Source organism: Nipponia nippon, unplaced genomic scaffold (assembly GCF_047370975.1).
Source record: "Nipponia nippon isolate SJK-2023a ecotype South Korea unplaced genomic scaffold, ASM4737097v1 scaffold_4, whole genome shotgun sequence".
NCBI classification, from domain to species: domain Eukaryota; kingdom Metazoa; phylum Chordata; class Aves; order Pelecaniformes; family Threskiornithidae; genus Nipponia; species Nipponia nippon.
The window spans coordinates 109,129,287-109,201,375 of record NW_028262358.1 but is presented as its reverse complement, the minus strand read 5'-3'; the positions used below and the strand labels follow the sequence as shown (position 1 = coordinate 109,201,375).

Genomic DNA, 72,089 nt, shown 5'->3' with positions numbered 1-72,089 from the left:
CAACGTGCCTGCAGTGTGCTCACCACAGGCCTGTTGTGTGAGATACCAGTGGTGAACCAACTAGCAAGAGAAGAAGTTTGGGCTTGTGGTTGGCCTTGTGGCCGAGCCCTATGGCTGGTGGAGCAGCTGCAGAGGCAGCCGGGGCCGAGCTGGCTGTGAGGAGATGGGGAAGTAGATGGGCTCTGGGCAGTGCCCATCCCTCCCCCTTCCCTCAACGCAGAGTTGTGCAGGGAGCTCTTTTGCTCAGAGGATGTTAGGACACAAGTGGTGCCTCCACTCAACCACAGAGAGGAACAGCTACCAGAGTTGCTGAAACAAGGACTGTTAGATGCTGTGAGAGCTTGCTGCACTTCTGGAGGATTTTCTGTGCTCCATCCTCTTTCGCTGGAGCTCTGTCTCTCTCCTGTCTGCATCTTCCCACTCCCTGCAGTCCTTTCACTTCATTTTTGCTCCTTGTCTGCTCTGTTTTATCTTGAGCTCGCCTGGCCTATTTCTCCTTACATCTTTCCTCATCAGTCCCTTGTTTCTTAGTTCCACACCCCCCACTTTATCTAAACCCTGTTAAGAACGAACCATGAATGGACCTCCCCTGAAGTTGTTTCTATCACGCAATTTGTTGGTTGTGTTACTGCACTTCCTCCAGCCTTTCTTCCATCATTCTTTGTTTTGGCTGTGAGAGCTCCAGACAGGACCTGGCTGCAGCTCCGTGTTAACAGAGCCTAGCAAGACCGAAGGCGCTCCATTCTCAGTAGTCTTTAGGCACTGATGTTGTAAGCAGAATTAATAGTAATTTGAGTGGATGCAATTGCCAATATGGCCACAGACTTACCATGCAACTGTGGCAAAGTAAGTCTCCTGGTGTCTCCAATCACTATCTGTAAAATAATACTTTCCTTCTAGCCTTTAAGTAAGAATACATGGTTAAAACTAAATTGGATTTTTAAATCTCTTTCACCATGAATAATCTTCTGTGTGATTAGCAAGACAAGTTAGGTATGCAGTTGTTTTTAAATGGTAAATTTTAGGCTTACCTGTCTACTTCTCAGGTGTTATATGATTCTGCAGTGTGATGTACTGATTTGCAGCTCAGGCATCCACATGTGTACAGACACACTCACATTTCAGCAACACATATCCCTTTCTGCTCCTCCTTTGGAGGATCGTGCTGGATAATTGCAAGAATTAACCGTCTGGGAAAAGACTGTTGCAAGTTTTATATCCTCCCACCAACTTGTATCTTTTGTACCTGCACAGGTACGGAAAAAATAACAACGGAGACGCATGTATATATGCACGTTCACATAACTAGCACATTTGTAAACTAGAAACAAGGCAATGGTCAGAGCTTATTGCTACTGCGTGAGCCCACTTAACAGTGTTATGGAGTGCAGTGTATGCTATAACCATATTTACATATCTCAAGGAAATACAGTATGTCTTATTAATTATGGACCACAAATATATTTTAGATCCTTTGATTAAAGGCATTGAAATATAAAGCATTGCAACAGAACCGTGCTAATTTGCATGGTTGACTGGGAGACCCTTTGTGGCTGAATTAATTTTGCAATTTAGTAAGTTAACATACCCAGCACAGCAATGCTCATGCATCGCAAATTGCAATTATTCAGTGTATTTTGACAACAATATCTCTATTTTAGTTATTTACAATGCTTAGTGACTTCCCAGTAGTTGTTCAATAGCATCTCTTTTATGAAAATCAATGAAATCTTATTCATACAGGCTGAAAGGGGTCAGGCATATGGGGATGCTGGGCAGGGACGAAGGTAGGGGTCCCTTTCTTCTCTCACCTGCATGCTCGCTGCTTGCCACTGCTGTCTAACTCAGCCTACTGTCTCTTCTCAGAAGTGCCTGACAAGCCCCTGAGACCAGCACTGTGACTTGATTAGGGACTGGTTAAAAGAGAGACATTTTTGTATGTATTGCATGGTGGGCTGGTAAGTGTGACTCGTACTATGCTATTGTTGATAACTGCTTGATAGTGGCCAAATAATAGATGAAAAGATGTTTTCTCTGTAAAGCCGGGTTTACAAGTTTGGAAATAAAGTCAACATAAAGTAAAAGTAAACATCTTTGGTGTTTGATAGAAGGTAGATTTGCTCAAATGAGACAGATAAGGTTTCAGATGACGCAGCTTTCAAATATCAAATTGTTTGTCGTAGAGGTGTTAGTATTGAAAACACTTGCTGCTAAGTACAAAAAACACCTTACACCTTAGCCACCCAGTGATCAAGAAAGTCTCCTAAACGCTGTGATATGACTTTTTCTCATGTAGTTCCCCTTTCTTGGCCTGATGGATCTGAAATTCTCCCTCTCAAGTATCAGGAAACCATCTGGATTTCCTTTGAGCTCAGCACATGGGCTTTTTTCTGCCCAGCAGTGCAGCATCTCCCCAGTCCCACTCACCAACACTTCTGGCAGTCCTGCATTTTGTATCTCTTGCTATTCCAGGCAACCCAGGCATATATGCTTTGCATGGGGGCCAAAGCCAATAGTTTTTGCTGTTTCCAGTGTGCTGGTGGCTGAGACTGTTTTCTTGCTGCTTAACACTTCACTGGCATTTGGTACTGAGGGCTTTGCCGCACAGCGTGCATCTCCTAGTGCAGAGCAGGTACCGCGAGCTGTTTAACATGTCCTTGCTCATGCTGGACAGATGTCTCTTTTTTTGGAAGGGAATTCCTACCCCCTTCTGCTCTGACCAAGGGCCTGTGCTGATACGTTTCTCCTCCTTCCACCCACAGGGAAGTCGGTGCTTCCCTCACCATCCGGCTCAGCCTGGTGGTTGCCTCGCGGTTCCCACCTTGTCCTGAAGTCTGGTTATCTTGGCTAAAACCAAAGCTTGTCCACGACCAACATAAGTGTAAAATAGAAAAGAAAGCATGCCTACACTAATAAGTTCAAACTGCAGGCTTAGCCAGGCCCTAAACCAAGTTAGGTCCAGTACTAATTAAGTTGTTGGGAGACTATACATACTGACACAATCCATTCATGTCGCTGTCTGTGTGGGTTCACTTCTTCCTCCACCAAGGGACCATCCAACAGGCTGTCTCAGATGGTCTGTGGCTCATGAGAAGAGATGAGAAGACTTGAGAGAGATAAGTAGGCTAGGAACAACTCAAAAAAAAGGTACTCGAGTAGGAGGGTGCTTGTGCCTGCTGCATGTGAGAGACCTCAAGCTCTTCTGGGGGGCACCACAGAGCAGCTGGGATTTGCAAATGAAACCCAAGTCCAGTGCAGATATTAATGCTTTATGTAGCTCTGCTTTTGCATCCCAGAGGAACCTGCTGGTGCACTCACCTTCTTTCTTCTTAGTACCGCTGTTTATATTTTGGGGTGTATGAAGGGGAACAGACGGTATCTTGTTTTACTGTAGCATGAGGAAAATCTATTTAAGTGCCTGAGGAAGGAACTGCTGGTTGCAGGTGTTCACGAGAGATGTGTTCCTCTTCGCCCCTGCGCTCCTGGAGGGGAATTCAGCAAAAAGGACCTGCGTGTGGAGCACAGTCCCCGACTTCCCCAAAGCTATATAAACACAGCAGAAACGTCGGCGGGCCCCGGTGTGCCAAGAGCATATCCCCCTTGTAAAAAAGAAGAGGTTTAGATGACGCACTCCATATATATATATATGTTAACCTGTGAAATTTTTACTCTTTTTTTTTTTTTCATACATAGTTTGTGCTGGATGTTCTTGATTCACATATAAGGATGCTTTCCATTCGTGACTCATTTACTGAAATTTTCAAAACAATGAGCAGCAAATAACAATAGGTGAATAATGAATGAATAACAGATAGTAGTCCAGCATGCTTATCACTAACAGTCTACTGGCATCTCACAGGCTGTAATTTGCCTACTTAAGCTCTGACCTGGCAAAACCCTTGAACACATTTGGAAGTGTATGAATAATTTTGCTAAAAATATTTTTGGTTGCTTTCTTAAAATTAAACATCAGTAGTTCCCTGTGAAGATGATGTGTTTACTCCCATGCTTATGGGCACTGCATCAGGCATCACTCTTTCACATACTCACAGAAACGCTTTATCTCTGGTGAAATATGTCACCTCCTTTCTTGAGCTGAATGCTTCATTCCTCTCACTCCCAGATCTAATACCACAGTGAATTAAATGTATTGATGAATCAGGACTGAAATCTACAGTGAATATGATTGCTTAAAAATAATTCCACCAGACGTAGTTTAGAGATGTCATTTTCTGTGGGCACATATGCTCTATGTATGGGTATATAAAACAGCGTGTGGGAATGCGATGCTATTTAACTCATAAATGGAGAGCAGAATTTTATTGGTCACAGTAAATATTTGTTCAAAGAAAAGGAGCAGAGGTGAGAACAATCCATATGAAAAGAAAGCACGTTAGTACCCAGAACACTGAAAATATTGTTCAAGGACAGTTTATCCTTGTGGAAAATATGACCCCCTGTAAAGCTGCTGAGTCTGTTTGCAGATCATTTCAAAATAGAGTCCTTGCATTTGCCATTTTAGTTTGTTTTGGCTGTTGGTGTCCAAACTACATTCCTAGCAAATTGCATGAAGTGCTTATTCCATTATTTCTATTGTTATGTTTCTCAATAGAATGTGGTTATCTTGAGCTAGTGTCATGCTTTAGTACATTAGCACTAAAATGCACTGACAATCTTGCAAAGAGATTGTAGGGCGGCTGACATTGAACTGGTACCTTGTGCCTTGTCTCTGGAGATTCCTAAACCAGAGGTTGCTTTCAGCTTAAAATGAAGAAAGAATATTTGCATTTCTTCATAATCTGGTCTACTCTTGTGAAACTATGACCTGTGCCAGTTCGTATACGTTCTGCTCAAACTCTGTCCAGGTGCCGGGATTTGCTTGACTGGTCCTAACTGGTTTTTGGATGAGAGGTGTTTTAATCTGCTCTGAATTTATATTTTGCATGGCTTCAGTTTTCACATAATGAGCCAGCTTTATCTGTCATATGCACAGTTCTGCTTTCTTCACGTCCCAGTTCATAATTTTGTTACATGCCTTTTGTCCATAGAAAATAAAGGAATCAGGGAACTGAAATTGAATTAGACCCAAAACGTGCTCGAGTTTCCTGTTTTTCTTGTATTAAAATACTTTTTCTATTGAGACCGAACATGCGGCAGTTTCCTAACCACAACCACAGGGACTGCGAGAACACCCCGAGTTCTGTCGCGCAGCAGAGCGAAAGGGGCAGCTCTGGAAGCGGGCCGGGGCTGTGCTGCGCAGAGGCGCGCGGGGCAGGCACCGTCCCGCCGCGCTGGCAGCTGCCCTGCCGCGGGTGGACAAACGAGTTGTTTTTGTTCCTGGACACTGGCGATGACTAGGTTTGTGGTTCACCCCTTCTCCAAGTCAGATGTCATCTCTCTCTTTCATCCTCCTTCCCTGCTTTTTTTCCCCTGCCCATTCTTTTCTCTCATCTTGTCTTTTTTCTATCCTATCCCGCTCCTCCTTCTGCCCTCGTTTTTTCTCCTTCTTTAGTCAAACAGACCTACTGAAATATAAAGCCTGACCTCTCCTAAAGGGGGCAGGGGGGATGTCCTTTTTCTTTTTAAATTATGCACCTGCCTAGATGTTTTCAGCACGTTAATTGCTGTAGTCACTATTGGGAACACAGATAGCCCCTTTAATACAGCCACTAAAAGCCTTTTGATTTAAACCGATGTCTTCAGTTTTATGGCCTTTCTGTGCTTCTGGTGGTATCTTTCTGCAAAGACTAAGTGGAGAGACAAAAGAAAGCAGCGCAAGACCTGCCTCCAGCAGTATTTCCACAGCCCTATTACTCGGGAGGGCTGCTCACACTGAGGTCACTGCTAGGAGAGCTCATCGCCGAGTGCAAAATACATTCAAAAGTTACTTTATTATAAGATTAACAGCTCTATCATGAAAACCAGCAACATTCCCGGGCTTGTGGGAATCAGTTCTGCTGCATTCCAACCCGGGATGTCCTTCTGACACTTTTTTTTTTTTCCTGTGGAAACACTCATAAATTTGACCATGGTACTTGGAGATGAGCTAAACCCATTTGAATACAGTCCCTTCAAATCCACCCTCTCTCCCTCCTTTGTCCCAAGAAGGAGGTAGTCCCTCTCCGAGTCTTACATCCCTTAGTAAACTAAGGGATATTTTAGATATCTTGCTGTTTGTTTTGGATTAAGTGCCGCTGTTTAGGGAGTAATGTTCTCCTCAGTGTGAATGGGAGGAGTGGAATTTGTAGTTCCAGTCTCAAGAAAAAAGATATTTTCACAAAAGATAAAGCAGCATTTTTATGCATATGTAGGAGAGGGAGGCCTGCTACAAGATCTGAATTTTGGACACCTCCCAGTTTAAGGGAGCTGTGATTTGGGCATTGATAAAAACCCCTATTCTTAATGGTAATAATAAGAAAAAAAAAAACCAAACATGATTATCTTAAACTGCAATGATTTTATTTGTATTGACAAATTATTTAATAGAGATTAATTGGATCCTTAATTTAGACACTAATTTGATGATGTACCCAACAATGAAATAAAGGCTGTTGACTACTTATCCATTAACTCATATAGAAGACAAGCACAGTGTTATTGAAGTGATTTGCATAGTTTCTGAAGTCTAATATTAATACCCACATGTCTTTCCCAAGTTTCAGCCCATCATTAAAGCTCTGTGATCTTCTTCTTACACTAACATTTTGGTCTAAGCTTTACTGCATAGTAAGATAAAACTTCATTACACAATTAGGCAAAACATCATTGCTGTGTTGAATAATCATTTTCTGAAGGCACTGAATGCAACCTTTAATTAATATCTCATCTATGGCCAGATTTAGTACCTTGAATAAGCCCTAATAATATTGCCATCTCCCAGCTTTCTTAGAGATGTAGTTTTGAGTCTGTTTTCTTGTTTGCAATTCTGTCTAAAATTAACTATTTTAGTTATAAACCTAAGAAAACAAGGAGGAGCGTAATGTTCTAATGGCACACAGAAGTGGGCCCTGCGCTGGATGTTTAATGCTTGCTCTCTCCTTGTTATTTTTGCACCATGTCTTCCTTATTAACTTTTGATATGGGCTATCACTTTCCTCCTTAAAAACCTCAGGATCACAGTTCGGTTTGAAGGCTGCGCGTGTCGATTGGTCCTGTTGTTATTGGGGCCTTTTCTACCAGCACTGTTTTTCCCCTGCTGTCAAATCTCCCCCCACCTATTCATTCCTCCTGCTTAAGGCCTGTTTGACACTGTTGTAATGACCCCCCTTGGGAGATGTACAATTGGATTTGTAAGTTCCCGCATGGCTCTTGCTTTTTAATGTTTGCTCCTGAGTCAGCACTGTATGCATGGCTGACTGGAATAGAGTGAAAATCTGAATAATTTCTGTTCTCTTCCCTGGACTGTGTTGCTGTTTGGTTGCAGAGACGAAAAACACCTCTAAAATGGTTCAGGAATCTCATACTCTCACATACAATTACATTGCAATATTCTGGATGCCTAATTTTTCCGTATATCTTGGTAGCACTTAACCATTTTTGTTAGACGGAACCTGAGTTTCACCAGAGCTTTTATAGTTAAATACCATGGATGATGGATTTTTCTATCACGTAGCAGCACCCCTGACGGACAGTACAGGCTCTGCTCCAAGTTGCACTTGCTCATAAAATATGTGGCAGCGTGAGGCTAAACTTGTATGCTGGTAGAACAATGATCTCATAGCTAGACGCTGGGGTAAAATTAGCTTTGGTCAAATTTACATTTTAGAGCAGGGATGAATGCTTGTCCCCTGTGTCCTAAGAAAGGGAAGGTTATTTCGGGGAATCTCTGGATTCCACAAATGCTTCTGGAGTTCAGAATCAACTGATTGCTTTCCTATAAACAGAGCGTGGGGGTTAATGTTTCTTCTGCTTCAGCCAGCCACAATGGGTTCAGCTCTACCATCTGAACTACTCGCAGGCTTGCATCCTTACATCATGTGTTGATGATTCTCATTCTGCCGTATACTTTGGCAGGGAGTGATGCAATCTATCAGAAACTCTAAGCAATTATTTTCTTTTGGGCTGCATACCCTTGGTAATCCAGGTAGCAATTACCCAATCTGAATATTTGGCAAGTGGTTCCTAATCCCTGTGGAGAAACCATATGCAAGCCTGGCTCTGACCTGATTAACTAACTTAGTTCCCTGACTTTACCAAACAGTACTGAACACCTAAGGGGAACTAGCATGTTCCCAGGTACCTCTGTCCTGAGCAACATCAGTAAAAACTAATCATCCCTTCTGGATTTGGTGTTCCCTTTCATCTTGGGCTGGCTACATCCCAGGTGGGTGCAGCTTCTGGCAACATGCCCTACAACGTAGGTGTTATTCTCAGAACAAAAGTAGAGGGCTGCCAGATGTCCAGTGTCACCTGCCCTAAGGAAATTTTCCTTCCAAATCTCTGAGTGGATGGTTTCACCAGGTGACTGCGCTTGTTGTTGTGGTCTGCTGATGTGACCATGTGACAAAATGCACTGCTTGCTTCCGTGTTCAAGGGAAGTGGAATTTAACTTGCTCAGTTGTATTTTGCAGCTGCAAAGAAGGAAAAAAATAGAAGTAAGAGTACACTACAGGATGGGCCAGCATGTGTCTTATTTCCTGCGTTCTGGCAGCACTCTCGGGGAGGAGGGACACGGCACCCTGGCAGTGACTATGGGCCAAATCCTCAAGAGTTCAAGAGCTGCGCTCAGGAGTGGAAAGAGAGCTAAAGTATTAGGACCATTTTAATCCCTAGGTGATAAAGAGCCTTGAATACAGAAGGCTGTTCAGTTTGTAACAAATCACGTTCATTTCATGGTGTTCCCTTTTCCTGCTTTTCAGAGGTGGCTGTAGATGGCCTTAGAATTTTCTAATTGTTCTCCAGCTTTTTTGGACAAGCTTATCCTCTGCTTCCTTGCATGCTGGCAGACTTAAGTGAAATAGAAACCTTACTTGAGGGTTCACTTCCTGCAACATTACCTTCTCGTTCAGGGCTCCAAAGTTTTCCCACAAAAATACATCCAATGTCACTAATATGAAAGGATCTGGGATGGTTGAGTATGTCCCTTTCCACAGCCAGCCACATCTGTCTGATGTATCCAGTAGCAGGACTGGTTGCTTTTGACTCACCGAAGGGATAGCTTATGTTTTTTAGAGCTGGGTTGTCAAGGGTGGCCCTTGACAAGACTTGAACTCATTCTCCCTGAGCTCAGTGGGGTGGTTTAACTGCTCATCTCTAGCAAATGAATCTGGTAGTCAGGGGCACAGCAAAGAGACACAAGGAAGTTCTTTTAATCTTCACGCAACTTCATGGGTGAGGTCAAGTTCTTACCCTATGATTCACCAGCACATTTTGTCGGGATGAAGAGGTGAACATCGTTTCCCTCATTCTTCTTTGTCAGTTCCCACATATCAGCGTTCCTCCCCATCATGGCATATGGCAAATGGATGTGACTCACACTTTACACGTTTCAGGTAAAGCAGAAATCAGAATATGGGAGATGTTGAAGATTATGACAGTGTTATAAGTGATGGGTCACTTTTCTCCTTGGGGAATCTGCTTAACTCCCTCAGATTTTTCCAGAAAAGAGCAAAAAAGAACAAAAAAAAGGAGGAGGGCAGTAAGGAAAGGAAAAGGTACTCCCATTTTTTGTGGTGTTACTACACAGAGCTGAGCTGCCAGGTTAGTAAGATCTGCAGGGAGATTGTGGTTAGTGCTGGTGGTTGACTGGGTGCCACTGCATTCTTTGAAGTGGGACTCAGGCCAACGGCATTACACCATCAACTCTGAGGGATCACCAATAGCACAGGTTGCCAACAGGAGAGGAAAACACAACGGAGTTTTTTGTACCTAGGAAGGATGAGCTTTAGCGACAGTCTGGCTGTTCTGTCCACCGCCATGACCATCGCTGGCAAATGAAAGCGTCAGCCTGCCTGTCTGCAGTATGTTCAGCCTGTAACAGAGTGGCTGCTGTCAAATATAATAGAATGTAAATATTTGTGGGGTTTTATGGTTTGGGGTTCTTTTTTTAACTATAAATTCCCTCAGTTCCTTTCTTCTTTCTCTTTAGCAACAGGCTGTGGGTCATTAGTATCAATAACACAGATCTCTCTCATGCCACACCTAAACTAAATTGTCAATAGGAGGTGTTGTAGAAGATTCACACATCATTCCAGCAACTGTAATATCTGTTGGGAAATGCAAAAACACCAGGTGCATAGCTGCTGGTTAGAGTTTCCATTTACTTTACCTGGGGCTTTTCTGTAACATGCAGCAATGTACGTCACATGCAGAAAAAAAGTAGGTGGAAGGTTCTTTCCAAACCACATTGACCGAAAGAATGTACGTGTCAGGTAAGCTGTATGCTGACGTGCTCGTGCGTTCTGCAGTGGAAAGGGTTACCTTGTCAAGGAAATCTTCCTGGTGCAGGTGTGGATCCTAGCAGATTCATTCAGAGACTGAGAGACGAGAATGAGCCCTCCCTCATCTGACATGTACAAACAGCATTTTATCCATTTGTCTCCTAGGGCATTTGCTAGCTGTCTCGTTAATCTTTTACTCGAAGTCAGACATATGTATTGATGGAAAAACAAATCATAGACCACAGACCCCCTGCCTCGCATTCCTCGCCTCCTCGGAATAACACTCACCATAGAACCGTGCAGACAGCACCGATATTTCAGTGGGTTTGTAGCTGCATTTCCTCCTTGCGCTTCTAAAGCACCTCTTCCACTGCTGTACTCGTAAGCGCTTCTTCCTACTTATTATTTGTACTGTTGAGTAACTGCCTGCCCCCTCCAATCCATCACATACATCCCCTTCCTCATTTGCATTGTGCATGTATATGATGCCTCCTGTATCTCTGAAGTTATGGTGGCTGAGAAACTGGGACTGGAATTTCTTCCTTTTAATACCATGTCGCAAGGTGCTCCGTGCACCTCTCACTGACCTTCTGGAGGCTTTAGGAGCACCATTAATTTTACTTGCTTCTAACAGACCAATATCAAGGGCAACAACAATTCAGGGCCCGATCCTCAGCTGGGTGACTTGTTTTTAACTTTATTAACATTAAGAGGGAATAAGAAACTTGTGAGCCAGAGCCAGTAGCAGAGTATAGAAAGGGAAGTAATTTCAGGAACAGAAATATCTGTAAAGGTTAATCTCCAGTTATCTTGCCTCTGACTTCATCATCATCTGGTCGCAACAGACTTTGTGAGCTAAACAGAGCCAGGTTAGCTCAGTACTTAAACAAAAGAGCCTGGAGGTGTTGTCTTGGTGGCGTTAAATAGTGATCTTCTATCTTACCCAAGCAAGCAGATTCTTCTGCATCTTGCATCACTGCATTATCTGAGCCTTTCTTGCATGTCTGCCTTCAAGCTTGCCGGGTTGATTGGTTGGGATTATTGCCTGAGGTTTTCCAATGCTAATTTTATTTTTGATAGTATTTATTTTCTCCAACAAAGCTCTGCGTGCTCACATGCTGCATCTCATTTTAAGTGAGGTCAGAATTTCTTTAAATAGTAATTATTTGAAAGGGAAGAATACCCTCCAAGTCCTGTAAGAATATTGTTTATAAATATTTGTGCTTTGCATCTCTGTATATGAAAATTACCAAAGCAGAACAAGGATTTATTTTCAGTTCTCTTTAATCTCAAAGTTATGCTTTGTACTGTATGACATGGGATTGACCCTCACGGGACTGGATCCAGCCTGAATTCATATCTCACTCAAATCCACATTTGTACATTGTTCGGGGTGTTTGGTCAGGAAGTTTTAGGCTGTCTGTTTCAAATAATTCATACTTCTAGTGCTCAATCTCAGTAAAATCCCCAGGGACTCTAGTAGGCTTTGCAAGCACTTCTTCAGGTGAGAATGTATTCTTCAATATGAATTTAGGTTTGATACAGTGGCAGAACATCTCCTCTCTTCTCCATTTCATTTCTTCCTAAATATTTTTTTTTTAGTTTCCAGGTTCCCTTCACAAAAAAATGCCTCAATAAACTTTGTGCAGTGCCTAGCACAAGGGGGTTGGGATCATAGCTTGTTCTGTAATACAAATCACCACTTAAGAGTTAAAATGAGAAATAAGTTGGATGGACTACTGACTTTTCTCCAAGAGGCAGTCAAAGGTTTGTGGTAGCTAGTTCAGCTGACAACCCCGGAAAGTGAAGCGCTCTGTTCTGGAAGCCAGTGTTGGTGATAATGGTGTGACCTTTGCCGCGTTGCCTTGCCAGATCCTTCAGTATTGGAATAAAAGCAAGTGCTTCTAGCAGGGTCCTGTAGTCAGTTGTCAGTCCAGCTCAGTCCTTAGTCTTGCTAGAAGGTCAGTCACAAAGCCTCAGCCTGCTGTGGTGGCAGCAATACGAGGGAACAAGTAGGAAATAGCCTTTCTGTAGTGCATTTGGCAGACAAACAGTTAAATTATGAAGTTGCTGTTATTATAGATTTGAGTCAGTAATAATCTGGGCCAGCTTTGAGTTTGTAAACCCATCCTCAAAAATGCATCATTCCATCTTTAACCCTGGGTTCACTGAAGACACTGAAGTTCAACATGTAGGTTAAAGTGAAAATTGCATTCAATATTGGGTTTTGTACAGACTAATTTGTTGGCTGGAAAGCAGTAAAGCTAAAGAGGAGGCTGAAAAGCTAGTCAAAGTGCTGTGGCAATTCAGTGTAAGCTTCTAAATCCCTGGTGGAGAGACTACATCCAATTGCTGTTAATTCTCTTACACTTAGATCAATGGTAAATTCTTCGCGGAGCGGCATCATCGTTTTGTTCTGAATTGTGTCCATGCTTGGTCTGTGGCCATGCCTCCTGGGCTCAAAGATATTATAATGATACAGATAGATCATCTCCACCTCTGCAAGTGACCTGAGAAGGCCAGGTCTGGCTGCTGTTCCTTGGGTGAGCCATGGGAGCAACCCCCATGCCTTCCTCCCTGCTACCCTCCTTACAGAGGTACTGGAATGAGAACGAGAAGAAATGCCAGTGCGTCTGCCAGCCTGGCAGACGCCTGTCCTGCCTGGCTGGGTTTCATTGTTCTTCTCTTAATTTCATCCCATAATTCATTCAGGGAGCAGTAATGTGAAACTTAGCATCCTAGATGATTTCTCGCCCTCTTACTAGGCCTCCACACCCTCGCTGGGGTCAGCATCCTTCAGATATCCACAGCCTACCGCGATCTCCTGCCTCCCCCTTCCGTTCCCCCAGCAGCTTGCTGTCCTTTAGCCAGGTTATACATATTTTTTCAATCCCGGTTGTTCATGGTCTGTGAGCACAAGGCTTAGCGGAGAGCTACGCTGCCAGCGCTGCGAGACACCCCAAAGGGAGTCTGGCCGTGGCTCTGCCTGTTTTCACACCTCTCTGCAGATGGAGGCCGCGGACCCCGCTCCCCTCCCCGGCGCCCCTGCAGGCGCTCTGCCCGCCTTTGGCCTCCGCTGTCAGAACCGACTTTGGCAACTGCCACTGCTGGATTGCATCACCGTGCATGTCTCCCAGGTGGCTGCAGCTTTAAAACTCACCCGTCAGCCTGTCTATCTGGTATTAGGTTTGTATCTTGCCTGTCTATCTGGGGTATCGACTTCTGGGCTGCTTTTGCAGTTTTAATTGCAGTTTGGGCATGGCAGTGCTGGGATGTGGGTGCTATGTCAGCAAACATAAATCCCATAGTTGTTCAGGCTTGGACGGCGTTTTTATGGCGTTGCAGAAAATGGAGGTTCGGCGCGCCGGAGAACCGCGGGGATAGGTGATGCGGGAAGCAAGGCGAGCGTGGCATCCCCTCGCGTGCCCCAGAAGCCGCTCAAGGACAGGGAGCAGCAAAGCTAACTGGCACCATCAAGGAGACGGCCAGCTTCCCCTCCCATGATTTATATGGGGTTTACGGTGGGGTGTGGCCAAATAGGGTCGGTGGGAAGCAGACACATAAGGTTACGTGGGATTAGCAAGGAGCAGACAGACGGCAGTGCAGGATCGGGCAGGGGAGCCCGCACGTGGGATGGCTCAGCCGCAGAGGCAGCTGGCACCGGAGCGCTGATAAGGAGGAGAAACAGATGGCCACACAAGCCCTTACACACGCCTTCCTGGTAGGCCTGCTGGAGGCTGGTCCACATCCCTTATTCCCCAAACAAAAATAAATCTTTTCCCTTCCCTTGTTTGAAGAATTCATGTGGCTTATTAAAGTTTACTGCCATAGACATGCTCTTGCAGTCTTTGCCCGGGTACAGCTCCGCTGCTTGTGAATGACACAGGATCAGTCCCATTTGGGCCTCTACCATGCTGCTGTGACATGGTTACAGAGCCCTTCCCTTGCTGCTGCAAGTTTGCAATGTGAAAAGGGGGAAAAAGCACAAAAGAAGGAGAAATACATATTACGTAAGATCCCCCAAAACCAATTCCAGAATTGGCCTTGGTACCAAGGGGAGCGTGTAGCGACTCGTAGGTGTGCAGAAGTTAACATGACAGGCTGCTGAGCGAAATTCGTTTAAGAGGTGTTCAGTATCGCCAAGGTAAGAGCGGTGCGATGTGATGTGGCAGTTGCTGTGGAAACCTTTTGCCTATACAGCGGAGAGCAGAACACAGCGCAGAAGGTAAGCGGAGCTTAGGTAGTGCCTAGGTGTAGGAGGCAAAGCTCCAGCATTCAGCATCCCCTCTCTACTGCAGTTCGTTGCTTGCAGGCTCATGTTATGCAGCTCTCTCTATTCTCTGTTACTACACAGCCACCACGGGGATGAGGTTTGGAAAAAGCACAGAATGTTTCTAGTAGTGCAGATGTTTTCAATGAATTCACCCTTCAGAACTGAAAGCGAAGGAGGCCTGGAAGGGGAAGAATGTTTGTAGCGAAAAATATTCAGTTCATCCATATGTAGACCCAACGTGAGCCTGGGAGACACTGAGTGCCCCCTGTGAAGCGACAAGTGCCCTCAGTCTTCACTGAAGTTCTGCTGAAGGCAGTGGGTACGTCTGCATGGCAGTTGCAGCAATGACTGCTTTTTGGCTCGGTAAATCAGGCTTTGTGGCTGTGCTCCGGCTTCTACAGTACACACGCTTCAGAATCTCTTTAGAAGCTTGTCTGATGAAAAGGGAAAACATTCAGCGTCTTGCCAGATCAGGGCCTGGATTTTGAAATATTTTTGTAGGTTAAAATGAGAATGCATATGCATGGGCTTGTTTTCAGGCGAGCTGAGCGCTTGTCGCTTGCAGAGTTGGGTGCAAGTTTTAGATGTTCTGAGTCTCCAGAAATCAGTCTCGGAACTTTTGTTTTCCCATGATACTATCCTTATCGCCCTTGCCTCCATCTCCTCTGCTGTTATATTGTATTTTAGCTGTGAAACTGTACTATTTAAATGATTTATGATACCGTTTGTTTAGGAAACAGTATAAAATCTGCTCTATTTATCCAAGTGACTTCCATGTAAAATCAATCAACAAGAGTAAAATCAAGTGGAAAGGCTGTGAATGTCACTCAAACTAAGGCCCCCTTTCCTCCACCATGGCTCTAACTCGGCCAGCGACCTGGAATCTGGCCCCTTTCACTCACTGCAAAGCCTTTGGGTGCAAATTTCCCCTCTAACATCTTTCAAAAGAAGCCCCAGGACTCAGTCCCCACAACTTTCACAGCTTAGGTTGAGATGGAAAATTTGTATGAGGACCCTTACCACCCTAGTATCTCAAATGCTAACGTAATTCTAGAGAGCACCATCAATTGTAATCTTACGTGCATAAGCTTTCTAGTGTTACAATATTTCTGCAAATATTTAAAAAGGTGTCTATGTGTATACCAAAAAGTGAGTATGTCTATCTGTAATTTTGATGCCCTCCCTCCTTACCCCCACATCTGTTTCCAAGAATGTCATACCTGGAAAGAATCATTTCAACTTAATTCAATTTGTTTCAAAGCAGCCTAAGCTTCATCCCTCACAAGGGCCACTCAATCATATTACTGCTCCTGTGAAACTCCTAATGGGACACAAAACAAGTACAAGTAGATTCAGGTGATCTCATATTAAACATACTAATTAAATCTGGCAGCAAAATGACTTTGTGAATTTCCTTTAATCCTGTTTTTAAATTAAGCCATATGTATTTTGGCTCCAGATTTAATGTGCTCTATTTTCTATGAACTTACTTTTAACCATGTCCTGTGGCCAATTCACATCCAATTGTTTGAAAATCAGTCTTAGGGTGATAACTCTGGGTGATTAAATATGAAGTGTCTAATTCTGCTTTCAAATCCACCTGTTCCTTTGACAAGCTTAGTGAATATCTCATATGGGACGTTCAAAGCTGTACTGATCTGACTGTCTAGTAGAGACAGTATAAAACCCCAAATGTTATGGAACTCTGCTTTATGAGAAACTTTCCCTAAAGGAAAACTGGATTTAGGAAAGTGGGGATGCTTGCTTTAAATCAGTAGTACTTTTCACATTGCTGCTTTATAACCTTACCTGTGGGGGAGTATGAGCTTATTTATATAGTTTTGCAGTGCCATGCTGACTAACAAGACTAACAAATGACATACTGACTAACAAGGGCTTCTTCTTGGAGTCCTCTTCTCTACAGTCTTGGTATTTAACCCACCCTGTAGAGAGCTGGGCTTGCAGTTCAAGGCGGTCTGTGCTGTTAGCCAAAATGTTGGTGGTCAGTATCTACCTGAATAAATAATCAGCCATGATGGGTGCACTCCCGTTGTGCACATTTTAACTTTATGAAGCCAAAGCTCCAGGTGGCATCCAGGATATGTGATGGTACCTGAATGGACTCTTTTTTTAGGGGATGGGAGCAAATTCCCTGTTACGTCTGGGACCTAGGATACTGGTGACACTGTGATCTTTCATGCTTTCTGTGGTACACTACAGTTTTTATCTATTTTAGTATTGTATCCTAACAGTTTTAATTTGTTCTCAGGTTGTTTGTTAGGAGTGTTTTGTGGTCTGTGCTTTAGTGTGTGTGTGTGTGTGTGTGTGATGGAGAAAACGTTCAGAGGCCATTCTGAGTAGAACATCTATTAATGTGGTCTCGGAGGGACTGGACTTGGTGAGCTAGGTGGTCCTGCTCCTCTTCATTGTATACTGCACTCTCCTGATTGCACCAGTGAGATGAAATACGCAATAACTAAGACAATCTATAGCAGCACTGCTTTCACGTAATAGATATGGCAGCAAAATTCTTCCCTGGATCAGCTTTCCAGAGCATCTGAGCCAGCCATTCAGCTGGTGTAACCTGTTACAGCTCTGTCAAATGACACAGGACTCCATCAGTTCACTGCAGCAGAAGATCTGGCCAGCCTTGTTCCACCTAGAATTAGTGGATGGGAAGTTTACCTAGACGTACCCACAGACACGCAGCAGCGTACACCCAGAACACATACCAGCATGTACTCGCCAGAGCTCCTGTTTTGCTGGGATGACAATCGGGGCTGTTAAGGTGAGTTCGTGTCAGCACAGTTCTCTTGATCTCCGTGCACTTAGTGACTCCTGCACTGGGGAGTAACGTCCGAGAGCAGGGAAAAGCTGCCAGGGATACATGTGTTTATGGGTATGCACATGTGCACATGGCGCGTAGAAAGTAAGTGGTACTGTTGAATAAACGTCCTATCTGCAGAGGTGTGAGGTGGTGGTGTTACTCAGGAGTGTGCTGAAATGATTGATGCTAAAAATGTTATACCGCTGCACTCCACACTGCACATTAAAGAAAAGCCAAGGCAGGGCATATTAAATTTTATTGAGAGTGGGTTTTGCAACTCTTTAAGAGGCCGTGTGCCATGCTTCCTTTTTTAGGATCCAACTACCAAAATTAAAACCAGTAAATCTTTCTAAAAATAACCTGAGAAAAACTTTTCCCTGTGTGAAAATGAAGCATGTTAATGTCCTCATGTGCCTTGATTTTCCAAAAGAATAGCGCCTTGTTGAAAAGCGCAGTCTATTCCCTTTGCACGATACCAAACTCCGTGTATCACCTCTTCACCCTGTTGCCGATGGTGTGAGACTGGATGTGACCAGTTCTGGGGTTCAAGCCAGTAACATCCGTAGGGATGGGAGGATGCTCTCCACTAGTGGAGACAGAAGACCCTGACTGCGACAGGCTGCCTGCAGGAGTGAACAGGATTTAGATCACTAGATCTGGGGAAGATGGAGTTGTGGGAAGGTGAAGGATTTAAAAGTCAATCAGATACAAATTTATTGCATGGATTTTAATGAGGAATGTGTGCTTTGTGGGCATGGCTGTATGCATACTCACTGTTTGCATTCAGTGAGCAAAGACATGTGAAAGGTGTTTGCATAACACGAATGGGAAGTAGGTAGGGTCGTTCTTTCTCACAGTCATGCTCTTTCTGTTTATATATATATATAATTTACATTTATTGCAAAATATTATGTACTCCGACTGTGGCATATGTTAGGCTTGGTATTTCACTGTTGTATGTTGAATTCTTGGGGGGAGATGAGAGAGGCAGTGAAAATAAGTAGGGCCCTGGGGAAGTTTCCAGTTAAAGGGGCATATAGTTTGCATAAGCAGCAAGGAAAGAGATTATCTTAGAGATTTTGGAGAATTTCCTCTCTGCGTACTTGGAGGCAGCAACGGAAGTGCTATTCAGATCTTTTAAGACCGTACCTTTGTGCCTTCCTCTGCACCTAGAAAGTGCCCTGCCCAATTTGTGCAATTGCAGCTTGAACAGAAGAACAGTGAGCATTCCTGCGCAGCTGTGTGTGTTCGGTGGGGTCTAGTAGGTGGTGAGCGTGGAGGGAGGCTCCTTTGCTGCGGCTGGCTAGAACCAAAATGTGAAAACATGGGTGGAAAGGACAGCCCTGTGTGAACTCAGATAGCTTTCCCATCTCTTAAAATCTCTGAGTATAGATTTTGGAGGCTGTCTCCTGGTAAAATTCTGGGATATGTAGTGCAAGTACAGGTGGGAATCTTAATGCTTTCTGGAAAGGTAATGAGTGAAGGCTGCAGCGAACACCAGAACAGCCTTTCCTTCCCTCAGCCCACTCTGCCCAAACGAGCGCTTTCTCTGCAGCCATTGGCAGTAATAAATAATCTTCATCTAAAACGCCTTTATTGTATTGGCAGTAAGTGTGTAACAAGCCAGTGCTATACTAATAGTTTTGTACTGATAAAACCCCAGTCAAGCCAAATACAGAAAATAGTTTTTTAAAATGCGTTCTGAAATGCTTTCCTGCAGAGCTAAAAACAGTTTACAGGAGATGTTGAAAACAAAGTGCAAGATGTAGATACCATGTGTTTGCTTCTTAAGACTGGGGTAATGCCTAGGAAAATCTTTGCTTTCGAAACATGCTTTAAACGGAGGGCCACATTCACTGCTGCGTAGTTGTGCGGCAGAGCAAATGGGGCTGGACCCATTTGCACCAGCACTCGGTGCGATCTCAAGCTAATCTCGACACGTCTGTCTGGCGTCTGTGGGACACTTGCCACGAACTGTGCTAGGAGCTAGAGCCAGGCCCCCACAGGGGCCAGGGCTTCTCAGGGATCTCTTTTTGTTCATCTGAGCTACTTCTGCCCATGTCAAAAACTGTGGCCAATTAGCTGTAAAAACAGATGTGCCTGTGATATTTCTCTTCCTCTAAAGGTTACAGCCCAGATCGCTCTTGGTGCTTGCATGGCAAAAAGGCAGGAGGCAGGGGAGAGGGGAAGGAGCAAGAAACCTTTGCTGGTGTGTTTGCACGTCTACTGAGACACAAATATGGGGCCTGAGGAGGAGTCAGGCTTTTTTTCCAGTAGCAGCCCTTGAAGCAGGGACGATAGGGGGAAGGCTGGGGGAATGGCAGGGTGCTCTTTCCTTCCCAACGTCTCTGTACCCATCGGCCCAAGGAAGCCAGGCACACAAACAGCAATGCAGTTCCTTGGTTTTCACTTCAGCCTGCTCCCTCAGGTGCTGGGGGTTTTGAGGGTTAACCTGAGCCTTGAGAAATGAGTCACCCCGGCTCTCTTGAAGCAGAAGACATCAGCCAGCGGGGTCCTAGGATGTGCACTGGGAAGGGGTCTCGGTGTGCTGGCTGTGGAGGGAGCCGGGAGAGATGAGCACCTCTGAGGTGAGGTTAGCCATCCCCGGTTACACCGGGTCAGTCTCGGGTGGGCTGGGGCAAGGAAGAAAGAGGGCAGCCCTGCAGTGCTCCCTGCGCTGCTCTGCCTCCCTCGCCACCAGTGAGCCCCTCTGCTCGGGCTGTTGCACAGCGTGAAGACTCGCCGTACAGCCGGCGCTCGGGGGATCTTTCTGGCGCTCCTCGGGGGTGCTCCCCGCCGACCCCCCGGCCGGTTCAGCTGGCTCCCTGGGAGAGCCGGCCTCTCGCTGCCTTGGAGCCGGCTGTCGATTCCTCCCCTGTCACCACCTCTTTTGCTCTGTGTGTGGCATCAGAGCAGCCAGCAGGATGTAACTATAGACTCGGACTATTTAGGGGTGTCATTGCTGCTGGCCAACATGTACAGCAGGTTGACTCACGAAGGAGAAGGGATTCTTTTTTTAAATGTAGTTTTTCAGGCTCAAGCTTTTGCACCGCAGTGGACAGGGAGTGCATCTTAACTAGAAAAGCTGCTTTAAGAGAAAGTTTCCTCGTTTCATTTTATGAAGGGGGAAAAAAGATCATTCTCTTGCATGAAAAATGATTGGAAGTCCAGGATCCCCCGGGCAGGGCTGGTGGGACAGGACAGCAGTGTGAGCTGGTGTGAGTGAGGAGCGTCGGGCCTCGGGCTGCGAGGGCTGGTAAAACTTTGGATCCCCTCCTGACTGCAGATCTTCACAGCAGCATTCCTTGTGTGACAAGCCTTTTTCACATTTCCCCATTCAGCTGATTGTGGGTGCTGCGCTATTTTAAACCCACATGGAAGTATGTTTTTAGGACCATCTGCTACCGGCCCTAACCCAGATGATACAGTTAGAGCCTGCCCACAGCATCCTCCCCTCCTTCAGACAGTTCCAGGAACAAGCGGTGAGTCAGTCCCGCAGCTGAACTCATATTTAGCTAACCCTGATATCCTGCCTATCGGAGAGAAATGCACAACGGCCTTCCCAGGTGCAAAGCCCTGTCGTTTCCATTAGTTAGAGGACGCTTGGAATTTAAAAAAAGAAAACACACCACCAAAGCAAATGTCACGTTAGTTAGTGCATCGACTCCCCTCATTCTGCAGAGTGAGGAGGGAAAAGCCCTTCATTGCCACATGGCAGCTTGCCCCTCTTGCTTCTGCTTCAAGGCTGAAGGGCAGTTTCTGCCCTTGGCTGACCGGTGGGCTTGTCGGCCTCCCCTTGCCGTTAGCTGTGGCAGTGCTGCCGAGGCAGTGGCTCTCCCTCGTGCCGAAATGTCTTTGCACAGCTGGAGCATGGTTAATTTTTCCTTCGGGCACTGGGGGTGAGCATAGGTGTCTCCTGGAGCAGTCCAAAGGCCAGTGTTGCCTGTCAGGGTCCCTGCCTTCTCTCATCGAGCAAATGTTAAACACACATCTGTGGATCTGGATGAGGCTCTCTTCCTCCACTGTAGGAGCTTCCTGAGCCCGAAATAAGGTTTCAGCCAATGGATCATCTGAAATACCCTCCTGGAGAGCTGCGTGACTAAGAACCGGTGTTTATAAGCCATTACTCAGTGTATTTTAAACTCGTGCTCTTTGATCCCTGTATGATCCAGCAGTCGCTTTCTGGCCGTTTGGCAAAACTGGCAAAATGTGCCCTGCTCAGTCATCACATTTCTCCTGGATCCACTTAGCATGCCGCACCGTTTGCCACCCAGCAGGTTAATGACCCATAATTACCTTCTTCATATAATGAGGAAAGCTCAATATCTCCACAGCGGATACGCCAGCATCCAGCCCGGGCACAGCCTTCCAATGTTAAATGATACCCGAGGCCCTGTCCTGCTCGCGCTGAAGCGGCGGTAAATCCCTCACCGCCTCCGCACAGCCGCCGACTTCCCAATTCTGTGGCACAGAGAAAAAAACCCTCACTGATGCTGCTGGCAGCGCTACCTGCAAAATGAGTATGAAACCTGAATATTGTTTTATTTAGGCTACGCGATGTTTGCGTGTTTCCATGTACGCACAGTTCAGGCCCAGCTCCGCAGAGCTTTCGCTGGTATCCTGTTTTGATCAATGCTGATTTAAATAAGCATCGTGAACCTAATTATTTAGTGCTGCTCTCATGACACTGAATTTGCTACGGTACCCTTGAGACAGGCAGGCTTTATCCTGCTCAACAGAAACATCCGCAGCTGTACCACACTCTGCTTCAGGCTCCTTGGAGTTACTTCATCGTCGCCTGACAGCTGTGTCCCCTGACCATTATCTGGTGGCCGCATACTTCAATAGCGGACTGTATGTACTGTATGCACTAGACTACAGTGTGACCTGACAGCTTGGCTTCCTCTCCCAGAGTATATCTTCTGCTACTCTTTAGCATCCTACAGTTTATCTGTGGTCAGCTTTCTTACCCATTTCCTGCCAGCTGCTACTGGTCTTTTAGGCAGCTCCGCCAGGCATACAGGCAATGGTGAGTTTTCTGAGCCTTTCGCTGCATTATTTCTTGGATGTAGGCTTTGCAAAGGCTGCTCTGCAGTTTTACATACAGGTTTTCTTCATATGTAGTGTCATGACAATTAAAGAATGTCACTCTAAGAAATACGCCTCCTGTTTATGACATGGTATTAATTTTATTTCAGTTCTTGCATTGTTGCAGTGTTATGGCTGAGGCTTGATGAGCACAAAACTGTTTCTAGCAACAATTATAACTTATTTCTTCAGCACACAGAGCCCAGCGTTTGGTATCCTTCTTCCCTCCTTTGCCGAGTTTTCCTACAGAGATGTTAAAGCAGCTACCTTTACCAGCTAAACTTGTAATTTCACTAAAAGCAACACCAAGCTCATTTGACAAGACTTTTCCACAAAGTCATGCTGATGACTATTAATTACGCTGCCATCTTTTAAGCCTTTTCCAACTCTGACCCACATGAGCCTGTCTGAGTGGGATGAAGCTGCGATGCGAATGAAACATGGGGGCAGAGCTGTGTCATCTCCAGGCCAGGAGCTGCACTGGGTGGTAACAGTCATGAAAGGATGGGGGGAAAGGATGTTACCTTGTTAGCCCTTCCCATCAATCCACTTGATTCCTTGATCAGTGTTAGGCTAACCAGCCTGCGATTGCCCAGGCTGCTTGTTTTACTCTCTGTAAATAGTGATGGCTTATGAGCTTTTTGCCAGTCTTCTGGAAGTTCTCCAGTGGTCCAGGATGTGTGAAAAATCAACACGAACATTCTGGAGAACTCATTGGCACATTTCTTTAATATGCTGGGGTGCAACTTACCAAGTGCTGCTGATTGAAAAATGTTCAGTTTTGATAGCTGCTATTTAACTTTCCCTTAAGTAACTGATGGATTAGAAAGTGTTTCCTTATCACTGTGAGATAAGAATACATCATCCTGCTACTTTCCAAATGCAAACCTGAAATATTTATTGAATACTTCTGCTTTTATGAATCATGACTGACAATTTTGAGATTCCTATCTAGCTGTGGAGCTATCCCATTGTTAGGATTTTGTTTGTTCCTGATGCATTTAAACAGTTCTTTATTGTTCTTACTGGCTGCAGGTTTGTGTGTTGGTGCCTTTAATTTCCTATGGTAATTTCCTCACTGCTGATATATGTACACCCACACTGTCAAATCCAGATGCAAGTCCAAAGTCCAAACCACCAAAGTTTTAATAAATCCAGGCCCCTGTTTTTGTCTTGACCCACTACAAACAAGCAGCTATAAAGCTTGGATTGAGGTCTCATTTCTGAATTTCATATCCCTTTCCCCTGAATCCAGAAGAGCTGGCATGTTTCAAAGCCACCTCCTATTCAGTGGCTCTCAGTCTTTCAGCATCAAGATTAGGAAAAAAAAAAAAAAATCCCATTTGTTTCATTCCTGTGAACCAGGAATGAACTGGTTTGTACTACGACAAAAATACCTGGGTTATTTTTTGGGTGGTGAGTATGGACTTGGCTACAGAGGTAACTGGTGGATGGGGCTGTTTGTCCCCTGCTCCCATGCAGGGCTCAAACCTGTTGCAGAACTGGCTGCAGAGACTAGAGGATTTCTGCAGGTAGGGAGCAGCTATCGAGTACGGAGGCCAGGCCCTCGCACGTTGGTCCAGGTGCTGCTGCAGTGTGTATAAATAAGGGCAGATGGGAAATAACGGGACAGCGGGGAGTAATGAATTCATTGCATCAGGGCTGAGGCTGTGCACGTTATCTCCCTGTCCTGCTGAGCAGTCACTCGCAGCGGTGCTCAGCCCTGGGGGTGTGGATAGGAGGGTAAGCCTAAGTGCTGCCCTGCTTTGAGTTTGGAGGTGGGTTGCAGTGGCATTTGGAGGCATTGGGTGGGATGAGCGGGACTTTATTATTGCTTCCGTCCCAGTTGCTGTGGGGTGTGCAAGACATTTTTCACCCTTCTTGCTGCTGTCTCTGAACCAGCGTGCTGCCGTCCGCTGCGTCCGCTGCAGTCGTGCGTGGGATGTTGTGCCCCAGGGGCTTAGAAAAGCCCTTCTAGGTAACAGCAGGTGAGTTGTTATTTTTGATTGCAACTGGGTGACCATTTATTGACTCTTCAGCTGGGTAGAGTTATTTAGAAAGTTATGCAGCTGGAAGAATGCTGCAAGCCTGGCTTACAACTCTCCTCTCTTTCCCAGTAATAGACTTTGATTTGCTGTAGTTCATTTCCCTCTGAAGTCTGCTTTTTGTAGATAACATAAAGCACTTGGCATAGTGGTTGATAACTGAATGTATGAAGCATGACATTTTCCTAGATGCAGTATGCCATATGAACACTTGTCTTTTGTATCGTAACCCATAAACAAGAGTTGACTGAGGGCAAATAGCTTGCTCAGGTCCTGTGGAGCGGCAGGGAGTGAGAGTCGGTGCTGAGGGGAGCGTGATGTGGTCACAGCTGCTTGGGGAGGGCATGTGGCAAGAGAAGGCAAAGCCCAAGGGCAAATGATCCCTCTGAGCCAGCTGGTAGCAGGTGAGGTGACTCATGATGTGGACAGAAAAAAAGTCTTTTGGAAACTTAATTTCCTCCTTACTTGGTTTTCTGTCCAGTGATTAAAATACTGACATGTTTTCCTGTCTCTGGAGCACAGCAATCCACCTCTCCTCCCACCTCCCCCAGACCAGTGAAACCTCAGAAACTGGCATTAAGGACCGGGACACCCCTGCTGGGTTTGATCCTGGACAGCCATGTGGGGGTAGATGATGGTGACCATGCCGAGCCCTCTGGCGAGGCAGTTAACCTCTTGGTTTCTCCTTCACCGCCCACAAAGAGAAGCTAAAAATAGTAACTGGTCTTACAGAGTTCTGGGAAACTTAATTCCTTAGTATGAAGAAAGCACTGAGCTCAGTGGCTGGAAAGCACTCTGCTGTAAGATGGAGCATTATGTATACCAGTGAATATGCAGAACTGTGTAGTATATTTTAAAAGTAATGAAGCTTCACACCTTCAGCTTTGCTATTAAAGCTTTGCCGAGAGCTGGATTCACACTGCTGCGCTGCTGAGAGTTATTAAGGGTGCGTGTGAATGGAGGGAAAATGACTGCCCTTCTCCTTAACAGCCCTGAAGGTTTTACACCAGCAGCCTAGCTCCAGCCAACATGGGACTTACTTACCCAGAAAGGTAAAAGAGAGAGAAACTGGTCGTGTCATGAAGGGCAGCTAGAAGGATATGGGAAATACATAGCTCTGGTGAGTCAAGTTGAAGATACTTGGGGTTGAATTTTCAAGCCTCCTTTCCTAAACTGTGTATGCAAGCTGCAGGCAGGCAAGTATAGGCCAGAGACAACTCAAAGAAATGCTGACTTGCTCATGAAAATGCAGATTTTACAGTTGTGTGTGTAAGAACATTCGCATAGCAAGTAAGAAGCTGTGAACTCCTTCCTTTGATGCAGACTGCGCTTAGCCATCTTTGGTTCAGGCTTGGTTTTAAGGAAAGTACCTAATTACTGATTCTGGATGAGAATAAGGTGTCCGTTTGCATCGAGTTTTTGCATTCCATTTCAGCCTTATATTTATGAGATATCCAGAGGCACAGGAACTGAAACTGAAGAAAATATTTGTGGGATTCCACAGAGACGGAAGCTGCCACTGGTTTGCACGTGTGAATTTTGCCAGTGCATTTCGGTGGCTTAGAATGAAAGTCTGGTGCTTGCTCATAATGAAAGTTGAACCTAAAACTGCCCATATTCAAATTCCCAATGCCCAACAAACTGGAGTATGGGGGCTTAAGGGCAGAAGAGAGGGGCAACACCGGGTAAAGATGCTGTTATATTTATTTTAGTGCTTAGAGTTGATTAGAGTTGGATGAAAATGATTAGCTGAAAGGATTCTGAGTAAACCAATTTAAAATGTAATTATGAAGGGCTCAAGATAGTGGTGTGTGTGTAATTATGTTTCTTGCCCGTGTGCACTGTACTCGGTGATTTTGTTCTGCAGCGAGTGGCAGGGGGAGGAAGGGGTGTGCAGGGGAATAGCTGCATGGGGAGCAGCCGCTGTTGACGGGCTGCTTGTGCTGGGTTTATCCTGCGATCTGAAGGTGCGCTTGTAGCTGTGCCTGAGCTAGCGCTGAGCTGGGTATCAAACTCGGTGTAGCCATAGCAATACGTAGTTGTGTTTCAGCTGCTTGGAGCTGGGGACAAACAGCCAGGCAGGCGGTCACAGCGAGGTCCGTGCTGCTCTCCTGGGATGCTCCCAGGATGTGCCACAGTGAGCTCGTACAAAACGAGTTTGGGGCCGCCCATGCAAGCTGCAGCATAGCTTGGGATGAGACCACTGACATTCTGGCTAGCGGCATTTCAAGGTTGTCTGTATCACCCTTGTAACTGGCAGTGGGGAGTAAGCCCTGTCCGGTTGGCAAGCTGTCACAGGCCAGCTCGCATCCACGCTGTTTGGAGCGAAGTCACTCTGGGATGGGCTCGCAGCATCCGCACTGCGTGCTCTGAAGTGAGCTGCATCCATGAAGAGTGGGTGTACAAGTCAGGGGACTTGTCCCCCTCGACTGTGCTTTGCTCTCCTGCCAGATGCTGGCCCAGGGCTGGAGCCTGGGGTGAGCAGACCAGCGCGGTGTTGACGCTGTGCACATCCAGGAGCCGTGCAGGGCAAGCCAGGCGGACCATGCAGAGGCACCTTTTTGAGGCTGTTGCATCTGGGGTTTCCTCCAGCTGTTTTTCTTCTGTATTCTCATATTACTGAAGGCACAAAAGGTCAGGAAATGTTCCTAGCATCCTTCTTACGTTAAACAGGGAAGACAGTGAGGGAGAGAAAGGAGAGAAGAAGTCACTGGTGGAAAGTGGGCTGTAACAGGGAAGTCATTAAGGGGGTGAAGTCAGGAGTGCTAAAATGCATTTTATCATCAGTGGTGAAGGGACATGATGCCAACTGAGCATGTCTGAGTTAGGTAGCGAGCTGTGCACAGAGGCACATTTAGGACAGAAAGTGAAAGGACATGCTCCGGCTGACTCATGCACTCATCCATAGCGTGAGAGTTATCCCTTCTGTAAGAGACGCAGCCATAGTCGGGCAGCTGCTGTGCCGCACGTGACTCTCTGTTACATGGGAACAGAGGGCAGGAAGGAGCCTCCTGGGGCAGCGTGCTCAATCTCTGCTATCGCATCCTGCAATTCCTGATCAAGCACAGTCTTAAAAAAGCAGTGTTGTGCCCATGTTGTTTCATCATTTCCTTATGCTCTCTGTATGTCTGCTTTCTGTTACTGGCTTTAATTGGGTTGTTAGCTGCTTGGGGCAGCAGTGCTCTTCTTGTCCTCTCATCATTTGCTGCAGTGGGCCAGTATCACACAGACTATCACGTCGGCACTTCAGACACATCTGCTGACATTTTTTGGACATGGGCTGCAAGATAGAGATGTTCCATTGGGACAGCGACATTTTCACAGCAGGAAACAAATGTTTCTGTTTTGTCCTTTGATCAGTAGGTGCTGGTGTGTGTCTGAGGTTCCTGGTGATTTTTCAGCACAAACAACTAATCCTTTTCCTACTTAATCATTCAGTCAGCACCAATGTGCGCCTCTGAGTAACGGCCTAAAGACCAGAACTTCTAGCCAAATCTTGCATTTTGCTAAAACCACAAACCAAACTTTGAAAATTGGCACAATAAGAAATAAAGCTTCCCAATAAAGAGAAAAGAATATTTCAGCTGCTGTCATCTTAACTCTTAATACCTTCTTGCAGGAAAGAACTATTTTTGGGAGATGGCTAGGGAAATGAAAAGGGGTAGCAGTGCCTACAGCTGATAACACTGACCTGTTTTCCTGGCATTCCTCCAAATGCAAGGCCAGCTTTGCTTGAAATATAGGTGATTCATCAGCTGAATTGCAAGCAGATAGTGTGGTGCAGAAGCACAGTCATAGACACGTTATTATTTCAATAACCTGAGTTTTAGCTGTTCCACTTTAAAAACTAATGAAGCAAATAATGTTATGACACAGATGTAGGTAGCGAAAATGTGTCAGAGAAAGGCAATTAACCTCTGTACTAATAAAGTCTGTCAAATTAGTAAAATACTTTTTGTTTAATATAATAGCCAATAAGAAATATATAGGTCATGAGTATTCAATGCCACAAGCCTTGTGGAATCATTTATACCTTTGAAAAGTAGATGTAAAACTTCATCAAGGAAAAGCAGGAGGTTTTTGTATCTTCTTTGCACAGGTGTAAATGACTAAAAAGTCACAAGGTGACTTGCTGGGATGGGTTGTGGATTTCTCAGGTCCCACTGGCACCATGTCCCTCCTACTGTAGCTAAGGTTGAGCTTTTATTTCCACATACAGGCATCCTTTAATCACTTAACTGTTATTTTATCAGTTCTCTGCCAGGCATTCATGGGGCATTCTGAGCTGAAACGCGATTGATTAAAAACCAAAGCAAAATGGATTCTGTAATCCAGCTACCTGGCTGGAGAAATGGGATTATATGAGATGGTTGCCCGGAGCAGGAGAAGGTTCTCTCCAGTCCTTGTCCTCTCTCTCTGTCTCAGCATTCATAATTTCTTCCACTGAGAGATAGCATGAAGCTGATGTAGAATGTGAACCAAAGCTAAGTCAGTTAAATACAGGCTTGAAATTCTTTGCTAAGTCATGTAAAAGTTATTGTGGACAAAACTGACGGCTCCCATGGGAGAAACAGCAGTATTTCTGAAACCAAGTGAGCTTCCTAATGCATTAATGTTGTAGGCGTTGTTGTGCTATAACCATCACTTAGCTGCTTCACGTTGTATTTTGAACAACTTAGTCTATTGGTGAACATCACATCTGCAGTACTGTCGCATTGTAGTGTCACCAAAGTTGCTGCATGCTCAAACATTGACAGTACGAATACACTGAAAAACATAGCCTGACCTTACATACATCTTTTAGGAGACACAGTAGTAAAACAACTTTTTATCTTGTTTGTAAACACTTCAGACCAAATGCATTAAGGCACTACAAGGTTAAACCCCCTTATTATTCCAACAACAGTCACCTGCCATCCTTTCTCTTAAAGCGAAACCTTTATAGTGTTGTGTCTCATATTCACAATCCTACCCAGCCATACCTTGTGCTGGTATGTGTGTGATAAAAGCAAAATTTTATCAAAGGCTTTCATATCTTAACTGTGTCCTACCTCTATACCTACAGAAGTGTTACTGTTAAAGGTGTTAAATAATATTTAAATATTAATCATTAACAATAAACTCCTCATATACGTTATCGTTATCGAAGGGCACGTGCTCCTGATTATGGCTTCTGTCCTTGTGCTCTCCCACACCGTACCTTCTTGCCTTTCCCAGCACAAAGGACCTTGTGTGTGTCTCCCGCGCTTCCTACCATGGTCAAGACTTCTTGGGTGGAAGGTATTGCACTGAAGAGCAAGCGTGGAGCTGAATGGCGGCCTTTCCAGTGGACAGACAGCCTGTAACCCTCTCCCTTTGCATATGTAAGTCCTTCTTCTAATTTCAATTGAGTCAATTCGTGTGACTTTAACCAAGCAATTGATCTGATCACCCACATGACCACCCACCACGGTGCACGTCACACCTCGCACAGCGTGTGGGAATGCTGGTAGCATTAGCAACTGTGTCTCAGTGACACAGTTTCTGGTGCAGCCATCTTTTGCCCAAGCCTTCATCAGGTCGGCTGTTGTTAAATTGTATTCAGAGGCTTAAACAGCCCTCGACTGAATTATTCACTACAAAATATGAAATTTGGCTGAACTTGATTAAAAGAAATGGCAGAAACCATGTTATTTTAATCATGAGTGAGTTGTTGCCTTTGAATTTGTTCTCATTAAACATCAAGTCAGATTAACTACTCAAAGGGTCTTACTTTTTTACCAGGCCTTAAAGTAATGAATAGTTTGATAAGTTTTGAGTTCTTTTAAATGGGCTATTTGTTGCTTGGGAAAAGAGCTTTTTGTTGTTTTTTAATTACACAGTGAAAATTATATTAAAAGTTAATTTTTTTACTTCTTATCTATATTTTAAGAAGCTTTGCAAGGATTAATTAAGCATCCAAACTACCTGCTGAGGTAGGTAAATGTTACTATCTCCGCTTTTCTGATGGGGAATCTGAGGCACAATGCTGTGTAAAGCCTGAATCCACCATGTCTCCGTTTCAGAAAAAGACAAGGAAGATCAGCACCTGCTAGGGAGCAATTAATAGGTTAACGAATCAGGTGTGAGTGGCTTTCCCAAGGTCAAACTATAATGTTGTGGATAGACAGTTGCAAGCATTTGAGTTAATGAGTTACCGATGGTGAGCTGAGCTGTGAAAACTCACATGATACGTGCTCCGAGTCACAAGCGATGTACATGACAGTACAAACTGCCATGAAACTTAGCGTTTGTGGTGCCTTAGCTGAGCCTTGCCACGGCTCAGCTGACTTCCTAGGCCACCACAGCATCTTGATAGCTGGTGGTCCTGTGTCCCTGTGTCCTGCCTCCTATGGTGTGATCTGTAGAGATTCAGAGATCTGCTCTGCAGAACTAGGCATGGGAAAGGAGCTAAACGAGCCAGTTTGGCTCTGGTTGTTCTCAGTAGTATCCATGGACTTTGATGATTTCCACACCTGAAATCTGAAAACATTTTCTTATACTCAAGGAAGTTCTTCACTTAAAAAACACCTCCATTAAATCCAGTCTTCCTGTTGGTTTAGTAGCTTTTACTAAAAAGGGCAGAATTCACCATTCTTCTGTATTTAATGATAAGCCCCTACCAGAACCATCACTCATCTGTGGGCTGAAAACAGCCCTTCATCTTGCACTCTTTCTGCTTTCTGTTCATCTGTATCCCAGTCCTCACCAACAGTTTCCCATGTGAATTGTTATATTAAAAACGTAATGACAGAAATGTTGTTTTGTACAGGACTGTTCAGGAAAACAATGAATGCCGTGCAGATGTGCGTATTTAAAAGCTCTGTATCTCTAGGAAATACACTGCTGTGTTTTGATAGGTTTTTCTCTAAAGCTGTAATTAACCACAGTCAGCAGCATGCTTGAAAGGGTTAAAGGAAAACAGGTTTGAGGAAATATTCAAAGCCATGTGTAGGTGCTGCACATTTGGCATGCAGTTGCATGCATGCTTGCAAAAAAAACGCAATGGGAAGTGTGTCAATCACCTCCCTTTGCAGATGCATGTAAGTCTGTGTAAGCAAGATGCTGGTTGCTACATAAATAGAGCACGGGGCTGTGTCCCAATGCCCCAATTTCTGTTTGTGACCCTGCAGTGGCCTGGCATGTGACAAAGGACAAAGCATTCAACTTCTCTAGGTCAGTGCCATCACAAAGCAGGGTGACCACATGTCTGTGTGAATCACCTTGTGCTGCAGTGTTAAAAGCGCTATCAAGATGCCAAGTACAAAGCTCAGTGTTAGTCATGATGTTATCTTCCTCGCTGTTAAATTTGGATATCTGCTATGTCCAGTTTGAGATCTCAGAGCTTATCTGCAAAGTGTGCTGTATGAATACCGGATAGATTGTCTGAGACTCTGTAACAAATATTTCCCTTTTTTGCTTCTGCTAAAATTTCTCAGGCTCCTACACAAGTCTGTGGAATAAATTTCAGTAAGATGTATGAACTACCAGAAACCTAGGTACTTTGCTAAGATGCATTTCTTCAACTCTGCCTTCAGTACTGAAAGCACAGATAATAGCAGACATCAATAACCATATTTTAAAGAAGTTATATATAATGTATGAAAGTATAAAAGAATTATATAGCTATATTTGAAAAGTGAACTGCATATATTCATATTTATTTTCATCTATAAAGATTTCTCCCTGGGAGGAGAAGAGAGAAAAAAAGAAAGATCAACATGTGACAGATGCACATCAGGGAAGTGGGTTGTCACACTGCAGGGAGGTGTTGAGATATCACAATGATGGGCATGCTACGCAAACCTGAGCAGAACAAAATACGCTGTTTGGAAAACTGAGCAGACGTACAAATTGTTAACTGACTTAGTGAGAAATGGTGCTGAGGTGAACTACAGTTTTTAAATAATATGCAATCTGGAGGAGTCTCTGTAAAACAGGTGTTAGAGTTTCAAGTTGAACTTTTTACGTTTGTCCCTAAAGGCAGATCTGTTAAGTTGTTTCTTTGTGAGGGTATAGGCTTGAGGGGAATCACCTGTACCACAGCGGTATCCTTTGCTTTTAGAAATGGAACTGCAATCTGCTGCCCGTGCTGCTCCGAACTGACCTTTGAGTCTGCTCTTGCAATCCAGTATCTGTTTTCTGAGCCTAAGCTTTAAGTCACAGGCTTTGCAGCAGTCTCCCCAGAGAGCTTTGAGGCAGTTCATCAAAGCAGGTGGAAGGAAGAGTGTGTTGTAATAGATCTTTCATTCTTGCATATGAGTAACAGGGAGGAACAAAACATGCTGTCTGTGGACATATTTTTTCTTTAGAAACCAATCATACCAGGACTATAAATATAAGCAATGTATTACAGGTGCTACGTACAGCCTTAAATAATCTTCTCTGGTGCCCAAGTGTGTGTATTGGTGTGATTTTGTTATGGACAGAGAGAAATACTGTCTTTTATTTTTGTGATGGCTCAAATACTGTGTTAAACAAATTACTCCCAGGACGTCTCAAATGTTTTTATTGTCTGAGCAGCTCAATCCAAACGATTAGTTTGTGTTTAACTTCCTAGGTAAGTCAATAAGCTTTTTAGAGTACTTCATAATTGCAGTTTAACTGGTGTCTCAGAATTTATGCTTGTTTTGCCTGCTTGGCATTAGTATTGCTCATTCACTAGTCAAGCACTTATCTCCTAAAGCGGCCCCTTCCCCTTCTCAGTACCCACACTCCGTTCCCCCTCGAAGCTTCACTTTCCTGGTAGCTCTTGCATGTCCTGAAGGATGTGTACCTCTACCTGGGATAAATTATTCCTCTCTGGGCCTATTCCAGCAGCATTCGAGAACTTCCAGACACCGTTCGGAAATGAGTATGAAGTTGAAGCTAGCAGCTCTGCTGCCCAGGAGATTGAGTTGCTGTCATATTGCATCTGACTTGCATCAGATCAGAGTTTAGGATTTGGGTGATTTGTTCTTCAGATTAATGTCAATCTGTTTTAAATTAAAACACCCTGGGGCAAATCCTTTGCTATGATCAATGAACTGTCTGGCTGCAGTCAACCAACATTACAACAGACATGAATTTGGCCTCCTGGTTCATTGCCTCATCCCCTACAACATCACTTTCCTTATGTGATTCAGACATCAAGCCTTTGATCCTGTAAGTTGTTGACCGTCTTCCACTGAAATCAGTGAGAATGGAGGGTGCTTCGGTGTTCAACACCTTGTTGGTTTGAGCACAAGAAATGGACCACATATCTGCTCTACCTAAAATATAATTACGGTGTATCTACGAGCGGGAAATCTGCTTTGCACCTGTTTTATCACAGGAACAAAAGGTGCAGGAAATATTTGGAAAATGAGGAACACACCTGTGTGTGAGTGTATAACAAAGCATCTTTATATATAATCATTTGCTATAAGTCATTTCAGAGTTGACAAGCTGTTTTTCAACTTCATGTCACCACTGCCTGATGCATCTAATTAGTCCTGTTCTCCAGCTGACAAATATCAGCTGCTCTTTCTAAAACATGGTTTCTCCCCTAAGTACATCCCTCTGGCAAAGTTAAATATTAATTATCCTTTTTTTATTTTATGATTATTCATGGGTGCTAATGTCACTACACAATGAATGGGTAAGTCAATACCACAAAATATTAAAAGTGTTGTTTCTGAACCTCTGCAGCAGCTGAGATGTACGGAGCCGTGCTAGAAATGAATGTGGCATTTGTGCCTGGTCTGTGCCAACAGTCACGCACATCGGTGGTGAGGCTCAAAGCCCTGTGGTTTGGTGGATGGGGGCACTGGGCCTGGATGTGGGAAACGTGCCTTCTCTCCCCAGCTCAGACGCTGGCCTGTTTTATAAGTGCACAAATCATATCACCTTTTACTCTGCATATTTAAATTGCAAGGCACAGAACGGCACAGATACTGAGGTGCCCTCCGCAAGTCTGAGTTGTGTGGACTTGTACTTTTGCTGAGTATTGGGGTGGTGCTAGTCTGGTGGAGCTTCTTGGGGTCCTGCTGTCCTCCCTTCCACCCTTTGTGCCAATGGCTGTGGGAGCCGGTGGTGGGCTCTACTCTTAACTCTCTGTTGTGCTTTGCCCTACAGCTTTGGTAATTCCTCCTTCCCTAGTCTGCTGCCAGCCCTCAGACAGAAGAGCATCGTCCCTCACTGAGCAGATGTGCGTCCTCCTCATTGCCACATCAGGAGGTGGCTATTTCACACGGATCCCATTTCTGTTTGTCTGCTTTCTCTCCAGCTGACCACAGCCAGTGTCTGTGAGCCTTCCTTTCAAAGCCAGCCATCTTTGTACGCTGGCCCTCAGGAAGATCCATGTCCATGCCTTGTGAAACAGGCTCAAAAGCAGACACTGAGCAGGGAGATACATTGTAGTCGTGTTTCCTGAGACCAGTTATATCATCTGTACCCACCCTATGACATCTCTAGCTGTTCCCACAGAAATGAACTTGCCCATCTTATCCACTTTGCTGCCACACTGATGTGAAGGCTGATGCAGTCATTTTCTTTCCTCCTGGAGGAGACTTTGTATTTGTTCTGTCCAGCCGGATTTGCAGCTGGACTCATTTGCGGGTCCCATGCAGGGGCTGATGTAGCTGTGCAAACCCTTATCCTTTGTGCCTTTCAAAGCATTGTGGGCAACTTTGAAGCTGTTCCCTTCCTCAGGTGGCACTTCAGGGTATGCAGGCTCACTTTTATCTCAGTGTCTTTTGCTCCCTGCAGCTCGATCCATCCGTCTCTCCCTGTGGATCAGAAAGATGCTGAAATACAGGAGGATCTCCTGTAGCTGTTCCCTGCCTTATTCCAGTTTCTCACCTTGCCACTGACCTGACTTTCTGACCTAGCTTCTTTGTGAATGTTTTCTAGCATGACTAGCATTTTCTTACCCACATCACACAACCCAGCACGTCTGCAACCCAATGTGCTAGACTTGTCTCGCCTTCCTTTCTGTAGCCAGTGAAGTAGTTGGAGTTCAGTTGATTCACTGAGCCAGACCATAGGACTGAAATAGCAACTGACACTTGTTAGAGCTTGGGCTAACATTTCTGCAATATGTAGATGAAAATTAAACTCAGTCCTAGAGCAGTATGTTTTAGAAGTCTGGAGTGTTTGCGAATATATTCGTCGTAAAGATAAAAATTAATAACATCAGTTTGCATTGCGAGTGCCCTGCTTAGGAAACGGAGTGCAAATAACTATGCCTGGGTACCTGCCACATGTTTAGGTCGTGGTTTTATTATATGAAAATTTGCATGTCTCTTGTGTGTTTTTAAGTGTCTAAAACAAGTGACACCTGATGGAGGTTTTGAAGAATGCTGTTTTTTTGCAGGATAGATACCTGCTAAAGATCTAACTCCTGACCAAAAGAAACTGAGGTGGGTAGAATCAATGTGAACATGAAAGCTCCCAAACTGGCAGTCATGGAGGATATCCAATCATGATAATTATTTCCAAGTAATTTAGCATATCTCTAATTATAATATGAGGTCATCTTGATGCAAAATAATGTCTAATTAGACACAATCCCTTTTCAGATACTCATAATAGATTCCAGAGAAAAACCTTTTGGCTCCTCTTATTGGGAGCTTTTAATTCTTAATTTACAATTTTTTTTGTAATTAATTTTTTGAGCAAACAGGGCAAATCAATCTATTTGAATTAATTAGCATTTCTTCCTTGGTTTCCTAGTCTCCCTCCCTGTTACTCCTCTTTTTCTTTCCCTTATTTGAATATTACTCTAATTTGTTCATGTTTGTTTGCAACCAGTGCATAATGATTTCAAGCCATAGGCAGGCAAGAGACTGCAGTACAGGAAAGGTTGCAGCTCTGGGAAGGAAGGAAGGTCTGCAGAAAGGTTGTGTTGGTCACCTTCATTTAGTTACAAACACCTTCTCGAGTCGGGACTGGTAAGGGCAGCAGCAGAGATAAGCAGAATTGTGGGGCTGAGGTGGGACAGGGTAGCAGAGCGGTGGAAGGAACCACCACAATCACAGAGAGGGAAAATGATAAGCACCCAAGCAGGAAAACTGACTGATCTGCATTTGCTAAAAAATACTATAAGCTGAATATTGTTTCACCTTGATACTTTATAAGAAAGTCCCTATGAGATCAGATTTGCAAAGAACACCTGGGCAGCATTCAAAGAAACATATCTCATCTTTATTGGTTAGTGTTTGTACAGCCACTTGCTTTTTTCAGTGTTTATACATATCTTTCTTTTACCTTACGCAGATGTACCGTATGCTCTGTAGCAGGCAGATTTCTGCTCTAGTGCTCTCTTGCCCTTTCTCCCCTTGGAGCTGTGAATCTCTCTAGCCGTGAGAGGCAATGCTCTCCAGTGGTTTGAACTGTAGGCTGGGCGCCAGCAGCTCCTGATGCTTTCTCGTCCTGGTTCCTTCCCTAACTTGTTCTGTATTTTCTGCATCTGTCAAGTAGTGAAAACTTGTGTCAGGACAGTGGTGTCCACGTGTTTTTCACGTGGTCTTTGATGTGAGACACACTGGTTTTGTTTGGAATGGGAGTGCTCAAAAAACAAGGAACCCTAAGTTAGCAGGTGATTTTGTCTTCTTGTTTTCCTCATCCGTAAAAGATGCATAACAATGCTTATATACCTAACTCCCTTGGATATTGCGAAGATTAATTCATGTTTGTAATGCACTTTAAAAATAGAAATTGCTAAGTAGCATTAACTCAATCAGAAATTGTTTTTCTATTAAACAGGATCTTTATCTTTCTTATAACTTGCCTCTGCTGATCTCAGCTTGTACTTAATGTATTTGGAATTAAATCCAATAGGAGAAGCGTAGATTCAGAGACAGAATGACCATGAGAGAGGAGGAGGGCTTTGTAAGATAGTAGATTGCTGCTTGGAGATGCAATCTACAATCTCAGTTTGAGGGCCAGACCAAGGTGAAATAGAGCTCTGGCCTAATAGATGCATTCATCTAATTTTCTGGTCAATTAAAAATCAGTCCAGACAATGCATGAAGACTGGGGAGATTAAATAGAATCTACAGAAATATCTCAGGGAACAAAAGAATACAAAGACACTGAGTCCGCTATGTTGGAGCAGTTGGGGCAGTCCCAGTAAGAGGCAGTGCCTGTTCTGGGAACTTCTCTGTGCTGAATGAATTGTGGTATTCAAGATTACTTCTACACTAGTAAATAAAATAGGCTAGGGAACTGTTCGCTGGCCCCAAGGCCAGCTGGAGTGTCATGGCTTTTGACTATGAATTCTGTTCCTCTCCCACCCCAACATCCAAACTGTGTATTGGGAATGGTCCCTGGCTATTGCTGAAAAGTGTTCAGGCGTTGTCTGAGAGAGAGCTGGTTGCCATGGGACAAGTCCGTGCCAAGGACTGCACTGACAGTCGAGCAGTGGGGTGATGCTGTGCCAGTACCTGGGGCCGTGCCCTGGCCCTCTTTGGTTGCCTAGTACAGATAGCCCATATGTCTCTGACTCTCGGCTGCATCCTACTGTTCCTTCAGTCCTTCCTTCAATTCCTGGCTTCAATTCTTGTTTTATTTGTTTGTCTCAGAACAACATTGCCAGGATCTGAACTGCCTTCTGGAGCGGGTCAGATCACCCAGCCCATCGCGGGCTGCTTAATGAGCAGAGGGAGACATGCAGTCCTTCGGCACGGTGGGAAGCGCAGGGCTGTATGCTTGGCTGGACGGTGCGTGAAGAGTAAAAGGGTCAGTGCCCTGCCTCAACACACTAGTGCATGTACGGACCACTATGGGGATGCATTCACAGGGCAATTCTCTGAGCTGTCATTTCCCAGTCATAGCCAAGCTCTTAGGCTGTAATAACTTTGAAGCAAGGAAGTGGGTCTCAGCTACTAAAATGCCTTCTGTATGCAGAAGGCAATAGAAGTTTGGTAATGCTATAGCTTTGGAAAGTGATTATGAAACCTAAATAACTTATTCTAGAAGAACTAATTTCATCTAATTTTCAAAGCTAGAGAGTGTCATGTAGATCATTGGTAGGTTTCTGTGTGTAGTTACACATACAAGTGTATTTATTTGACAAAACACTGGGAAAATGGGATGATGATCTGAAATTAGAGGCTGACTCAGATGACTGGAATTTAATTTGTCAGCAAATGAAATTAGTAGCAATGAATAGAAGACATAAAATGACTTTATCAAGTTTCCTGCACAGATCTTGTTTTACAGAAGAAAGAATGTACAGCACATAAAACCAACTCAAAATATAATAAATGTAAAATGATAGTCACTTTTAGCATATGGTAGAAAGAAATGAAAAAAAAAAAAAAAGAAACCCCATTGCTTTCTAGAAAAGTGCAGATTGTGTCATTATGTTTAAGCTCTCCCAGTTCCCATGAAGTATGGGGGGAGACCTGAGTGTAGAACCTTGTTGTCCTCTTAGCAAGAAAAGCTTTTCAGCACTGCGGATTATTAGGTCACATGCGTAAATGAGGCGCACACTTAACTGATCTCCTGAACTGGGCTGCCTTTTGCCACAGAAGCCAAAGGCAAGTTCTACATTATCCCAAACCAACCTTCAAATAGCAACACTTGTTGTATGGCAAATTTGTTTTTCATTACGAGAAAGGTGTTCTTGATGAAAGAAAAAGGAACTGCCAGTCTTGCAAGGACCACAGAAAGGAGAAATCACAAGATGAGGCCAAAACATTTAAGAGGCTTTGACAAGTTCTTTTTCAAGCTTTGGGGGACTTCTAAATAATTCTGACATTCATAGACTCTTTCTTTTCTACCTGTGACAATGTAAATTGTTCTGTGATCCATATTGATAATAGCAACTGAGAGACAGATAATCAGAAGTCTTGCAGAAATCTAGCAATTTTTAATTGCTTGTAATCTTTAATTGAGATCGAATAAATTTAAGGGGACAAATAAGAGCCTAAGAAATTTGTTAAATGTTAACTGAGCTGGAATGAGTATGATGTCTCCTACTGGGACAACTAAAATGCAAAAGCCCATCTAGAAGCTAGGAACAAGGGTTGGGCTGTGGAAAAATAGAAACAAACATTCCTTGGCCAGGGAAGCAGATGTAATCATGAAATGACTGTAGACTCGAGCAGCATTATTTATCTGCAAGTATATGTCCTCTAATTCACCTGAAAGATTCTGATCTGTTTTCCCTCCTAAATGTGCATATATATCTAGATTACTCATAGAGATTATTTTGCTTCCTTTCGTGCTTTGAAACCTATGTTTTGCTATTGTAAGGAGGCTTTTCACTTGTGGTTGCAAGTTGCTGTGGAGACTGTCCCAAAGTAGACCTGCTGGCTGTAGCCGGACTGGAGTTCAGGCATGGAGATGGGTGTGATCATCGTATTGGAGACACAGACCGAAGCTGTGGATAGTCACTGGCAGAACTCTGTGATGGGGGCATTTAGTTTATCTCACTGGGGCTTTTATGTGGCACCCTGCAGCACTGGCTGAAGCCTTTCTGCTGCATCATGTGTGGGAGGAAGAAGGGGAAGGTGGCATGAACTTGTGAACTATGCAGTGCCCTAGGTCCCAGGCTTAACAACCCCTCTCCCTGTCCGGACCCATCTCTAGCACGAGAAGTGTCTCCAGTTCCCTCATACCTGAAATTTTCATGGCCTGGTTTGTACTCTGCTTTGGACATCAGAAAACCAGCCTGAAACCCAGACTGCGCTCCTTGAAAGGTGAGCTTTGGAATCTGTCCCATAGTGCTGGCTCTACCACCCGTCTGAAGCCAAAGGTTGAGAAGGAAGGAAGGTGCCAGGAATACGGCTGACTTGAACTCTCCTTAAAATCGCTGGTTGAGTATTCCTTTATCAGATCCTGTAAGATGTTAAAGCTGGTGGTCCAGCGAATACACAGGAAATCTCTGATGATTACAAAACCAAGGTTAAGGCACACAGAGTGAAATTCTGTGGACCTCTCTGGGCCTGATGATGTGAGTAGGTAGCAAGCCAGGGGCCTTCTAGAGACCCACCCTGCTTCCCTGGCGGGGCAAACGGATGAGTAAGGAAAGGAGCTGGAGAGGGGAAAGGCACATAGGTCCCTTTAATCCTGCTCTGCCTTTTTTTCCTTTTGGACATACCTTGAGGGGACAAGGTCTCTTTCTCCTCAAGAACACGTACATGTTGATGGACCTTGTCTAGGATGAGCAAAGAGAGAAATGGTTTCGTCTGTCCAAAGGCTAAGAGCAGTCTTGTTGTTTTAAGAATGACTTTGTTAAATAAAGTAATGGAAAAATAGGCCTTTGATACAAACGGCTTAGACCTTCATCCTGATACAGGCTGAGCTTCACGTGGTCACCAACTCTTTCCCTCTATTTTTTCATGTTTTTAAAGCCATTTCAAGTGTGCATGTGAAGATTCCAAAAATATTAATACAAATGACATTAAAAGATGTTTCTGGTGCTCCTGTTTAGACTGTTCTTGGCAGAGGGCTGGGGAGTTCAGCTACAGCTGTCCAGGCTTGCCAAAGCCAGCTGAGCAGCAGGTTCCCCCTCCTCCTCCCTTCACCACCAAGAAGGGAAAAAAAGTCTGTCAAGCCCTAGATAAACTTCGAAAATATTAACAGAAAGAAGTGGAGAACAGTCTAGAAGCCAGATGTGGTGGGGAGAGAGAGGAAAAGATGTGGGCAGTCATGAAATGGTAGAGGGGAAGAGATTTATCATGGGATGGTAGGAAGGGCTGCAGAGGGGATTAAAAACAGGCAAGTGAACATTACTGGAGGCTGATGATATTACAAGGGAAATAGCTGCTTGCTGCTGGCTGTGTAGGAGGCTTGTCAGACTTGGGGAAGTAAAAGCATAGTGCTTACATCAACAGGATTTTATTTTTTTTTAATGGCATCTGGTCCTGTGTTGCATTTGGGCATGATATTTAGTGACCTACCTACATGTGACACATTTGCTGTAGGCAGTGTTGGTTGCTGCAGCTGGCAGGGACAGGAAAGCTTGCAGAGGGGAGCTCTGGAGCATGGGGGTCCAGTACTGTCCAAGCCCTGAACAGGTCCAAGCTGGGTACATCAGCGTCAGCACTAGAGGTGTCCCACTGGTGATTGAAGCCATGTGAGTTTCAATGTTCCAGCTTGAACTTTGCCTCTTGGGAGCCACTGTACTGAAAATAAAATGTGTATTTGATTATGAGTGAAAAGGAGTGCCTGAGCCATCTCCAGCAATTTGAAAAAAAGGATTTGGTTTGGCCCTTTTGTTGCACAGAAAAGTGGGGCACTGGGAGGGAGGGAGAATCCCTACCCTCTCCAGCTCCGCAGTAGCAACCTGGCTGCAACTTGGAACTGCTGTGCCCATCCAAATGCCACAACCTGAGCCTGGGCTTGGCCACATTCAGTGTTGGCCAACTGCTGAGTTTTTCCCTGCGTAAAGAGCCCTGTGTGGCCACAAGGCATTTCACCAGTGACGAAAGAGACCTAAGTTGTGCCTTGCTGGCTCAGAGGCAGTCTGGGAGAACTGAGTGGAACAGGGCTGGGATTTAACTGGCATCTAGTAAAGCCCCGTCTGGGATGAAGCCCAGCTATGGCTCCTTGGTTCTCTGCTGCATCCCCAGCGTGGGCTGGATCAGCTCTTGCACACCATGGTAGACAGCTAGCTGCCAAAGGAGAGCAGCCAGAATGAGGTGTGATGCAAGCAGCGCCCTTCTACCACCCTAAACCACAGGAGGCTACACTGACTGCACAAGCCATGGGGATCAGCCCCATCTCTGGGTGATCCCCAGAAGGGAATGGGTGAGCCCTAGTCCCTCAGTACCACAAGAGCTAAGCAGGAGCTACATTCAGTCTTTACTGCTCATCAATGCCTTTTGCTCCTTATTCAAAGCTGTGGGGTTTTCAGCCTGCAAGGACCAGCCAGTTTTGTAGAGCTTTTACTGTAATGTTTCATCAGGCTGTGACCCATATTTGCGATTGCTCAGGTCCTTTCTCCCCCACTACTGTTCTTTGGTGCTTGAGTGTTGTTTTCTTGGTAGTGATGCTCTGCGCTTTTCTTTGGATCCCAGCTGGCATTTGCTCGATATGGACAGAGTGCAGGAGGTTCTCCAAGTCCGTTTCAGAACAACACATGCCCTTAAAGGTTTGAAAGGGCTTATCAGTGAGTGACTTTGCAAGAGCATTTCAGACGCACTGCAGAATTAATGGGCCAGGTAAACAATGAGCGGATCTTTTTTACTATTGTGGGTCACAGACGCCCTTCTGTTTCACTGGGCCTGGAGTTTTATTGTATGAAAAGGGATTGGACTGGACAAACCAGCAGTCTTTCCTAAGGGCCTAGCATGGCACGATAATCACACAGTACTGTAGGCAACAGAGAGAATAGGAGCAATTGTATCCAATACCTGAGTTATTGGAACATGCCTGCCTGTTCATGTGAGCCAGGAGAGAAAGATTGTTTTTCCTTTCTGAAGAGGGAAAATTGGAGGGAAGCTGTGCCAGAACCTTTCCAGGTTTAGAGAAGTGGAGGAAACACCTGCTATGCCATCAGCATTCTTGTTAACAGTGACTGCATGAGTGACAGAATCTGTCCCTTCCGGAGATGATTCAGACTCAGAAGACTCTTGGTAGTGATGACACGAGCGCCTGGTAGCTCCTGAAAGCAGAACTAATGAGCAGTGCCACTCACTTAGCGTATGGTTTGACAACAGATGCACATGTTGGTAATTAAGTATTTGGCTGCATTACATTATTTTATTTTTGGATTTCTCAAACACACACCCATCACAATCTCTAGACACATTTGCATGATTTAAAAGCATTAAACTTATATCATAACGAAGGTAGAAAAATCAGCATAGGGAAACTAAACCCCACTTTTCTGAAGGGCTCAGTAGCACATAGGCCTTCCTGTGCACCCCAAACGTAGGAAACAGGCTTTGTATGGCAAAAATATACACAGGGAATAATCCCAGGGACTCCTCCCATGTTGAGCGGAACTATGTCTCTGGTTTCAGACCAAAGCAGTACACAAGTCTTGGACCAGAGTTTTCTTCTATTGTATGATCACATCCATCACTGCTTGTGACCCAGCAAAGGCTTGAAATGGCTTTGAACTTCATGAACTTCATAAATACCTGAATACAATTATACCTTGCAGTGCTAGAGAGCAGATTCAAATACTTCATCTTAGAAGAGATCTTCTGGAATGTTTTATTCTGTCCTTGCATGCCAGGAGTTAATGTATGTCAACATGTTAATGCTGACCTCAGCTACAAGCTGCAAAATATGTACATAATGGTGCTTGCTGGAGCATCTTTCTCCCAAATTTTATACCTTTTCTAACTCAGTCCAGATACTTATTAAAACTCTCCCTTGGAGCCCATGCAGCTTTGGTCTATATATCGGATGTACTGGAGGAACAGTTGCCCTAGAAATGATGGAATTGCTTCTCAGCCCACTCTACCCAGGCTTCTGTGGTGGGTTGTTAAGGAGGAATTACGGTGCATCATAAGGGCATGGTGGAGAAGCATACGATGACTGGGGAAGTGACCTGGTCCAGGAATAGCGCATGACATATGGTTTTCCCTGGACATTATCTTACAAGATAATAGTTTTCTTTTGCACGAAAGTTAGGAGCTGGGCCAACTATGTTGAACTTGAGTTCATTTCGAGATTGTGAAAGCAGCAGAACTAGTGAGAAGACCTGTTCTCTATCCTGATGTTAGTAATGGTACACAGTGGAGGTCCAAGATCTGCTGGAATATCCTTGTAAAACCACCTGTGAAGTTGCTAAATATTTTGAATGTCTGGAGTCTTGTCTAGAAATTCTCAACCTTGTTACAGTATTCAAAGAAATTCCAAGAATTTGTCACCACTGCCTTCCAAAAGTATAATTGTTCACAGACTGTGCCATCTTTCCATGAAAAGATAAGTGAAATTTCCTTGTTTTGCTCTCTATATTTGTAAGCATGGTTCTAGAGCTAAAATTGTGAGATGCTGGTGCAAAGACACTATTTCACTGACTGAGAGGTGTCTCTGTATATCTTTCTGTGTTCCTTTTCACTGGCTGGAAAGTCTGCCTGTGTACACCAGAAAATGACTACAGTTTAGACTGAAGTAGAGGTTAGCTGTTCTTAATGAAAAAAAGAATTTAAGTTAGCGCTGACACTGAGAAGAACATTTAGAATCTTGAAGGGGAAAGACAGAAATGAGAACAGAAGATTCTATAGAAGATTCTATAGGAGAAAGATGTGACCAGGCAGCTCCACCTACAAACTGTAACCCTCCAGGGCAATCTCAGGTTTCTGCTACGTACTAGCATACAAAACAGATTACATCCTAACCTAGACTGCAAGCATGAGAGTATTGGAAATCTGTTGCAGGTGTTTGATGGTAAACAGTGTTTATAGCTGCCAGGATGGAAACATTTATGTGTGTGAGTGAGTGCAAGTGGAGGGCAGGCCTTAAACTTTCACCCCATTACCTTCACATTTCGGTTTTGCTTTGCTGAGTACTAGATGCCCTGTGATTTCAGCCTGCTAGTGAATTTAAGAAAGCACTGACGATTTTACTTGAGTATATGTCCTGTGTTAAAATTTGAAATGCTAGAATCACCTGAGAAGTCGTGGGCTAATTTATCACAGGAACAAAAATACACAATGGAGACTGAATGGAAGAGGATGAGTTCTGACAGGCATGCCTTTACTTTTTCAAGTAAGTATTTTTTGCTTGGGTGGGTGGTGCATTAGTTATATATACAACTCATGCTTTTAGCTACAGCAAAATGTGAGAAGACATAATAATAGCTCTTCATGTTAAGGCTTCCTCTTTTTTCTTTTTTTTTTTTTCTTTTTCAGTTCAGTTAGTTTAAGACTTTAGATTATTCTCTTTCTGAGAACTGGGGGAAGTATTTTTAATACCTCTCCGTGTGAGTGGTGACTGGGCTGCCCTTAGTCTAAGATGAAAATAGCAGTAAATTTACTAGCAAGTTGAGCCAGAAGGTTGGACTTCTAGTGCAAGGCTCCTGATTACTGCCTTGCAGTGGTTCCCAGTCAGTCAGGAAGATAAAGAAAACAAACGTATCCATCCGAAATACAAGGCAAATTCACCTGTGATGACTTAGTGTGTGTGAAGGGCTAAATATGCTCTAGTGGCATCTTTTTTCATAGAAAAAAAACCAGTAGTATTAGTATAGCCGAAAGGGCAATGGGTTCACTAAATTTTTGCTCTACACACAGCAGTTGACAATTGCCCACAATGAAACTGTAGCACACGCAGGACGAATGAACCTGTTGGTCTCCTCCGTCAGGGCTGTGTGCAGGCTGGGGGGGCAGGGAGGGGACAAGAGGTGTTTACCACAGCCCCAACACACCCACTGCCAGGGCGTTTTGTGGGTGGGGTGGATGTTAAGAAAGGGAAGGTTAACAAGCTTGTTCAAGCGATCTTGTGCAGCAAACCACTAAGGGAACATCCTGCCTCCTTGGGGTAAAACGTTCCACCTTGCTTTCCCTTTTGGAAAATGCAGTTCTTAACGCCCACTTGTGCCAGTTTGGAGTGAAAAATACAAGAACGTATAATGGCTGGTCCAGCTCTGTCTTTTGATAATGGTGCCTAGGGAAGAGTATACAGGGCAAATGCAGGAATATTTCCGTATAAATTTCCTTCCTTCCTAAGCCACAGAAGCCTGTGTCTAGTACCCCAATGGATGTCTGTCCTGTGAATTTGTGTAACTGCATCTTGAGACCATGTACTATTCACAATAGCCTTTGGCAAGGAGCTCCTCCATTTAACTACCATTTCTGTTGAGGAGTACCTCTCTCCTCGGTTTGGCTCTGTCTCCTGATTTCTATTTTGTGTCCCTCATTCTCAGTGAGCATTTCTTATTTACCTTTTCTATGTCACTTTTTTGCAAGAATCATACCCCTTAATTTTCTCTTCCAGGAAATGAAACATCTGAACCCCCATCATGCGTGCACCTTTGCATGCTCAATGGAGGCTGTGATATGGGGCTGCAGAGGGTCTTTCCAGCAGGGATTTCTTCAGTATAGGCTTAAGGTGGCTCCTTCCTTGACTGCAGAGCAGCCATATAGGCACTTGTCTTCCTCAACTCCAAGGGGAATGGGCAGTCAGGTTGACTGAGGTGTGTCTGACCTCAGGGAGCAGTGAAGAAGTCATCCTCATTTGCTTAACGCATGTGAAAGAGGTGCAGGGATGAGGGAGCACAGGGTGGGAACCGTGCATCCTGCTCACTTCAGAAGATTCAACAGGTCTGTAAAATCATCCTGTTAATAAAAATACACATTTTCTAAATTCTGGGAAGGTACAAGCACTTTAAAAAGCTAGAACAGTTTAACCCCAACAAAACATAACATGAAAAATCTTGAAGTTGAGTGAAGTAGAACTGATTAGAGATCAGGACTGGGGTCTGCAAAGCTTCATTCATGCATGGAGTCCTGCCTCCTGTGAGCTGCCCCTGGAGCCCCATGGGGGGGCTGGGCAGGTTGAGGAGTGGAGGGCACAAGCAGGCATTTCCACAGTGCACAGGCTGAGAGCATTTGAAAATCAGAATGCCCAACTTTCCTTTATTTTCCCCTTTAAATTGGGCAGATGCTTTAAAAAGCAGACATTTCTTCTTTAATTTGTAGCTGTTAATTCATTTAAAAACTACATGTGCTTCACGAGTGATTATGCTAATGTACTTAAGACTATTTAAACCCTTGCACTGATTAGCCTAACCATTCATTTTAACTACATTGTGTAAATAAGATGTTATCTTAAAAATGTGTCTAACAAAACTCCATAATCACAAATATGCTACTTTACTGAATGCAACTATTGGGTTTACTCAATTCAGCCATTTACTTAAACTTTAATTTTTAATATTCTGTTTTGCTTTGTACTCATGTATACTACATGGTGGGGTTAGGCTGGTGGAACACATTTAATGGCAAAAATAACCCGTTAAATTTGTATTTCATCCTGTCTCCAGGCAAAAGAATTTGTGGGGTCACACTCAGCTCATGCATGCAGAGGAGCAAGCGGGCTGTAACCCCTCTGAGGCAGGTGGGATGCACTGGCTCTCTGCCGTGAATTAACACAACATGGCCCTGGCCCTGGTTTCTGCTCTGAGGTCTGCCAGGTGCTACGGGGCTGCAGGCAAATCACTTAGCCCAGCGGGTCTGGTTTTCCCCATCTGTATGGGGTAATGATGCTTAGCTATCTTTGACGTTTACTGATGAGAAGTGCCATCTGAGTCATAGGAGTTGTTATTAAAGGTATCTGGAGTGATGATTTCTTTAGGCAGCTTCATGCTGAAGGTGGCTGAGGCCATTCTGGGCAGGTTCTTCTGGGGCTGCTGTGGTGCCGGTGTCATCGCCTAGCGTCATTTCTTGATTAAATGATCCAGGGAGTATAAAGAGAAATGAGGATCTGTGCTCCCTCTGTACTGCTCTGAAAACAGCAAGGGTGTTTTGAGTGATCTGCCTGAAATAAAAAACTTGTTGCCAGCTTGCAGAAGGTCTTCTGCCAGCAGAGTCCCAGGGCGTGACTCTGCTGGAGGGACAGAGCTCCTGCCTTTCAATGTGGAGAAGGAACAAACCCGTTCTGTCATCTCTGAGGCAAAACGACAGCGCTCTGATATTTTTATTGGTACATCTTCTACAAGTCTGTCTTAAGATGAATTTAAATTAAGAAGGTTTTTGGTTGTGTGTTGCTACATGACCCTGGCATGCCATGAGGTCAGGAGGGCTGTTCTTTTGGGAGGGGTCTGCAGGGCAGAGCCGCCTGGTCCTTGTCTGTCCTGCCAGCATCCCTGCCACGTTGGGTATGGGGCAAGGCCATGCATCCCTCCAGCCCGGAGAGCTTGGAGGAAGCTGAGGGGCACCGGTGGTAATGAGGACGGGCGCTTCTAAGCCCTTCCGCCCTGGCCGTTTGCTTGGGCTGGTTCTTCCTCTGTGCACTGAGCGCTCTCAGCAGCCAACATTAGAAACAGTTAACTGAGCTCTGGGCTTCGTGTGAAATAACTGTGAAGGTCAGAGTAAAACACAACATACTTATCTCAACTCATCTGAAAATTACCCTCATCAACAGCATTGTTTATGCCTGATAGATAGCCTGAGCACCAATTACGGTTGTCATTTCCTGAGGTGCCATCCGGGGTAGGTGTGCAGGGTGGAGATACGGAGGGAGGGAAGGGGCTCTGCGACTGGGGGTTGTGGCAGCAGCTCCCCAAGGAGCCGAGCGAGGACTGCCTTCTCTGTGCTGTTAGCATCCTGTGCCAGCTCATCTTGGCATCCTCTGTCCTCCTTCTCTCCGCAACAATCTTAGAATTATATCACGATTTTTTTTTTTTTTTTTAGATCTGGTGCTGATGGTGCTGTGTGGAACAAAAACACCGAGGCGTTTCCTGCCCCAAGATGGCCACTCTCTGAGGCACAGCCACTCAGGCAGGATACAGAGAGAAGGTTGGCTTGTGTTGTGGTCCTTGTTTCCCTTTGCTATCAGAGTTGTGTTCACAGAGTCAAACAGGGGTCATCCTCCCTTCCATCCTCTTCTTCAGGGGAAAGCTGTGTATTGGGGAGACTGGCAGAAGATATGAAAGAGAAGGAAATGCAGGAAGATAGCGGCTGGCCTGATCATGGAGGGTGGGATGCAACAAACACATTAATACACAAAAAAAAAAGAGGCAGAAATGAACAAGGGGAGAAGTGAGGATCTTGAAGGGGTCGTAGACAAAGACGTTTTGATATTTACATCTTTTTCTGTGCCTGATAGGTAGTAATTTGTTTCTGGGAGGCTCTGTACCCTATGCCCTGCTTGGGTACACATGCAGGAAATGGATCTAATCTTGTCCTAAAAATTCACAACCTGCATTGACTATTTTAAGAACTCTGATGAGCAAAAGAGAGCAAATTCACCCCAGGATCCACCAGTGGCATAAAACTATAAGCTCTACGTAGTAGCATCAGATAGTACAAGTGGAAAAAAAGTCCAAGATAGACATCTGTATATCTAACACCATAAAACTACTTTCAAAAATGTGCTGTGGAAGGAACACATGGAAGAAGCTACGCTACTTTGCTAAAATGTGATATTTAGAGACTAGTTTGCCCAGAGGGGCAACTGCTTATACACATGCAGCCCCGTCAAGCAGAACCCCTGCACCCGCCCGTTGGGAACAGTGACACCTGTGCACGCGGGTGCTGACTTTTGCATACACAGAAGCTGCTTTTAGGGTGCATGAGTGCAAGCACTCCTCCCTGAACATCTGCAGGTGCGGCTGCATGCAAAGAGACAAAGGGAAGTTGAAAGGAGGCAATAGTATGTGCCCTTCATGGTAAAAAGTCATGAGTCACACTTCAAAATACTGTAAGATTCCCTGTTTTCAGGCTTTTCTCTGCAACCAGGAAGGCCAAAGTTTGAAGGACGGCAGGTAATAACCTCCAGGAAAGAGGACTGTGAGCCCAGCAAAGCATGGGAGCTGACAACCCTGAAACTTTACCCCCAAATGTCTCAAAACAGCTGCAACTGAACTGCCCGCAGCATAGATTTGGTATCACATTCTGTGTCACCATTGAAATGTAAACCAGGAGACCCTCTTGCTGTCCTTGTAGGAATGGAGAGTGAAGCAAAGAGCTGCATAGCTTGTGATGATGCAACTCCCATAAGAATGGCAGCACCAACGCAGGAATGTCGCACATCAGCACGGCGTCCTTTGTACGCATGTGTGCAAAGCTCAGCCTAAAAATATATATGTGCAGGTTCTGCTTTGAGATAAAGCATGTCAAGGTCGAGCTAGATGCGTAAGGTTTAAACACTTATCTCACTGCAAAATGGCTAACAGTTGCGTTTTAGCATTTATGCTATGTCACTATTTAGTGTCATAAGAGAGTGTTTTTGTTCTTAAGTAGAGTCATGTGCAGAAAGTATGTTGGATTTTAGGATGGATTATAGAGCAAACTGAAACCAACTAAACCATGAGCACAAAACCATGTTGCTTTTTCTTTCATGCCACTAATTAGGGGAGTTAAAAATCTTACCTACTTTCTTTATAAAAAAATAATACCAAGAGTTGCACTTCTATGGATTTCTCTGAAAAAATTTTCATGGTCATGAGAGCCACACCGTATTGCAGGAAAACTTACTAGTGAAAAGCAAATAGAGGCATCTAAAAAAGAAAGATGAGTAAGAAGAGGATCTAGTCTATGATTTAATTGGAATCAATGGGAATTGTGCCATTTGCCTTCGGTAGCAGCAGAATCAAAGCTGAAACACCGGCTGTAGTTTATTTTAGATTGCTGCCTGTCTGAGTTTAGATTTCAGATATCTCCCCAGGGTTCCTTTTCTTTTAACTATCTACAATTTATGGCTGCAATATATATTCTAAATATTTTCCTCTACCAGATGAGGAGCCTGGGTGAGACAAGACCTTCCTCTTTTTTTCTGAGCAGACCTGCAAGGTGTGAGTCTAAAGGGGGTGGATATTGCACTGCAGGAGGATGTGCCTTGGGACCAGGCCTCCAAAGCTGCATGAATGCAAAGGTGTGAGGTTCGAGCAAGTTGTGCTACTCAGCACTTCTCAGGTAGAGACATGGAGAGCAGAGGCCGGCTAAGTGGGCTGGAGACGGAGCAGCCTGCAGGGTGGAAGTCTCAGCAGGTTGTTGGCTGAGAACTGAGCTCTAGGGGTGAAGAACCAGTGGGGAAGATGGGGTGGAAGAGCCTGATGTTGCCAAATCAATCCTTAATCTCTTGGAAAGTGCTGCATTGTTGTGAAACAGAGCACAGGGGGAAATATCCTCATGTAGGGGAGAAGGAAAAAATAAGGCCTGAAGTCAAAGAAAGAGGCTTGCAGAAGGCAACAGGGAAATGGTATCCATCTTGGTTAGATGTAACAGTCCGTGTAACATTAACACTTATATTTGAGTAGCAGTACTCTTCTTGCTGGTAAATGTATATGATTATCTTCAGGAGATGAATGAAAAATAGTAGTCACTTAGCCTTTGAGAACAAACAAAGTAGTTGCTGAGAAGTCAACATCTTCTGCAGCCCCTGCCTGCTCTTTAATACTGGTTAATGGGAAGGGACAGGCAGAGATCTCTGCAGGAGGTTTAGACAATCAGACAGCAGGGAGAAACTAGTGGTGAGCACTTGAGACACCAGGTGACCTCAAAAATAGATAACTTTGCTGCTGGAGGGAGAAGAAAAGTTTTAGAAAGCAAAAACCAAGAAAAAAATTGAGAGTGTTGTCACTAAAAAAAAAGAGGTGAGGTGCATCTTAGAGAAAAAGTTGTGGTTTGCAGAACTTCAGAGTTTCCTGGAGTGCTCCTGCTGTGGGTCGTTTTGCCTGATGGGTTTGCTGAGGCAGAGCATCATGGCTGTGTTTTGTCCCTATCCCTTTTTATCTGCTCAGAGGAGAGAAATACTAGACATGAAATAGGCACTCAGCTCTGCTCTAGTCCTCTCAATGGCTAGGCTCAAGCCATTGATCAAGCCTTCATATTTCAAAGGAGTAATGAAAATCCTCACACTCTTTCCCTTATGCAGTCTGCCACAGATGACTGTTGCTGAAGGTGCCCAGAGCAGACGCTATCTGACGTTATAATAGAAAGCAACTGATAGGCAATTCTCTCTGCTAGAGCAATCAGAGCTGAAAAGGTAATATAGCCTCCTGTAAGCAAGGACAAATGATGACTGGGATGTTTCTATCCCAATAAATTGTACAACACATGCTCTGTTGTCCCTGGGTCTGATCCTGCATTTCTTGAATATTCTAACATGCAAATCATGTTGAGAGGAGTTTTGGGCATGTGGGGAATGCAGCTAAGCTTCAACATGTAAAAGGTGTTAGCAAATTATTGCATGAAGTGCAAAGGCCACCTGGTCTTGTGTCTACAAAGGTTCCAGGGGCAGTAACCAAATGAGGGTTTGTTGAGTTGCTCTGAGTAGGAAGGATGTTTTCGCTTTGCTAAAAGCAACAGTAGAATTTGTGGAGCTAAATGTTAATGAGACCATTCAAAACTAAAATAAGAGTAGCCTTTCTCTGTCAATTAATTTGAATAGTATCATACTGAAGTTAAAAAAAAAACCTTAAACAAAACCCCAAACAAACCAAAGCAAAACACATTGTATCAATTTTTAATTTGTTAACATTATTTGAGTGTTACGTGCTTTCTGCATCTCTCTGAGCCGCAAATAAATAGATGGGATCCATCCCCCCATTATCTGTAGTAGGTTCTCCTTCCTCGTTTCAGTGTGATTCCATCATGTTGAAAATGCTTTGGATGAATGAATGCATTCAGATACTCTTTACTGAAACCTCTGAAGAATGAGAAAAATTAGCAGTATAGGGGACCACGCTGTTTACATTATCTCTTGTTCAGCTTAAAAATTCAGTTTCTCTTTAACAGGTTTTCTCTGTGTGGTTTCACGAAGCACTTTCGGAGGAAAGTCACACAGGAGGGGAAAGGGTTCAGGAGCAAGGGAGTTCTCCACGAAGTGAAATTTATCTGTTCACTGTGAACCCAGAGCCCAACAATCAATTATGGCAGATGTATCAGCCCAGAGGTAAACACATAGGAGTTCATTAATGTGGGTGGCATGATTGGCATGAAATAGTACTTAGCATTTATAAAATATTATTATTCTGATTCAATTAAACAATTTTAATATAATAGTTCAAACAGACAACATCCTTTTTAAAGGTAAGAAACTGAGGCTTTTTGAAGCTTAATGACACACACGGGGTCACACCACAAGTCTGAGGGATGAGCAGCTGAATTAGAAGACCTGACTTCCATTATAATGTTCTACATTACGTGACAATCCACAACAGAAAGAATGAATGGAAATAAAAAAGACAGATGGAGAATGAAAGGAAACATGCATAAGTGTTTGAAATAAATATATGCAGTGGGCAAGAATGAAACTGGTAATTGAAACCTTTGCTCACTTTTAAAGAGAATTAAATGTATTTGCTTGCAGTGCATTTGGAATAACAGGCTACTGAAAGGGATGATGGGGCCTGTGAGAGAAAGTGAAAGCATTTGCTGAGGATGTTGCTAAAAGCTATATTTTTGCCTTCATTTTTAGGAAGGAATAAGAGGACAGATGGCAGAAATTTCCCATGGGAGAAAAGAGAATTACTAGAGAAGATCAGGATCAGACCTGCACAGGTGATCATGAAATCGAAATGCCTGAAAACTCAATTTCTCAAGGTCGATATAACCCATGCCTAGGTAACCAGCTTCTCTGAATTCTGAGGAAAATGGGACAAAATGAGAAAAGTGGGAGGTGCTGGAGGACTGGTAAGAGCGTAATGTCCGTGATGACCTAGAGAGAGTGAAAGTACATCAGAGTATTGTCGGCTGGGTGTTTTCTATTTTATGTGTGTTTCTGCACCACACTCATCACTGGAGTATCTGAGCACCCTCAGTAACATCAGGTCTTAGCTCTCTCAGCCTCTCCTCCTGGGAGAACAAGTGTGTCTTGGACGGCTTTGTTTCAGGAGCATTTTTTTGTTACTATTAGTGTGTGTATTGTAGAATATTTGTTGCAATAGGATGGGCTGAGAAATGTTTCTTGTGCCTGAACTGGAAGGTTATAGGTTAGGGAGGAGACTGCATTTCACAGTATCAGTTGCTCCTGGACAAAGTCTGGTTGGACTGGATATTGCTGGAGATTTAGAAAACTAAGGACAGCAGTTCCTCCTCCCTTGCCATAGCTGTTGACCTTATCTCCAGCTGATTTGCTCCTGCTCTTTCTCCGCATTAGGGATAAAGACCCTTTTCAGACATGACCATCAGACTCCAGCTGTACAGAGGAATGCAGTTCTGTTCCAGTCCCAGTCTAACAATGAGATTTTGTGAGATGGCTTGTTCTTAACACCATGGGAGCTAAATGCCTAAACATCTTTAAAATCTGTGTTGACTTTAAGCCAATTTTGTCCATCTAGCAATTGCACAAGTGTACACAGTGTTCCTGTGCTTTTGCATCGTTTAGGTAAATACTGTAGTATGAAAAGAGACAATAGCCATGGGGAGGGTGCTGGAAAAGCTAAAGAGGAACATGGTGAGACAGCTTAAATACTGTGATCTGATTATTCCTTGTCAGCATGATTGCGTGAGAAATACTATGTCTACCAAAGAGAATCTGTTTGATTTTGACTTCTCTCAGGAAATGCAAAGAATTCCAGTGGATTGACATTGTGGTTATAATTTAACTTACAGACCTTACAGAACAACTGGATATTATAAATGTAACACAGGGTGATCAAGCTTATTTAGTGCTGAGGAGCAGGTTCCTAGTTTTAGGGAGCCTCTTCCAGACCACTGTCCCGAGTGTTATGATCAGAACTGATCCTTTCTCTCTCTTCTTAGTGGATGTCACAGAGACATGCCAAGGGAGGTGTGAGCTCTAGGAGATGCTCAAAAAGTGCTTCATTTCCCATGTTGTTGGTAATGACTGTTCCTCTTATGTCAAATCCTTTTGTCTGAACGCAACTGAACTGATGATGGGCTTGACAATCATCTTGCTGGATCCTGGTTGGACTGCTCTGGAAGAATTAACATCCAAAGTAAGAAGAATTTTTGGACAACTAAGAAAAAGCCAGAGAATGTTTTGAACTGGAACTAACAAGTTACTAATGCTGACCACTGAACTGTGTCAGAGACACCTAGGCACTCCTGGATTGCATATAGGCTCACTTCCCTCTCTCAGAATTTATAATTTTCTTTAACAAAGATAATTTCTTCTGACATTAAAAAAACACTTGAAATGTCTGTTGTCCCTTACGCTTATGTTATTACTAAGCCTAACTTATAAATATTGAGGGTGTAAGATACAACACGTTACACTCATCTAAAAGGCGCAAGTACTGATGCAAAAAAGTCGCTTTTCCTGCAAGTATGCCTGGTGTTGCCCACAATAAATATCTCTTTGAGAGAAAGAATAGATGGAGAAGAGGTCATGCATGGCTGATGCTCACTGAAGCTATGTTTGTGCCCAGTACAGTGAAGATATTGTTCAGTACTTATCTTCCTTGTGAAAATATTACTATTGTAATAGTACCAACATATCTGTGTGTGTCAATTGTCTCTCATGCAAGCACCAGCCAGGGAAGTTCATTCTGCCCCATCAAATATGTAAGTGGTGCCTCTTACCTTTGTTGCAAATCATCCTCCTGTATTTTGCATGAGTGTCAGCTGTACCTGTGATCACACTGCTGACACTTCTGACTTGATCTGTCTGCATTTCATTACGGTAGCTCACCAGGCAGTGCTTCTGGATGAAGCTTTGCCCAAAGGCACTCCCATGCCCGATGTTAGGTGGGGACATTAGGCCCAGCTGTGAGCTGTGTGTGATACATCAGGCTCACAAGCCTAGGAATAGCCCTTTGCAAGTTTTGCCATGTGCTTGAGAAGCTCAGCTCCTTCCTGCCTCAGCATTGCTGACAGCGCTTAGTGGTTTAGTGCCGCCGTTCGCATGGGCCTTCCCCATCCCCTTCCCAGCAGTGCTGGGGAGGAGAGTTTGTGCTCACACAGCATCTAAGTCCAGATCAGAGGTGTAGCTCGCTTGAGTAGGATGCAGGTGGTGGGAGTGGGAGTGTGCAATCTCTCGCAGTCGCGCTGGGTGACAGCTAACCAAGACGGCTTCCTCCTCCCACGCGCAGGGCCCAGCTGAGAAGTGCTGTGAACGCAGTGCCGCTTGGATCGCTTTTCTGTTCTCGCTTGCTGTCAAGATGTGCAGCAGGCTCTCGGTCAGAGCGGGTGGGGTGAGGTCACGTCCTCTGTACTATGTCAGCATGGGAGTGACGAGCATCTCCCATCTCAGTGCATGAGGAGTCAGCTTCCAGAGAGGTTTGGTGGCACTGGCAGTTCTTGGTGTGTTGTCATCCTCTGAGGAGCCAGTTTCCTTTGTTCAGACTTATTTCTTACACCAAATACTGACCAAAGTTACATGGTGGTCTAAACCAACAGCAAATTCGTCCCTGGGGTTTTCATCCTTCAGTTGTTTAAACCACACTGTTATGAATGATCAATGTGAAGTGGGCTATGAAGAAGAAAATTAATTCTATCTCAGTTCAATGTTAGCTATTCTGTATACTTTAAATCAGCTGTATATAAAATGGTCAACCTCTTTCTCATCCCATGGCAGGACTTTAGTTTCTGCTTGATTAGATATGGTGTCTGGCTTAATGTGTGCTGAGGTTGGTTGAGTAGACCTGGTTATTGTATTTACTTGAGCAGTAATTGAGATTGATACCCACTGAAATTTCAGCAAGAGTTGAATGAAATTTAATTCTGCTGCAGTCAAAGGTCCTGCTTTGTATGGTGCCCAGCACAGTGGTCCGTCACTGGGACTCCTCAGTGCACTGGTAATAAAAATAATAACTAATAAAGCTACAGTTGATAATAATTTAGTGAAGGTGTGTTGTTTGAATTGAGGTTTACAAGAACAGATCGTCACCACATCTCTTGCCTACCTTTTCAAGGAAATCTTAGAGATCTTTTTTTTTTTTTTTTTCTCTTAAGTTTATGTTCTTTTTATATCTGTGATTCTGTGTACATTGTGTATTATGCATCAAGTATGCACCTCTTTCCGAGCTGCAAACTTCTACTATGGATAGAGTACCAGTAGGGATAATAAATAGGAACTAAATTTACATTCTTCTTTTGTTTTTTTCTTTTCTTTTTTTTTGGGGGGGGCAAAGCAATTTACATCTTATGCTTCTGAATCCTAAAGCAAAAGGAAATGTGCTTGATGCTAAAATTGGCTTTGTGGCTCCAGTTTTCTCAGCTCTGCACCACCTGCCTCTAATCAAACTGTCCAATTACAGGAAACAATTGTTTTCTTGCTTTCTGTTAAGTGCAGAAATTAATCCACTAAAGAACTTTTTACCAAATGTTGCTTTTAACAAAACCACTTTCACAATTTGTTTGAAAAAAATGTGCTGATGTTTATGTCCAGGATGCATGTTAGAATTTAAACATATGGTCACCAAGATCCACACAAGGTCACTCACAAAATAGTAATATTTATCTTAACTGATTGTAGGGTTTGGAAATCTCTATTGTATTGGGAGCAACTCAGTGGACATTAATAGAGTTTCACTATTGTTGTGGTAAGCTGAGAATCAGGCCCTGACCTATAATTATCATGTACATGAAGAGCACTGATAATACAGAAGGGAAATTGGTCTCCCTAGATATGCTTCCTTAATGTGAGACAATGACTTCAGGCTGTTTCTGAGCTGCAAATCTCCCAGGTGAAGTCTTTCTGGGGTAGAATAAAGTACAAATAACAGCAGAGTAAGAAGATCCAGCTTTGGTTAACAATGCTTTCTTTGCGAAACTAGATCTCAAACCAAATTATAGCCTTAACACACTCAGTCAGTCCTACAGAAATACATGGGATCACATGGAGAAAGCAAATATACAGCTTGTCCTCTATAATTTTAACAATGATGTTAACGTGTCTTCACCTGACAACTGCTTTTTATCTGCAAATAAACAGATTGATAAGGAAAATATTAACAATATCCTCTATAATTTAGAAGCTTATCAATTATACTAAAGGTATTTGATTGCCTGACAAACATCGTGTGAAATAAAATAGACTAAGTAAGAGTGTAATGATCCTAGTTAAGAGGCCTGTATAAAAAGAGATTTAAAATACTGTAAAATTTCCTTGAGAAGCATAAGACAGTTATTGGAAACTACTGAGTAGGGGAAACATGAGGAGCTACTATTCTCATAACATGTCTCATAACATGGGAAGGTGGGGGGTATTCTATGAAATTGACAGTCGATAAATGCAAACCAGATAAATGAGTAACTTGTACGCATTAACTAGTAAGCCATGAGCATGTGGAATTAATTTTCATAGGATATCTATATTAAACTGCAGCACAATTGGCAGCATTGCTACAGCCATGTCAAGAGGGGTGATGTACTAAAACCTACTTTTTGTTTCCAAAATGTGTTTAATACATGTCTGCGTACTCACATACAACTTGCAGCTATGCTAACTGGATCAATAGACTGTGATTTCCTCTATTTGTTGAATAAGTGAGGAGGTGTTTGATATACACTAGAAAAAGCTTTGGAAATTGGATAGAATGTACTATATGAGAATTTCTCTTTGTCCTCCTAACTGTACTTGTCTATGCCTTTTTGTTTTTCTCCCACATTTTCCAATTTTTCTGCCTTTTAAATCAAGATCAAGAAGGGAACAATGCTGGAGATTTCTATGTTGGCTGGCTTGTACTGTTTAGCAACTTTTTTTTTTTTGTTTGTGTGCTAAAGTGGGGGTTGGGGAATATATCACTTTATTCCTGTTATTTCCAGGATTGCTTTAGTCACACTTGAACGGTTAATCTTACTTCATTTATGTGGATAGTGCAGTGGTATATAAGATAAGAATAAAAATTCAGTAACTATAGAAAAAATCTCCATTGCTTTTAAAAGAGAATAAAAGAGAAGAGTAACCTAGCACAAAGCAAATGTTGCTTGCAGTGCAGTAAAACCCAGACAAAATCTGAAATGCTCCATAAAAAGGGAGCCAGCATGTTTACCAATTGTTAATCCTATGGCATGGGTGATTGTTTCGTTTTATTGTGTAACCTGTTATTTATTACAGTGCCCATCAACACAGTAACATCCATTCTTCATATGATGGGTACAAATATATTTTATATATGTTAGCTAAACAGCATGAACAAATACAGCCTGACTTCTCTGGAGCTCTTAGCTCCAGACACCTGAGAAGCCAAGCTAATACCCTGAAAAACAAGTGCTCAGGTCTAGTGGAAAGTAGGTACGAAGAGATGCAACTCCCAGCGCTTTTACATTGCACTTTGTGCCTACATCTATTTCTAGAAGGACATAAAAGGTTTGGTTCTAAACCTTGTGTATGCAGAAATGAGGATTTGGAGAGCAAAGGAGGTTCAGTGCAGTGGAGAGTGGTGCCTGAAGGTTTTTCATATGGGTGAAAAGGGACATAGGTATCTATGTCCTATATGTTCCATATATATAGATAGGTCTGTATGGAGTTTTTAGAGTTATAAGAAGCTGGAGCAGTGGATATGAAGGTACTGGGTAAGAGTAAGGTTAGTGGGTTGCAGTGCAAGGATGAGTGGTATAGGTATAGAAGATGTCCTTGCATAGACACTGGAAATGCTGGGAATTGGCAGAAAAGAAGTATCATACAGGGATAAGTCTGTCATTTTAACACCTTGTCTTGTTATAAATTGACTCTCTTTTCCCTACTGAAAAAGGGAAAGGTTGTCCTCTGATTTCCAAGTTTCCTTTCATATATTCCACTTGAATGGTCATCCACTGTTGGTGTCTTGCTTTCCAGTTTGAAGCATGGTCATCCTGCCAGGTGTGTGTGTATGCACATCTGCAGGCACAGAGGGTTACTGCCAGCCTGGCCCTGCCTCCAGTGACTTGACGATCTTTCTGTGGTTGAGTGCATGGTCAGGTTGAGGGAATGAAAAAGAAATTGTATGCTTAAAGAGAGAAAGAAGGATAAAAGCAGAATTTCAAAGCATTGGGGATTCTGCAGGTCCCATAGTGATACTTCCCACCTGGAAACACGTGTTGCAAATCCTGTGTGCCTGGTGGTGGTGCAGCCTTCCCCTGCTGCATGGTGGACAGTAGGCAATGTGAGAGCTGAGACAGAGGGCAGCGAAAGCCTCAGCCTGCTGTGAAGAGCCTGCAAGGGGGAAGGAAGTCTCTGCACATCAGAAAAAGCTTTTCTCTAGAATTTCTGCTATTTCCAGTTGTCTCAGGTGCTGGTGCATAAACCTTCCAGTGTGCTACACTGGAAGGATCTAAATTACACAGGTCAACCTATGCGGGAGGAATATACTCATTATTATAGTTTCACACCCTTCACCTCATTCTGGGATTATCCCTGGGCAATGAAATTTTTGCATGGAAGAAAGAGGCATGCATGAATGGCCCAGATACCATCTCTGCTTCCTGCCCTTCACGCCCCATCTTACTGCATTTTTCCCACATTTGTCACTAACCAGAATCATGTTTTGGTGTAGGGCTTGTAACTCATTTAGTCCTATAGGAATAAAAGCCCTGAGTTTAAATATGCCTGTTTAACTTTCCCTTTTGGAAAAAAAATGGGGGAAAAAAAAGACTTTTAACATATATGTGTCACATTACTTGGTTATGTAGGAATGGCCAGTATCCCGCAAGAACTGACCCAGGGTCCAGCAAGTCCAACAGCCAGCAGGTGCCCCCAGATGGCTTCAGAAGAAGACTCAAGAAGCATGACCTTCCATGTAATGCAGAACATGGGCTGAAGTATCACTTAGCAAAGATTGGCCGTGTGATTTTAATTAGGTAATTGCCACGCTACCACTGCTGATGACACAACCTTGGAAGAGGCTGTCGTAGAAACCAGTGACCCTTGTTTTGAACTAAAAGCAAGAACTATTGGTCAGCCATCCCTGTGGCAATTCCCTTGTGGGTCAGAACGGTATTTGGTTTTGTATTTAACTGTGTTGGTCAAAACTGTAATGAGCAAATTTAGCCTTTTTATTCTGGTCACAGTGCAAGTAGTTTCTAGAAAGACATAGCCTGCAAGATTATGATACCGGTCACGTGGCTTTTTGAGTGGGTAGCTGAAACATTTTAAGTAACCAAAAATAATAGTAAGGAACATACGATAGCTTTTTGTTATGATTCTTATTTCATAGGACAGTCTTTAGCTAGTTATTCATGCTGAAATTCATTACTTTCAGGACTCACAAATATATTTTATGACTATCTAACAGCTTGTCTGCATATTGGAACACAACCTCACAAATAGCAGCACAGAAGCATTTGCAAAATTAATTTAATTAGTATTCTACCAGCTCTGGAGCTTAACTACTGTGAATAGGTGTTGCACAGGCAGTATAGTTTAATGGTTCCTGGGGTATTTTAACTCAGGACTCCACAATCTAGTTTTTAAGCCTCTATGCTTGTGGAAAGAGGGTCACAAAATCTTTCAGTCTGCCCAGCTGTAAAATGGTATGCATATATTTAGGTAGCTTAACTAAAATTGGTAGCATGCATTGAAATATGTGGATGAAAGCTGCTTTACAATGTAAGCACAAAGTATTATTATTAGAAACATTATTACATTATCAGCAGTGTGGCTTACAATGAAAAACCATGAACTTCTGGCTTTAGGAGCAGGGTTTTTTTTTTGTTTTAACATAAGTATTCAAGAAATCTAAAATAGACAAAATAAGGACATAGATGTAAAACAAATAACAGTGATGTTAACTTTATTAAAAAGCTTCTTTGTGGTATCAGGCAGGAAGTGAAACTGCTTTCAAACTGCAAATATTTCTCAATCATTTCATGCACCAGCAATCTTTGTAATAGGTTTTCTGTTGGTTTTTGCAAAATGTTCAGATGAGCAGATAAAAGTTCAGACACAAGGGGAAAGGCAGTCATTTTTCTTGGATTTCACTAGCCGTATATTTCATTCCATGATTCAAAGTGACCTTAGAGTCCGTCTCCAAGAACAGATGTGCACACTGAAAGTCGGAGCCCTAACTATTTTTATAGGGTCATTCCTTTTTATAAACCAGCAGCGCTATATGCCAGCAGCCAGCTAACTGGCTTTGAGTGTTGACTCATGCTTGGTGACAGAGTTCAGTCAGAGATAGCTGAAGTAGAAACGGCTCCCAGCTATCTTCCCTACCCTCTGCTGGGGATGCTGCCTTGCCACAGGGCTGGCTGAACCTGAATGTGTGCCTGCACCCTGGCCATGGGAGCTTATTGCCTGCTGTACTCATGTGAGCTCCTGCTGATTTCAGGCTGTAAACCCTGCTGACTCAAGAGGGGATACTTGTTCTGCTAAACTGTCCCTGGGATGGTAGCTTCCAACAGAGGGACAGAGGCGACAGCTGGCAACGGTAAATGCTTCATCCATCCCAGTTAAATCTGCCAGCATATGTGAATAACACTTTTAGGTTTTGTGCTACTTGGAACTACTTTTCTGGCTCTAAGTATCATGTTATGTTGATCCCAGAGGGTCAAGTACAAAAGTATTGAGCACTTAGAGATACTAAATGCCCTTACTTGGTGAATTAATGGGCCTTGAGAGCACTTGGCAATGGGACTGCTCAAAAAACCCTTCCATTAAAACTGTTGTTTGACAGAAAAATAGTTTTTTCATTAAAAACAGAAAGCTACAAAACTGAAACTTCAGCTAGCATATTCACTGCTGCACCTGGGTCAGATTTGGAAAGCACAAGGACTAAGTGTTAATTAGATATCTCTTGACTCAGTAATTCTTGCTAAAAATGCTGCATGTGGGGCTTCTAGAAGAGTAGCAGGTGTTGTGGTAGATTTTACTTGTCTAATCTTGTAGTTTCTGAACACCACCACCCCAGTCTCTGCATTTATTCAACCAGCAAAGGTTTATTCTTGCTGTACAAAAATGGAAATAAAAAGGTAGAAAAAGCACATGCAATTAAAAATTTCCAAGGTAATTCCGTTTCACAGTGTTCAAAAGTGACCTAGTTTGAACATTTATTGGGTTACATTTCAGTGAAATGTTTGTCTAAAAATTTTGACAAATTGAACTCTTGGTAAATTGACAGAAAATTAAATTTTTTAAAACCTTTGTGGACCTTTTCTGAGGGTTAAAACACCTTAATTTTTGTAAGAAAATATATGTTAACAATGTTTACCAGGTCTGGGATTTGGGAGACCTGGATTCAATTCTCTGTTCATTGTATGATTTTCAACATATCACTTAGCTTTCCGGTGCCTCACCTCAGCATCTGTAAAACAGGGGTGTTGTGTTTACCTTGCAGAGGTGTTGCGGAGATTGGTGCAGCGAAGAGTGTGATGTGCTCTACTGTGGTTGTATAGGACAGTGAAAAGTTTGAAGGCTGTACATTTGTTGTTCCCTGGATTACTATTCTTGACATTTTGCTTTGCCAAACAGGGAAAATCACGAAGTTCTCCAAAATCGTAACAATCATCTGCTATTCCTTCTCTGTCTGTGTGCTCCAAAGCCTGTAAAGTTTTATTAGAATCTTTGCAGTGACTTCATATACTTTGTGTTGGACTTTAATGACCTCAGGACCGTATGGACCAATGTATTTATTGTTGTGTACTGAATGTCCTCACATTTCAGAGGCTGATCTCAAGACTGCTGAGAGCTTGTCAAAGTCTACATTTCATTAGATACTATGCACTTGTTTGATATCCACAAATTTTACAGGCATGATGCTAGAGGAAGGAGAGCTTTTAGTACCTAAAAAGGATTGCTCCATTTGCTCCACTTGCTCCTCAAAACTTTTAGATAGCTAACGATAGCAAGGTAAAGCCTACGGATATCATGCTGCGTTACAGGAGGGCAAACAGAACCCTCAATATCACAGGTGATATCATTCATAGGACAAGACAACTAAAAGGAGGGGCTGGAGCCACTCCAAGCCTTGCAGGGGGTTGGTGGCTGCAGGCTGTGCTCTGGATATTCCAGGAACCTTAATTCATTATCTGTTTGCACAGCATTTGTGAATGCTGTAGAAATGTTTATAAACAAGTGTCAGATAACAGAAGTAGTACTTGATGAGCTCTCTAGTCACACAGACTGCAGATCAAGAGGCACCAATGAGGATGAGAAACTGAACAATTTCTAACATAATTTAGAGGAAATGGAAGGGGATGGTGTGCTTTGCACCTGAATGAGTTCATCTGCTCCAAATGGTTCAGTTCTTGAATCTGTGTTTGGTGGAGCAGGTTGGAAGTTTTAAGATCATAGGATCATTCAGGTTAGAAGGGACCTTAGAAGGTCTCTTGTCAAACCTTCTGCTCAAAGTGGGGTCAGCTAAAAGATCAGACCAGGTTGCTCAGGGCTTTGTCCAGTCAGGTATTGAAAACCCCCAAGAATGGAGACTGCACAGCCTCTTTGGGCAACCTGTTCCCATGCTTGATTTCTACTGCTTTCATCGGAAAAAAATCTTTTTCCTCAGATCCAGTCTGAACCCCTCTTCTTACAACTTATGCTTGTTGTCTCTCATCCTCCCACTACGTACCACTGTAAAGAACCTGCCTCCATCTCCTTGATAACCTCCTCACAAGCACTGGGGGGCTGCTGTTAGCCCCCCCAAAGTCATCTCTTCTCCAGACTGCACAAGCTGACCTCCCTCAGCCTCTTCTCATTGGGCAAGTGCTCCAGCCCTGGTGGCCTTCTCCTGGACTCACTCCGCTGTGTTGATACGCTGCTTCTCTGTCATACAGATTTACCAGAAGAAACCTAATTCCTTCAAAATCAAAAATTTCCATGGGAAATTTCAGTTTTCCCTGTAGAAAGCTGTTTCCAGTTCAAATGTGGTCTGTGCAGTCAGCCGATGGGCTGCAGGGCTTCTGGCCTCACTGGTTCTGCAGCATCACAGCCATGGTCGGGGCAGATTGTCAGCTGGCGTTGCAAAGGGTCTCACTCAGTTCCAGGACGGCTGAAACATTACTCTGGAGTTTCCAAAATGAGGTACTGTGTAATTTCAGGGAGGATAATTTCCAAAACTACAACATTTTCTTCTCCGAATTGACTTCTCCTGCAGTTCCTCTTCCTCCTGCTCCCCCCAAGTAATTTTCTTCAGAATTGACTTTGTGTAAGGCACAGGCTGAACCTACAAATCCTTTTATTTTAATTTACCTAGAGGATTGTGAGAAATGGGCAGGAGACCTTGTCATTAGTAAGGTGTTTGTTTAACAGAACAAAACTATTTCCCTCTTTACTGTAGACTTCAGATTCTGAACAATTATTAACTTGTAGCCTTCCCTCTTCCTTCCTTCCTTTTTTCTTTATAGTTGGACCTAAGGTTTTGCATTTCTCTCTTATCTGCTTCTTTCAACATGTTAATAGTGAATTTTTGTGGGATTGCAGAGGCAGAAAGCAGAGGATGTTCCAGAGGGGATGTTAAAGTAACAGTAATGTAATTAATTATTGGTCTTTATTAATAATTGTTCCATTATAGAGATAATCCTAATTTTTCCCATGCAGGCAAACTCAGAGTGTCCTAGGCAAGCTTGAGAAGGGGCTGTGTTGCTAGTCCTGGTGCATCAGCTAAATTGGCCTCCTTTCCTTCTCTCACCCTCCCTGCTCTATCACCAGGCCAACAGCCCTGTGGAGTTGGGAGTGACTCTGAGGTAGGTGACATCATCAGAAAAGCCATACATTTCTGGCTGGTATGGCTTTGTATTAAGAAAATGAGGCAAAAGGGCCAGTAAATTTAATTCATCCACAGAAGGTGCCTCACAGCATGAGGCTGAGCCAGAGGACTTCCGTGCCACGGGAGGCTGTAAATGTGAATGCTGTGCTGGATTGAAAAAGGCCTTGAAAATGTTATGAACAGTTGTAACATTTGAAGTAATAAGACAAGCTTAATTAAATCTCATATTTCAGGACATTGCCTAGTCTCTGTAGGGATCAGGAAGGATTTTCCCTTATCCATATACAGCATTTCATAATTGGCCAGGTGCATTATGGGGTTATTGTCTTTCTCTAAATCTGAGGTAGTGATTAAATACCTCTGCTAGGAATGGGATGCTGGACATGAGCGGTTGGCCTGATGTGGCATGGCAGATTTGGTCTTCCTTTAGACTGTCAATTGCTTTCCCTTGTGATTTTTATTGTGATTCTTGCAATACTTGATGTTTTTCTAGCTACAGGATGAAGGTAATGGCATTGAGAATCTTGGCTCTCACCAGGATACTAAATTTTTAGCCCTCCTATCAGTACAGTAAGGTTTGGAAACGTGACCCAAACCTCTGAAATAGAAGAAAACCCAGGCCATATTTTACTGCCTTGTATATTGCATTGGTTGCTAATACTGTCTTTGCATGTCCCAACTCAGAGCAACTATGTAATCCATAACCTCGTCTTATAATGAAAACAAATGAATCAAGTGGGATAATGCTCCTGACCTTTGAAGTGCTCTGAGAGATCGATAAGAAGGTTGTTTTTATGCCTGCATGTTCTTTATGGTTGCACTAGTTGTGACTGCAAAACTGTTTCTGCCCAAACATTCCGTGTTCATGTAGCTGGAAGCCTGGAAAGCTTTAGTCTTTTGGGATGGTTGAGAGGAGAACCCAAGCCTGAAGCTAGACGTTTGTGTATGCCTGCTTAACTCCTACCTGGTATATGACCCAGCTTCCTGGAGACTTATGTTGCTTCATAGATCTCCCATATTCTCGAGGTCCTAACGTGGCCATGCAAAGGGGACAGGCATCTGAAACGGTGACTCATTTGATGCAGGGCAGATCTGAGGTGTTGGGTCTTGGCCGGGATGTGCCTGCAGATGTATTCTGTTGTCCTGGTGGGAAATGCTGGGGGCACTAGCTGAGAGTTTATCTACCACTGAGTATAAAACACTTCTAGCAGACACGCCATGTGTTTCTGACTGCTGTGTACAGATACACAGCCTTTTAGAGTTTTGTACTAGGGGCAGCCACCAGTATATCCATCAGCCAGCTGCTCATCGTACCGCAGAATGGGAAAGGTCATTTTACTGGGGCAGGAGAGTGTGGAAGAGGGTCAGAGGAAACTTGAACAGCCTGTAGTATCTTGCCTTGTTGAATGAGGCACATTAAAAGCAATCCAATTCCTTGCTGTATTTCTACAGAAAGGCCAAGATTGCTTTAATTAAAAGAACTTTTGTTAAAAGACCTCTCTCTAAAATCCTTTGTAAAGGAGCATTTACAAATCATTAAGATTGCTACTAATTGTCACTGATCATTTTTCACAGTGAACTAGGAGCAAAAATCTGTATGGTACTGGCCATTTCTTAAATAAGGAAGGGCCAGTCCCTGCCCTGAAGCGCTTACAGTTATTGCCCAGCATATGTATTGGGTGATGCAGGGAATATGAAAATGATCCCCAATTAGTTTAGTGTTGAAGCTTCTGATAAAGTTTTAATAATATGAAGGTTATGCAAAAATTTAGCTTTCTTCTCAATAATTAACGCTTGTGAAAGGTTTAATATGTATTTATTGAGTATGTTGCAATACTGGCACATAAGCAGAATAATAAGGGATTGTGGATGCATGAAAGGGTTTTCACCTGCATGTTGACTTTTAATTCTTTTTTTTAATGCTGAACAATAAGGTTTATTCTAAATTAGAATAAGAAGATGGGTTATTCCTCCAGAGCAATGGTGGTAAAAAATTTAATTTGTGTTCTATTAATTTCCTCTTAACTGTTTGCAAGACAATGACATGGTGTAATATTTAGGATGTGTGCAGAAATCAAAACTACTCGCTTAGTATCTGCAGATCTTTGTAAAGTAAATTTGCAACGTATGAAAAAAGTCTTTGCAGAATTTGCACAAGGTTGTCTGGTGCACATATGCATCTGTGTATTAGTCAAATTATTTGCTTTTAAGTGAAAGTAAGTGAAGAAAAAATACTAATGACACCCAGAGCCAGTGCAAAATGGTTTCAGTTTCTTGAACAGGGCACCTAGATGTGAATCATCATATTTTCACTGTCAGAAAAACCTGAGTGGTTTTTCCTCAGGCTAACAAAGGTACATGTCAACTGTCTGAATACGAAAGCTCAGCGAAGGCAATACACATTAGTTTTACTGTGAGGCAAACTCCCTCAGGTCAACCCCAGGCAGGGGTACGACACTCATCTTGGCAAGTTACCTCATGGTGAAACTTGTAGTGCCTCATCCTCACTATTTTTTTACCTCAAGGTAGCGTATTAGCTACCCTGAGGTAAAAATGCCGCCTCTTTATCAGCAAGCACCAGCCCTGAGATGCGTACGTGCTGGCCAACACCATGCTCCCTGGCCCTCCGCAGGTGTGACAGTCAGCCTATGCCTTTGCCCACCCCGTCTCTTTCTGCCTCTCCAGCGCTCTTCCTGACACAGAGTAAGTCCAGCGTCCCTCATGAATTCATTTCAACCCACTTCTTTTGCCAAACCTGGCTCGTAAAAAGTTCTCAGGCTGTCAGAGGGACCCTTTTAACTAGTTTCAGAAAGATGTAATATTATTGGAAATCACCACATGGTGTGTATTCTGCAGCCCTGAGTGTGCTGTAGGCACTGAGAGCTCCTTGCATCATGCTTTTCCCCTTGTGGGCTCTCTCCAGGCTCCTGTCCCATCTACTGCTTCTTCAGGCATTCCTACTGGCTGCAGTTTTGCCCTCTTATGCTTGGAGTATCCCGATTTCCATCTCTACCAAGAAACAGGGGCTTTCTTATCTCTCATCTCCTTCTCATTTGCGGGAGGTCCCTTATTTGCTCCTGTGCTAGGAGCTGGGAATAAGCTTTTCCTTCCCACTAGTCTTGTCTCCCAGACAGAGCAAAAAGAAGTAGTAAATTATTCAGTTGCCCACATTTTAGCTGTAATGGGGTGAGAAGCAGATGGTTAATAGCAACTGTTATTTTTCTTTTCAGTACCTAAGCCATTGCAGGTGGAAATAAAGGTATTGGTTTGGCTGGGGAGAGGCAAGGGATTGTATGCATCCTGCACTTCTCTCTTTGGGTGAACGGGTTGTCATCAAAATCATATGGTCTGTGCTTTGATTTGAAGAACTTCTCCTGAACACTGGGCTTGCCTGGAGATGACATTCAAAAGTTCCCATATTACAGGCAGACAGATGAATGCCCTCAAGCTGAAAGTAAGACCTTGCTTGACTCGGAAAACTAATGTCATTTTCCTGGTGTTGTTACTGAAGGTAGTGTAATACTCCTGTGTATCTGAACATGACAGAAGTTACAGCATGGGTAAGTGCTTATAATCAGCTGTGATAGTGTTTATTTTAGAAGCTGAGTGAATCACTAGAAACCTGCTTGCTGAATGATTTTATCAGGGAAAACTGTTGCCTTACAGCTATGTAAACTTACAGACAACCAGAAAATGATGTGGTACCAAGGCATCACAACACCTTAGATACATTCCATGTTCTAGGTATGGAGAACGTCTCAGTTCAGCAGGTTCTATTTGAGAGTGCTGTTTGGTAGTCAATGACTCTTTTTCACTTCTGTCCTAATTTTCCTTCCCCTGGTGAGAAATTGTGTTTTCCCATCTCTTCTTCCCCTACAACTCAAAATGTCTAGTATTCCACTGTTCCTCTGCTAGCACTCTGCATTCCCGTTACTGAGTTATTCTTCAATATTGATCATTGTCTTCTCCTATCACAAAGCTTTAGCAGCGAAGGGCCAGAGTATTCTGATCATGTCTGTTTGACTCCCTAGATGTGACTTTAAGCTCTGCTAAACCTGCCCAGGATCAAACTCTTGATTTGTTTGTGAGTTCAGACTTCTTATCCCAGGTCCTGTGAGTGATCTCTTCATGTGGGTGGCCTGCATGCTAAAAGGTTGGGCCTTGCATTTTTCTAGCCAAGTCATGTGTAGGCCTCTGGAATCTCAGAAATTTTCCACTTGATAGAAGAAGGGGACTTCAGAAGTACTGCTATAAGTACTTAGAAATATAAGCTGAGGAAATGTTTCGGTGTGCTGATACCCTACTCTCCTGCCCACTTTTGGAAAATGGTGGCATATTTCTTTGAAACCACATCTTGGCATACTAGTGGGTGTAGGCTGATTTTGACCAGGGTTTACTCGTCTGTCAGCAGAAATGGCACCAGGGCTTGGAAAACTGCAAGATGCAACCTTGAACTTGCATCAGTTACATTGGTATGCTTTGTCTTCGGTGAATTTTGAATTGGCCCTTATATCACATTGAGAGCTTCCTGAGCTTCAGGATGCTGTGAAGGGGACTCTGCCCCTTAGAAATCAGTATGTTAAGGGTTCAGCAGATGTATTGACTGAATAACTTCTGGATTCCTGGGTTTAAGATGCAAGTCACTGTTTTTGACATAAGTACAGGCTTATATTGTCTCAGCAGAGGCAAAACACCATTTACAGGTGAGAGAAATGGCTAGTTTCCTTTGCCTTTAAGAAGAATATTTTCAGTTTTTTCACAAGTAGGTATGAGTTTACAGTTCTTGAACACAAACGACTTACGTGAAGTCTTCTGTAAGCAATATGGTAGGTCATTAAAGGTCCACAGAGGAGGCAGTAAGTGGTAACAAGTATCTGCAGGTGAAAGCCAAGTAGATAAATATAAGGTACTTTGGCACCTGTTTTCTTATCTAACCTTTTAAGCTTGTCATTAACAGTTTCCTGTTTATCCTTCAGTTGAAATCTCTGCTCACCTTGAAGAAGCCGATTGTTCGGTGGGAAGACTCATTAGGAACTGCATCTTGCTCGTCTCCGCAATTGGGCAGTCAGCCCTGAGGTTTTATTCCCAGTTCTAGATTGAATGGCTGTTTTATGTAACAAAATGTTGCTGAAGCCTGGTGTCTTTGGCTATCAGAACTTACTTGCTTTAAAGCTAAAGGTTGTGTGGTTTTCTTTTTTTTTTTTTTTTTTTTATTTTTTATCTTTTATTCTGTTCTGTTTCTTTTTTTGTGGCCATTTTAAGATTAAAACCAAGAGGTATCTCAGGGGGTTTATGGTTAGCTCACGCTATACAAAATTACACACAGTAGGAAATCTGGGGACTTCTCTCTCTTGCTTCAGTGACTCTAGCAGCTTGCCCAGCAATCCTACAGTGACATGTTGTAAGGGTCATAGGTTTGGAGCAGAGCCAGCAGTGGTGTTAGCAAGCAGAATTCCTTATGACTCCACCACATTTTTTTTCTTTTTTTTTTTTTTTTTTTTTCCTACTGACCCAGCACAGGCAGCAAAAGTAACATGTCTGAACTCATTTCCTTGTCTGTTCTGTTGGTTACCCACTTTCTTCTCCTCCAGTTCAGGGAAAGTGGGGAAGAAAGGTTTGCCTGTGCCCAGCAGCACTGCAGGTGTCTGTCCCTCTGAAAGAGTCCCAGCGGTGTGGGCGTGCTGGAAAGAAAAATCCCCAGTGACTTCACCCAGCTTGGCTTGTGGTGGTTACTCACAATGAGGTCATATTTTTTTCTATTTTTTTTTCTTTTTCTTTTTTTTTTTTTTTTTTTTTAGCTCTGCATGTTTAATGTTACATCTGGGTTTTTGCATATGAGTGAAACTGCAGCTCCCGAACTGATTCAGGGAGTTTTCTCTGCAGAGTAGTTTTGGTGAGTAAACACAGATAAGAGGAAGCTGGGTTAATCCAATAACTCCTCCCTCAAGGGCAGGTGCAGCAATGTGGCTCAAGGTACAGAACAGAGGAAATGCCTTGTTGACACAGGTGATCAGAGCAAAGTGGCCAAAATTGATATAATGATATTAGTTTGCAATGCAAAGCCCTGCTTTCTCAAGGCTGCTATTTTCAGCCCTCCATAGCAGGTCTAGTCTCTGTTCTTTCACCTCCTGTTTGGTCAGGCATCCTGTTGTGGGTGGGTTCCCAGCTCCTCTTCATGATCTCTCAGTAGCTGGGTTGCTGCAGTGCAGCTTGGACGGTGCTGTTTTAACCTATGAGGATTATTAAAATAAACTCTGAGTCATATTTGAGCTGTATGTGGGATAAGATGGTTATCAAGGTTTATTTTTTCTTATAATTAGTTCTCTTAAACATTGCCTCA

At 43.6% G+C, this 72,089-nt stretch overlaps 1 long non-coding RNA gene across 1 annotated transcript; it reads left to right on the top strand.

Moving 5' to 3' along the window:
• The first annotated feature begins 29,838 nt into the window (after positions 1-29,838).
• Positions 29,839-54,036, top strand: LOC148053463 (uncharacterized). The gene is made up of 4 exons (XR_015708773.1): positions 29,839-29,975; positions 48,912-49,016; positions 52,959-53,115; positions 53,641-54,036. It is a non-coding gene; the product is annotated as an uncharacterized LOC148053463 (long non-coding RNA).
• Positions 54,037-72,089: the final 18,053 nt, after the last annotated feature.